Below are 64,523 nucleotides of genomic sequence, written 5' to 3' on the forward strand. Positions count from 1 at the left end.
CCAGAAAGCAGGCAGAGAAAGACAGACAGACTCTGGGCTTGTTGTGAGACATGAACCCTCAGCCCCAGGAACACATTTTCTCCTATGAGACCACACTTCTAGATCATTCTAATTTTTTTAAACAGTGCCACTTCCTAGTGACTTAAGCATTCAAATACGTGAATGAGCCTGTGGAGACCGTTCTTATTCGAAGCACCCCAGAGGCGTGTGACTTTAAGTCTCATAATCCTGCCTAGAAGGAGGCCATTGTGCATGGGACCTAGTCTCAAGGATAGACTAGGCGAGGGCCCATCTGGGGTAACAAGGAAGGCTGGGATGGCTGCCAGGGGTTACGACAAGGTGCCCCCGGGTAGAGGATAGCAGTCGGCCCCACCTCGGGTGTCCTGAGGCTGCATGTGGTGATTCTGTTCATGACTGATGTTTAGAATCCCAGCATGCCGAAGGGTGACAGGTTATTGAGAGAGTTCAAGGCCAGCCTGGACTTAGAGAGAGTGGTATCCCTTTCTCAGGAGATACACGTGCACGCACACACACACACACACACACACACACACACACACACACATACACACACATACACACACACGCATGCACGTACGAGCGTGAAAGGAAAGAAAGGAAACGAGGCTTCTGCTTTGAGATAGGAAATACTAATTCATAGAAGCTAGGCACCAGCGCTGCTTTGAAAATAGAAGGTTGATTATAATGATAGCTACCATTTACCAAGCGTTTTCCATTGCCAAGTTCCGAGGCGCTGTACACGTGGCACTCACGGAAGCTTGGCAGCTAGGAGCCTCTAGGAATAGGACCCTAATTACCACAGCAGCATCCCGAGGCCCGAGCGCACAGTGGACGAGGTCTGGCTCGGTGCATCTTGTGAAGAGTGTGGGCGCTGGGCGCACTCGGCTGATTCACTGAGAGCCTCTGAGAGGATGCGGCCTGCCCGGAAGTGGGGATACAGCGATGAGTGGGAAAACAGAAAGGAGACTGGCTTTTTGTCTCTTTGAGACAAGGTCTTGTGTGTTCGGGCTCTCCTCAGACAGCTCTGTAGTGCATTTTCCTGCCTTCGTCTCCTTTGTGAGGTTCTGCGGATGGACCCAGCCCCACTCACACCTCACAAGCACTACCAGCAGCCATGCCCCAGGCCCTGGGGGTTCTGTCATGATGGGGAGACTGAAAGCACGGTTCGAATTTAGATAAACCACGCAAAATATGGAGCCGGGGCGTGGTGATATGGTCTTGAAACCCCAGCACTCTGGAGGCTGAGGCACAATTTCAAGGCTAACCTGGGCTACAGAATGAGATGGAGACGGTGAGTGCTCTAGGGATGGATGGATGCACAAAGCAAGTGAGGATGAGCAGCAGGAAGAGCAGGGTGAGGGCTGAGGGCTGGGGAAGGGGCCTGCTTGGGATGCATGTACAGGGGTGGGGATAGGGGTGGGGTGGCAGTGGGCAAGTGGGTGCCAGTGACAGCAGGGAGCTGAAAGGAACACAGCGCCAGACTGGTTTCAGTACCCAAAGGGCTGAGTTTTCTAGACAGACATTTGTTTTACTTTTGTTATTTTAAGACAGTCTCACAGCCCATGCTGGCCTCGAACATACTACATTGCCACTATGCGTTGCTGATCTCCTGCCTCTGCCACCTCACTGCTGAGGTCACAGGTGTGACCGCACACGCACATGTCTAGCTTCATGCAGCGTTGGGAACTGAACCCAGGGCTTCGCTCATGCCAGGCCTTCACTGACTGAGCTGCATCTCCAGCCCCTTTGGGAATTTTATAACTGCCACAGCAGGGGTATAGAGGTTGATCTGATGGATGTTCCGTAGCCAGTAAGAGGCACAGCACATATTCTGACCGCTAAGAGTGGTGCTTCACGGGGTGGGTCTGGCCTGCAGGAGCTACCAACGATCTCCACACCATCGTAGAACGGTGAGTAATGCCACAAAAGACCTCTGCAAATGGAAATCTCACTGAGTGATGGCGGTAGCATACACCTTTAATCACAGCACTCAGGAGGCAGAAACAGGTGGATCTCTTGTGAGTTCAAGGACAGGCTGGTGAGTTCTGGGATAGCCAGGACTACACAGAGAAAAAAATTTTTTAAAAAATGAAAGAAAGGGGGCTCGAGACCCCATATGAACAACAATGCCAAGCAACCAGAGTTTCCAGGGACTAAGCCACTACCCAAAGACTATACATGGACAGACCCTGGGCTCCAACCTCATAGGTAGCAATGAATATCCTAGTAAGAGCACCGGTGGAAGGGGAAGCCCTTGGTCCTGCTAAGACTGAACCCCCGGTGAACGTGATTGTTGGGGGAAGGGCGGTAATGGGGGGAGGATGGGGAGGGGAACACCCATAAAGAAGGGGAGGGGGAGGGGTTAGGGGGATGTTGGCCTGGAAACCGAGAAAGGGAATAACACTCGAAATGTAAATAAGAAATACTCAAGTTAATAAAAAAAAATGAAAGGAAAAGAAAAAGAAGAAAATGGAGATCTGTGCTGCCAAACCCATGACAGAGCCAAGAAGAGGTTGTCTCCCATAAAGGAGGCCTTTGCTCCCTCCCTCCATCACCTCTGGATGCCCCAGGCTCAGCAGAGGAGCTCCGTGCTTTCAGTTAGGCTGCACAGATGAAGTGTGAAGGGAAAGTGGCTCCCTCACTGAGAATCTGCCTCAGGAATGGGGTTCAGGGCCACATCAGTAGCTCACCCTTGCCTGTTAAGATCCAGGTCCAGGGATCTGAGCCCTCACCTGGCCTCCTTTGCCTCCTTTGCCATTAAGAATCTTTGCATCCTGTTTCTGTCTGTCTGGACAACTTGCAGGAGACAGTTCTCTCCACTGTGTATCCCACGGATCATCAGGCTTGGCAAGCACTTAATCTGCTGAGCCGTCTTACAACCAACATTGTATTTTTGGTAACCTGTTGAAACCACACACCAAAGTCTTTTACAATTTATTTTATTTAAATTCTTGTGCATTGGTGTTTGACCTGCGTGCGTGTCTGTGTGAGGGTGTCCAATTCCCTGGAACTGGAGTTACAGATAGTCATAAACTGCCATGTGGGTGCTGGGAATTAAACCTGGGTCCTCAAGAGGAATAGTGCTAGTGCTCTTAACCACAGAGCCTTCTCCATCCCCCAACATATATATCTCTTTAAAACCCACTCTTCCATAACTGATCACCGCTGCTGAGCGTCCCAGGACTGGCAACAACTTCATGCTCACAAACAGAGGATGGCCTCTTTTTTTTTTTTTAATTTATTTATTTATTATGTATACATCATACAGCTTTCTGCCTGCGTGTATTCCTGCAGGCCAGAAGAGGGCACCAGACCTGATTATAAGTGGTTGTGAGCCACCATGTGGTTGCTGGGAATTGAACTCAGGACCTCTGGAAGAGCAGACAGCGCTCTTAACCTCTGAGCCATCTCTCCAGCCCGAGGATGGCCTCTTGGTCCATTTATGCTGCCACAACAAAATGTGCGGGGCTGGGTACTTTATGAGGAATGTAACTTTACTACAGTTCTGGAGACTGGGTCGGTCAGGGTGAAGGTTTGATATGCTTCAGCACCTGAGGACCACGTCCTCTCCCCAAATGTCTTGATGTGTCCCGACTGACAGGCAAGACTGAAAGGGAGGTGGCACTTTTTAAGGTCACTCAATGTCATTCGAAGATGCAGAGTCCTGATGGCCTGTAGACTCCCTTGCTGAGTTAGAGGAGGCCTCTCAAGGGAGGGAAGCCAACTGGCTCACTTTCAGCCTGTGGGCCTGTGGAGGAGCAGAGTCAGTCATGTCACGTGGCCAGGAGCAGAACGCTTACTTCCGATGTTGGGGTTCTGGTACTGTACCCAGGCTCAGCACTAGCAGGGTGGGGCTGCTCATATTCAGAGCAGGTCTTTTCCCCTTAATGCTTTCTGGAAACTCCTTCCCAGGCCAGTGCTGTCGTGTGCAGTTCTAGGCTTCTCCTCAATGCTGTCAGGTCGTGATGATCACTAGTAGGCTTAGATTTTTCAAAACCTACTTTAATTAGGGCTCTTTAACTCTTCAACCTCCTGTCTAGCCCACCCACCAGAGGTAGGGAGAGAGAAAGGTTGATAGGAAACAGGGGATATGGGCCTGTTTAGAAGCAGTTCTTTGGGGAGATCCCAATCTTCGTTATCAGGATAGCTGCAGTCCAGTCCAAAACGTGGCCAGTCCAATCGGCAGATTCTAAACACGAATCAGAAGCAGCGGCTCAATCCAGAAGAAACCTCGAGACTCCAAAGCATCGCAGGAGTCTGTAGAAGCAGCCGGAATATCACGAAAAGTTCTTTGGTGAGTTATTGTCTACGAAGTCAGGACAAGCCACTTGGTGAACCAATGCAAGAGCCTTGTCACTCTGTCTGTGGGGTTTTATTTATATTCTTTTTTTTTTTTTTTTCGGAGCTGGGGACCAAACTCAGGGCCTTGCTCTTGCTAGGCAAGCGCTCTACCACTGAGCTAAATCCCCAACCCCTATTTATATTCTTTCGAAGCATCACGCGTCCTCTCGTGTCTGCTTCAGCAAAACATCCCATGACATAACTCTCCAAAGAAACCATACATCTCCATGTCAGTCATCCTTCCTCAGGGCCAGCATTCTCAGCCTGTGATCTGTATGTGATACAGTTCTCTTGCTTTATGCTGATCCCAGCCATAAAATTATCCCTGCTGCTTCATAACTGTGGTTCTGCTACTACTATTAATCATAATGTAAATACCTGTTTTCCGACGGTCTTTGGTGACCCCTCCCTGCAGGGAGTCCAGACCCACAGGTTGAGAACCACTGCTCTGAAGTCTCCTCCACTCAGTATTGTTACACTGGTCTCAGAGTCCTAGCAAATGAATACCGGGGACATAGTACCTGTGACCACAGCACATAGATAACCGATACAGGGGCAGCTGTGCCGGTTGTGAGCCACACCTCCATGTCTAACCCGCCCGGCACGAGACTGCATTCTGGGCAGTGGAAAGCACTGTAGCTGCCATGGCGTCAGTAGCGGCTTGGGAACCGGACTGGTGCGCATCCTGAAGGGCTAGACCCACGGGATGTGGGTAGCAGTGCTCAGGAGTTTGAACTTGGGAAAGGAGTGGGGCCTGGTGAAGCAGGAGGACCCAACGTTTAAGAGCAGTCAGGGCAACTTAGGGCTCAGTGGCTAAGAGTGCTTTTGCAGAAGTCCTGGGTTTGGTTCCCAGAACTGGCATCATAGCTCACAACTGCTTTTAATGCTACTCACAGAGAATCTGATGCTTTCCACAGGGACCAGGTATGCCTGTGGTACGTTTGAAAACAAAATAACACCGACCGTAGAAATGGCTCAACAGTTAAGCTGCATCTCCAGAGATCCTGAGAGTTCAAGTTCCAGCACCCACATGGTGACTCCCACTATCTATAATGGTATCTGATGCCCTCAGATATAGCGTGCAAACGGAGAACCCATATGCATTAAATAATAATAAAGAAAGCAAAATACCGCACACATAAAATTGAAAAAAAAAACTTTTAGAAAGTAAAAAACAGGGTGTTTGAGTGCTTCCCTGGCATCCTCCATGGTAGAGCCCCGAGAATCCCCCAGTGAGGGACTGGGGGCGTGGCTCAGTGGTAGAGCCCCTGCCTAGAATCCCCCAGTGAGGGGCTGGGGGCGTGGCTCAGTGGTAGAGTGCTTTCCTTAACACATCCAAGGTTCTGGTCTGATTCTTAGAATGGCCAAAACAAAAGATCACTCAGAAATCTGTTTGTCAAGGTTCCAGTGAGGTGATGATGATGATGACTGATGTCACACACCTTTAATCCCAGCCCTTGGGACACAGAGGCAGGTGGATATCCTGAGTTTAAGGCCAGCCTGGTCTACAGAGCAAGTCCTAGGGCAGCCAGGACTAAATGGAGAATCCCTATCTTAAAAAACAAAAACTAGGGTTGAGGATTTAGCTCAGTGGTAGAGCGCTTGCCTAGCAAGCGCAAGGCCCTGGGTTCGGTCCTCAGCTCCGGAAAAAAAAAAAAAGGTTTATTTAAAAAAAAAAACTATGGGGTTGGGGATTTGGCTCAGTGGCAGAGCGCTTGCCTAGGAAGCGCAAGGCCCTGGGTTCGGTCCCCAGCTCCGAAAAAAAGAACCAAAAAAAAAAAAAAAAAAAAACTAATCTGTTCCACTGTAGGGGTGACTGGGATAGCAGGAATATGGGGCGGGAACAAGTCTTTTGCAGCTGCTGAAGACACTGCCAGTTGGCTCATGCTTCTACCTCAAGGAGGGCTGCAAGTGGCTTCTGTACTCTGCAGAGAAGTGCTGGAGTTGTAATGTTGGAGAGGTGGGGTATCCCAGTGCCAATGGTCACTGAGACCACTCAGTTCTCACAGAGGTGAGACTTGCCCCTCTCCTAGTCTGTACTCACCTCAAGCTCAGAACTGGAGAAAGCCCAAAGTTTGCAGAAAGCTCCAGCATCAGTGAACCTCGGGAAGGGTCTCCAGCTAAAGCCCTAAGTCAGCACAGCTAACGACTCTTGACACAGTCAGGAGCGCATGCTGAACCTGCATCCTACACACTGTCTTATGGGGGGGGGGTGGCAGTTGGAGGCACAATATTTCTTATCCCCAGGAGCTTGAATTCAAGTATAAGGAAATTTCCCTCCAACACTGCGCCTTCCAGCCCCGATGAGTCCTGCAGAGAAAGGCAGACCAGGGCAAGCTGAGCAGTCTGGGACTTCTCTTAGGAGGTGGCAAGAGTTGAGACCAAAGTAACAGTGAGACTCTTTTTTTAAAAGATTTATTGGGGTTGGGGATTTAGCTCAGCGGTAGAGCGCTTGCCTAGCACGCGCAAGGCCCTGCGTTCGGTCCCCAGCTCCGAAAAAAAAAAGATTTATTTTATTTATATGAGTACACTGTAGCTGTCTTCAGACACACCAGAAGAGGGCATCAGAACCCATTACAGATGGTTGTGAGCCACCATGTGGTTGCTGGGAATTGAACTCAGGACCTGTGGAAGAGCAGTCAGCGCTCCTAACCACTGAGCCATCTCTCCAGCCCAATGGTGAGACATTTTGCAGAGACCAGGTCTTTGCACTGCACTGGGAAGAAGTGCAAAGGTCCTGGGGCAGATCCTAGATCCCAGCCTGGCATTTGTGGCTGGGAAGGGAGGTGACTGCTGAGCCTTATGAATCAAGTTTTCAGATGCCATTGGAGGATGCCAGTGCGGCTGCAGGGGAATGTGGGCTAATATAGTGTAGTCTGTAGCAGAGACTGGAAGGCGGGTGTAGTAGGAAAGGGAGCAGCCAGGAGACACGGGGATGGCTGCCTGAGAATTTGCTAGTCTTCAGAACACAGTAGAGTACAGAGCTCACTGATAGAGTGGCAGTGCAGCTGAGCAGAGAGCGCAGAAGTCACAGCAACCCGTTTTAAGCCTTTTGGATCCAGTGGCTGTAGCTCACACCTGGGGTGTAGACAGAAACTTGGGGACCACCATCAGTGCCTTTCAAAGTCTTGGGGTGCCTTCTGAGGGGTGTGAGGCATGTACCTGCCCAGGCCACTATCTTGGGAGATTTAATCTATCAGTTTGAGTTAAGGAATCAACTCTTTGGGTTCTGGAGGATACCTAGGGCAGAAACAGGCTTTCACTAGGTGTCAAAGGGAAGACTTCACATCTGTAAAATGGCGTGTCGGGGAAAGTGATGGCCAAATGACCTCTCTCCATCCCCAGTTGTCACCCAGGCACCCCTCAGATGGCATCCCAAGACTATGAACGGCACTGATGGGGTCCCAGGCGTGAGCTATAGCCACCAGATGCCAAAAAGGTGTAAAACAGGTCACTGTGACATCTGTGGTCTCTGGCCAGCTGTACAGCCGCCACCATATGGGTGAGCTCTGCACTCTACTGTATTCTGAAGTCTGGCAAAGGAGCCCCAGGGTAACCCTGCCACGCATCTACCCACACCAGCCTGAGGTGGCAGTTTCCATGTGAGAAATGCTGTCCAGACTCAAGTAGGTCTGAGAAGGTGAAGCCAGTAGTCAGACAAGGGCTTGGCCAGTCCTTAACCATAAAGGGTCAAATGTCAAATGTTGAAGGTGGGAGGCAGCTTCTCGGTTTTCTGTCATAGTGAAGGTAACCAGATAGTAAATAATTGAGTCCAAGTATGTTCCCAAAACTTGATTTGCAAAACCAAGCAACAAGCTGGAACTGGTCCTAGTTTGTATGTGCCTGTCTGCCTTTTGCTGTGAATTCTCCTGTATGGGACAGGGACATAAAATAGTGATGACTTAATTAAGACAGCATTTCTGGAGGCTGGAGAGATGGCTCAGTAATTAAGAGCAATGACTGCTCTTCCAGAGGTCCTGAGTTCAAATCCCAGCAACCACATGGTGGCTCACAACCATCTGTAATGAGATCTGATGCCCTTTTCTGGTGTGTCTGAAGACAGCTACAGTGTACTTATATATAATACATTTTCTTAAGAAAGAAAGAAAGAAAGCGTTTCTGTTTCCCTGTTACATAGTAACAAGGCTCTATGAAGGTAACAGTGGCCTAGGTTCCTGCTAACTTCTTGTTTTGCCATTCTCCTTTGTTTAAAGATTTATTTATTTTAAGCATACGAGTACACTGTAGCTGTCTCCGGACAAGCCAGAAGAGGGCATGGAATCCAACTACAGATGCTTGTGAGCTACCATATGGTTGCTAGAAATGGAACTGAGGACCTTCAGAGGGGCAGTCAGTACTCTTAACCACTGACCTCCCTCTCCAACCTTCTCCTTTGTTCTTTCCAGACAGGGTTTCTCTGTGTAGCCCTAGCTGTCCCGGAACTCCCTCTCTCTATAGACCAGGCTAGCCTCGAACTCACAGAATTCCACCTGCCTTTGCCTCGAGAGTGCTGGGATTCAAGGCACGCACCACCACTGCTTGGCTGCTCTGCCATTCTCTGTTGCTTTTGTCTTCATGGTAAAGTTTGCTGGGTACCTTATGTGCACGTTCCACTTAGGAAGAGGAAAGGTAGTCTCTTTCCCAGACTTGGGAACTCTACCCGGGGAATTTAGTCAGAACTTCATCACAAGGCCACAACTAGCTGCAAGGGAGTCTGGAAAAGTGTTTGTCTCACTAAGATTTGAGAGACAGGAATCATTTCTACCACATCCACTTCACCTGGAGGCTTTGAAAACATTCCTCAGGCAGTAATATAGGCTTAGTGGGACTCATTCCCAAGGCAAGGGAGACACACGGCTCTGCCCCTATTGACAGTGTTAGAAGCTCTTCATTGGGCCCTTCAGGAGAGCCAAAGACAAGGTCTCCCCAGGAATGCTCGGTGTCGGCCAAGAGAAACACAAAGCAGACGGCATCTCTGTTTGATTCCAAACGAGTTCTTCCGCAGGGCTGCACCAGCCCTGCCCCGTGCTCTCTCCTTTCCACTTCCATATGTTCTCTGGCAGTGCCCACTCAGGAGCCAGCTCTCCCGCTTTCGATATTTTAATATGGATGTATGGTTTTTAGACACCCTTCCTTGTAGGTTTGCTCACGCCTCCTCATTTGTGCATATAAAAATATCTTATCACTAGAATGGTACTCAAAATTAGTCAAATAGGGTGTTAATTACCGGCAGCGGGCAGTATCTTGCAATACCATTGACCCTGTGAGTCAGGGAACGCTGGCATAGGTTTGGAAGAGATGGGGGAGAGAACTGTGAACCCCACCCCTGGTAGATCAGGGTCCAGCTCACTCCTGTTTCTCATTCTCCCAAGGTCCGATGCCGGCCAGCAGCACTTCACGTCCCTGCCTCCACCCGGGCACAAAGCCAGGGCAATTTCCTCCTGCAGCCCTGGCATCCATCTGGGAAAAATTAAGCGTGATTACAGAATCCGAAGCTATTTAACTGGGAATGAGGGAGCTAGGAATAATCTTTCCTTCTTGCTTTCTCAACACGCCTACTTATCTGATATCTCTGCTCCTGGGAAGGCCCAGTGTTCACCAAAAACTGCAGATGTGACTCTCACCTCTTGCCTTCCTGGTAGGGAAATTCAGTTCTTCCAGGAGACCTGTGCCCCTACCGTGGGGTGGATCCCCCAGCTGTAGCACCCCATCATTGCAGAGATGGTTCACACCTACTCAGAGCACCCCCGAGCTTGCCCAATGGGGCCCAGCTTCCTGGGGAATGTCCAGAGCACTTAGTGCAGGCCAAGGGGCCAGGGGTGGTGTGGGCATCCTGTACCTGGTGGTGCTGCCTCAGAGAAGTGCACTGGGTCTTGGCGGGTGAACAGGGCTTGGTGCCTGGACTGGTGGACAAGGCTTTGGAGGAGGGGAATAAGCAGGCAGAGATGAAACTGAATGAAGAGTCCCCACCCTCACCCCCCGCAGCTTCTGGGCCACAGAGTCTTCCAGTGTTCTTGCTCACAACATAACTGAAACCCAGGCAGCGGCTGCACTGCAGAACCTCTAGGCAGCCTTGAGAATCCCCCCAAGATCTCTCTTTGACCTCAGAACCACGCCCGTGATCAAAAGGACTGCTTTCTGTTGGACAACACTATATACAGGCCTGCTGTGTGGGGGTGGTGACATGAAGAGGTGCAGCCAGTGTTAGAACCCACTCTGCCTGCCTGACAGAGGGCATGGTGATTAAGACACTGCCTGGGGTAGAATCTCTTCAGCCGGAAAAATGGGGTCCTGACCTTAGCAACTCCACACCCTTGGAACGCTGCAGTGGTGGCCATCACTGCTCCCGAGACAGTGGCAAGCAGCCCTGGCATCTGGGAGTTGACCCTGCTAGGGCTCTGTCTAGGGAGCAGACACAATTTCACAGGTCAGCAGCAAGAGGCAAGGCTACGATGGGAGACAGACAAAAAGGAATCCTGCCCAAGCCACGAGTGGGACTGGCTAACACACAAAAACCCTGCTGTAGTGATCCCAGCTTCGGCCCCGCCTACTCCGTCCTGACTGACCACTGTGGATTTCTTACATCATGGTCAGGTATGGTGGTGCAAGGCTTTAGTCCCAGCACTTGCGAAGCAGAGGCAGGTGGACCTCTGTGAGTTCAGGGCCAGCCTGGTCTGTAGGCCAGCTGGGGCTACACATCTGACTCCCAGATGTCAGAGCTCTTTGTTGTCTCAATTAATTGTAGACACTGTAGCACTGTTCCTAGCTAGATGCCTTCTCTCAGAAAAACAGAACAACTAAAAAACCCAGTCATGGATGCTTCTGCTTTTTGCAGCATCCCATCCTGGCTAATAACCGTCTTCTTTGAACCCTTCCTAAAACCACACACACAAGCCCAATCCTATAAACTCTTTTGAACACTGCCTGGGTCTTTCCACATGGTATATTTTGCAGTGCCCAATAAACTTGGTATGTGGCTAGGTGGTAGAGCCCCTGCCTAGAATCCCCCAATGAGGGGCTGGGGGCGTGGCTCAGTGGTAGAGTCCCTGCCTAGAATCCCCCAGTGAGGGGCTGGGGTTGTGGCTTAGTGGTAGAGCCCCTACCTGCCTACCATGTACAAGTCCCTGATTTTTTTTTATCCTATTTTTTTACTTGTATGTGTGTGCACCATATGCATGTTTGGTGCCTGCAGAGGTCAGAAAGAAGGCATTGGATCTCCTGTACCTGGAGTTATGTATGGTGTGAGCCAATATTGCAGGTGCTGAGAACTGAACCCGAGATCTCTGTAAGAGCGCCAAATGCTCTTAATTCCTGAGCTATCTCTCCAGCCCCCTGAATTTTGTTCTGAGCACCACAAATTGAGGGGTGGGGGTGTTTGTTTTGTTTCTCAAGACAGGGTTTTTCTGTGTAACAGCCCTGGTTGCTCCTGAACTCAGTCTGTAGACCAGGCTGGTCTCAAATTCATGGATTCACCTGCCTTTGACTCCTGAGTGCTGGGATTAAAGATGTGACATAGCCCTGGCTGTCCTGGAATCACACTGTAGACCAGACTGGCTTTAAACTCAGAGATCTGAGGGCCTCTGCCTCCAGATTTCTGGGATTCATGTGCCACCACTGCCTGTCTTAAATACAGGGTTTTGGGAACCGAATGGTAATCCCAACTTGTCCAAGCCAGGTGTGTTCTTTGTGGTCTATACCTGTGAGACACTGACACTACAGCTGTGGTACCAGTGACACACAGCACACCATTAGTACTGAATGAGATGGTGAACGTTATAGTCACCATAATTGTCATTCATAATTGGCAACGAATGCACCCAGTACAGAAAACATTCAGTTGGGGCCCTGCTGTTATGTTATAATTTAAATTGAATTTCAGTAAAGTCAAATTTTCCCCTTTTCTATAGCTAATTCCATACCTGCCCTATGGAAGTGAGGTGTGGTGCCCTTTTTGGTTTGTTTATAAAGACAAGATTTCTCTGTGTAGCCCTGGCTGTTCTAGAACTTGCTCTATAGAGCAGGCTGGCCTCAACCTCAGTGAACGGCCTGCCTTTACCTCCCAAGGGCTGGAGTTAAAGTGTGCTACAAAAATGGCCCAGGTCGCACCCGTTTGCTACAGGAAACTGAAGCGCAGCCGTATTGAAAGTCTAGGGAAAAGGTGGGGCAAGAACCTTGAAGAGTCATTCCAGGTAATGATATCCCCAGTTACAATGTCACACCCCACAACTCAAGCCTCAGCTAGCAACCCTTTATTCCTCTAAATGTTGCCCTGCTTCTGCCTGTGTACCCAGACCAAGGAAAATAATTTTGATCATGAGAGGAGGCCATTCCTGGCAGGCAGCTAGGGTCACTGCAGCCACCTTCAGCAGGTCGGGGCGTGTCACTCCTGTACCCATCCCCTCTGTCAGGCAGTACCCAAAGAGGCCGCCTCCTGAGCTGTCGACTCTACTCCTTGGGAGAAACTTGCCCTCTACAGTATCTTCAGAGCGATATTCTGATAAGGAAAAAAAAAGTGGGCGAGGCTACCTATGTGTCACCAACCATAGTGGGCCCCGCTCTATTGACACCCATTGAACTCTAATGACACTCACTAGAAAAGCGTCAGCCATCTCATATGGGAGACCCCTCGGGTTTGTGACACCTCGGTCTTCAAGCCCCTTTGACCTCATCTTCGCGAAGCCCAATTCCCTTGAAGGTGGAACCCTTGGTCTTTCATACCGGTCTCATCCTAGTTTCTCACGTGTCAACCCTAACCCTAACTCCACACAAGCAGTGGTGCTCACACCTGAGCCCGCCTTCTCCCAAGAGACATCTTGTTTAACATGTGATTCCTGTTTCACCCGTAGTCACCGCCGCCCACGTTCACTAGTTCATTTCTGGATCCCACTGCTCCCATGCACTGCCTTCTGCTCCTAGTTCTTGATGGTCACTGGTCTCTTGCTTTCCTTCTCCTAAAAGGCTGTCCCTTAGCTGCGCCTGACAATAGGTCGCCACAGCTTTGCCACCGGAAGAGAGCGGGATAGGTTTTCCCGGTCTCCAGACTCCAGTGATCTCTGGGCCCTATTGCCCCACTATTATCTCCGAGTCAGGTTCAAGGTTGCAGCTCGGCACCAGTACAGTCACGGCAGCCAAGTCATCGGAAGGGCAACTGGAGAGGTCCTTCCCTGCCCAGGGGTGCATGATGATGACGTTAGTTGTGTATTCCGTACACTAAATTTACTGCACGGGCGCATCGCTTCCTGTCCTCCTTTGCCGTACAAGCCTTAACTTACTACGCAGGCGTATTGGTTGCTGGTCGTGGTGGGGCACCGCCCCCAAACTTTCTGCGCACGCGCGTGGGCTTTATTGTGCCAATGCCCAAACAGCCTTAGCTAGAAAGAAAGAGCTGCCAAGAATTCTGCGTCTTCGCGGTAGCACTCCAAGACACACCCGGTCGTGGAAGGAATGACGTCAGGATAGAGCCACCTGAAGGAGTCCGGATGTCTCTAAATCCGGACACCCCTTCCCCTTCAGCCGCTGTCATTTCGTCTTAAGGGGCCGGGCCTCCGTGTTCTCCAGGCGTGTCACCTCTCTGCTCGGTTGGTGATTTGGAACGGGGAGGGGAAAGACCATCCTCGAGTTCCCGAGTGATTGGCAGTCAGGTTTCTGAGGGTTTTTGGGTTTTGTTTTGTTTTCTTTTTTTTTAAATAGAGAAATGCATTCGTGTGGAGAATGGGTATACACCTGACTCTCCAGGAAATAGGCCCTGGGGGTTGGGTTTCTAGGTCCTACAGTCTGACGCTCGAGAATAGAAGTAGGCTGGAGGACTGAAACCTGGATCTACAGTGAAGCAGTTAGGAAAGGGTGTTGACGGGTGTGGCGGCGCACGCCTTTAATCTCAGCACTCTGGGAGGCAAAGGCAAGAAGATCTGAGTTTCAGGGCAACCTGGTCTACATAATGAGTTCAGGCCAGCCAGGGCTACACAGCGAGACGCTGTCTTAGAAAAGAAGCAAACAAGACAGTCTTACATGTTTTCTGAGGGATGTCTTTCCCCGCCTCTTGCTTTCCAGCAATGCCTCTGCCTCAGGGTGATGTGACTGCCTTATTCTTGGGGCCTCCCGGCTCGGGAAAGTCCGCGCTGATCGCCGCGTTATGCGGTAAGAATGTGGACGCGGTAGAAATTCCCGATGGACGGCCGGACTCTGGGGTCCCCAGCCTAAGAGCTGCAGCTCCGGGCCTCTTCCTGGGTGAGCTGAGTTGCCCACCCGCAGCCCCCGGGCCCTGGGCGGCGGAGGCCAACTTGCTGGTATTGGTGCTACCAGGATCTGAGGGAAGCGAGGAACCCTTGACCCCAGCTCTGGGAGAGGCAGCACGGGCCGCCCTGGCCAGAGGAACCCCGCTGCTGGCTGTACGGAATCTGCGTCCTGGAGATTCCCAGAATGCAGCTCAGGCCCGGGATGAGACTGCGGCCTTGCTGGACAGTGCTGGGTTAGGAGCTGCGCCTCTCTTTGTGCTGCCCGCGGATTGCAGCAGCAGTGACGGCTGCGAGGAGCTAGAGCGCCTGCAGGTGGTGCTGCGGACCCAGGCGGAGGCACTGCAGAGGTAAGGAGAGACAGGCTGGAAGTGTTGGCCTAGATCCAACTCAGCTAACGAGGTCTTTAAGGTTCTTGAGCCCTGTTCCTAGAGAGTTAGAGGCAAGCCTTTATTGGCTGTCCACTCGTCCATACCCTACTTATTTGCTTAGGACAACACCCCCAGCGCTACCACCACCACACCCATGAGCACAGATTTTGAGATCAGGGAGACTTGCCATAAGCAAGGATCACTTTTCTGTCATTTAAAGCCTGTACCGTCCAGGGTCAACTGGAGGGCCTGCCACAAAGGTCCTATTTCGTGCAAGCTCTCCAACATCACAAGCCCCCTCTCCGGTGAGAACTGGAGAAGCCCAGATATATATGCAAATACTTGTGTCAGACACGATGCTGGACTCCATCTCTCTGTGACATTTGGGATCCGTCTCCAGCATCCCCATCTTCCTCATTGGCTTGGTCCTCACGTAACTCCCCTCCCCTCCCCTCCTTCCCTGCCCTAGCACCGACCCATTAAGGAGCTTTATTTCCAGTTGCTCGTCCCAATTTTCCATTCCCAGTTCCCTCTCAGGTCTATGCTGCCCACTGGACCTCAATCCACATACCCTCTCCCCAGCTGTCAGCTGCCAACTCATTTTATGGCTTTCAAGATGGGGCCCAGGAAGGGTCTGCATCAGCTGGAGAGCGGCTTCTTTGTTTAGTTAGCCTCAGCGGCCCGCCAGCACGAAATGAGATCTCCTCCCCCTGCATGCCCTTCCTAACATCCACCCTCAGGAAAACACCTTTGGGGACACCATAGGCCACACTGAAATTGCCATTATGTCCTTGTCTTCCTCTAAGCCCCACCTCATAGAAAACGTGTCCTGCCCAGCGCATCATCGAAAAAGCTCTGACCCCGAGGGCTGTATCAATGGAAAGTCTGAACGGGGTCCTCATCTTAGTTTCTGTTGGAAACCTGATCTTAAGTTAGTTTGCCTGTGGGATCCAGACCTCTGGCCTCTGGGTAGCTAAGCTCTTCCTTTAACTCTCTTAACTTTCTGGTCCTCCCCCACCCTGGTTTGTTTGTTTCCTTTTTTTTTTTTTTTTTTTTTTTTTTTTTTTTTTTTTTTGAGGCAGGCTTTCTCTGTACTTCCAGCTGTCCTGGAACTGACTCTGTAGATCAGGCTGGCCTTGAACTCAGAGATCTGCCTGTCTCTGCCACCCTAGTGTTGAGATTAAAGGTGTGTGTCACCATGTCCGGCCACGCCTTCTTTCTATATGCTTTACTTCCCTACTTCAGTTCCTGAGATTCAGATTTTTTTTTCCCTGAATTGCTCGCTCAGCAGAGTTTTGCTCTTGCTGCCTTTGACCATCCCCCACCCCCTCTCCCAACTCCGTAGGCTCCTGCCTCCTGCCCAGGATGGCTTCGAGGTGCTGGGCGCAGCAGAGCTGGAAGCTGTTCGTGAGGCCTTCGAGACTGGTGGCCTGGAGGCGGCGCTGTCGTGGGTGCGCGCTGGTCTGGAGCGCCTAGGCAGCGCTCGAGTGGACTTGGCGGTGGCCGGCACCACCAACGTAGGCCTTGTGCTGGACATGCTACTGGGGTTGGAGCCTGGCGACGCGGGTGCTGCGCCTGCCTCTGCACCCACTGAGCCCACCCCTTATCCTGCTCCAGAGCGCCCCAATGTAGTGCTCTGGACCGTTCCCCTGGGCCCCACAGCCACATCCCCTGCCGTCACCCCTCACCCGACCCACTACGATGCCCTGATCCTCGTCACCCCTGGGGCTCCTACGGAGGAGAACTGGGCCCAGGTCCGCTCGTTGGTGTCCCCAGATGCTCCACTCGTCGGTGTGCGCACTGACGGCCAGGGCGAAGATCCACCCGAGGTTCTGGAAGAAGAAAAGGCTGGGAATGCAAGGGATGGGAACTCAGGCGATGCACGCAGCGAAGGAAAGAAACCTGGCATCGGGGACTCAGGATGCTCTGCGGTTCGGAGCCCAGAGGATGAGCAGTGGGAGGTGCTGGAGGAGGCGCCTCCGCCCGTGTTCCCTCTGAGGCCCGGCGGCCTCCCGGGCCTGGGAACTTGGCTGCAGCGGGCACTGCCCACAGCTCAGGCGGGAGCGCTGCTGCTGGCGCTGCCACCCGCAAGTCCTCGGGCGGCGCGGAGGAAGGCGGCAGCATTGCGGGCAGGGGCGTGGAGGCCAGCCCTCCTGGCTAGCCTGGCGGCAGCCGCCGCTCCAGTACCAGGACTGGGCTGGGCTTGCGATGTGGCGCTTCTCCGGGGACAGCTGGCCGAGTGGAGGCGCGCGCTGGGCATCGAACCTGCGGCCGTGGCACGACGTGAGCGCGCCTTGGGCCTGGCTCCCGGAGTACTGGCCACGCGCACGCGCTTCCCGGGGCCGGTGACGCGAGCCGAGGTAGAGGCCAGGCTGGGGTCCTGGGCAGGTGAGGGCACGGCCGGAGGTGCGGCATTGGGCGCGCTCTCCTTCCTATGGCCGGCCGGTGGTGCAGCGGCAACAGGTGGGCTGGGTTACCGTGCTGCGCATGGTGTACTGCTGCAAGCCTTGGATGAGATGCTGGCTGATGCTGAGGCGGTGCTGGGACCCCCAGAGCACAATCAGTAAGGCGCGCGGTGGGGCTTGGGGCAACTGGTGACTTGGTTCGTAGCCCCATAGCCTCTGAGATTAAGGAGTGAAGTTGTGTTACTCAAATCCGGAGACTTGAAGGAGACTGGCATCTCGTTGAAATCCGAGACCTACAGTCACCCGATTTCCGTGGCTCTGAATGGGAGTAAGGTCTATGCGCCAGAAGTGTGTCAGCCAGATACCAATGCAGTAAAGGGAATTGAGGGCCTGGGACTCATAGAAATGGGAGCCTTTTGGCGTCCAGCTGACACCTGGTCCTCAATCTCTAGAAGCCTTGATTCCTGCCTTCCTATGAGTGAACCTATGACTATGGACCGGGTGCTTCAGGGAGTTAGAATCCTTGGAGCGCTGGGTCCCAAAGGGAAACGAGACGTAAGTTGTCCGATGAAAGAACAGATTTGCCGGAGCTGTGAGAGTCTTAGAAAAAGTCTGGTTCCTAAGAAGGCTCTAGAGATTGGTTGTCATTTCTTGGGTGGTGGGAAGCCTGTGGGAGACCAGGGGCCTGCTGGAGACCCTTTGATCTGGAGTGTGGAAGATTGTCATTTGCTCTTCAAGGCTTTGGTGTAGAGAATACTGTCCCACAAAATTGAAGAGAAGGGACAGGGAGGGTCTGGGTAAGGTAGTCTTCCGATGGTCAGAGCCTAAGAATGGGGCCTATAGGGTATGGAAAAATAGCAACCCACACTTGGAAATACCTCCCTTGAGCCTCTGATGAACTGGGATCGTGGCTTTACTGGAAAAGGGTGTGACTACCCCCATTTTATAGGTGCTGGGTGATTCAGGGTCTCCGGCATGTGTGCTCCTGTTTATTACTGGTTTTTTCTGCCATATGGACCTTAACCGTTGGACCTCCTGCTCATCCGGAAAGGCAAGAGTCCTACTGTGGCAGCCTATGGTTTTCTGCATGACGACCTCTGATCGATTTCTCCAAGATACGTGCTGCTGGTCCACACAGGATGCTGCTGAGAGTGGGGGTCCCCCACAGGATAGCTGGGTAGGCCATTGACGCTGGAGGAAAGTGCCAGGAGGGAGGCAGAGGCAGAAACCACAGTGCGCATGCGCATCAGCTTTGCACAGATGCGAGAAGCCATGTATGATTCCCCAGTGTTGAAAACAGGAGGGCGTGGCAGATGGGCCCACCCGGTTCAGAGAGGCAGTGTGTGGCCTGACCCTGCCTATTCTCGGTTCCCAGCCCATCTCCAGCAAGCCTGATTTGTTGTTCTGATGCTCAGGTCCCGCCTCGGGACTTAGGCATGGTTTTCTATGGAACACTCTGCCTCTCCGTCTTTTATGAGGTAGGGTCCTCATTGTCAGGTCTCCCCGAAATGGCTCTATGATCACCCAAAGTAGCTTGCATTGATCCTGGCCACTTGATCGTCCCTGTAGCGAACATTGCTATCAATGGCTTTATTTATTCACTCATTCATTTATTTGCCTGTTCATTGGCTCTTGCTCCTTGCCTGTCTTTCTCTTGGGTGTACCCTAGTACCCAGAGCAGTGCCTGACACACGGTAGGTGCCTAGTATTTATTATCCTGGTTTATTGATCATTGGCACATGGCCTGGAATTCAGGTTGTCAGTAACCTTGTTACAAAAAAGGGACAAGCTAGGGAGAAGCGAGCCCCTGGTGGGAGAGCAAACCGAAGCAGGAGAGCTTGGCCCCTGTCACCTCATGAGCAAGTGCCGTATATTTTCACCTGGTAGATGAAAGGACTGGACTAGAACCATAAGAGTTTCTGAGGGCTAGTGATTGGAGGTTGCATAGCTGGGCTTTACCCCATCTAACCTTGAATTCTCACCTCTGACACCATTCACCCTATGAAAGGGGGCATCGGATTTGGCTGTTCATGCCTGTAATCCCCGCGCCTCAGGTTGACACAGGAGAATTTGAAATGTAAGGCTGTCTTCGGTGACATAGAGAATTGCAGGCCCATAAGCTTCATGCCTGATCCCATCAGAGTCTAGATGGACCTTGAACTCCACATGGTCTGGCCCTGAATCTTCTCATTCCCTGTTCAGCCCATCTCCAGCCAGCCTGATACTAAGTCCTTCTCCATGCTTGACCAGCTTTGGCCCTGCCTCGGCCTCCCCAGTGCCAGGGTTATGGCTCTAAACCACAGCACCTGGCTTCGATGTTAAAGCTCTTAGGTCAGCCTGACACTTATCACCGAGTCACCAGAACAGATGCGTTCCTTACACCTGAGCACACCTCAGGTCACGTGATAGATCTAATTGGAAATACTTGATAGATTGAGGACCCAATTCACATACCCGTGTTTTAATTATATTTGACAGGTCCCCCCCCCCCCAATAGTTCAATCAATGCCTCACATATTAGAGGCAAACAGTCTGATGGAACCGTATCCCCAGCTCTGGGGGCTGGGGGTGGAGTTCTGGGCAGGGCCTCCACCACTAAGCCACGCCCACAGGCCCTCATTGGGGGAGTCTAGGCAGGGGCTGTACCTCTGAGCTATGTCCATATTTCTAGACAAGGTCTCACTAAGTTGCCTGGGCTGCCCTTGAACTCACTGTATTCCAGACAGGCCTTGAATTTGGGATCCTACTCTCAGCCTCCCAAGTAAGTGGGATCACAGGCCTGTCTCACCTCCTGGCTCAGTTTTCTCAAACCTGCGATGTTCTGGTGGATCGAATACAAATAGGATCTGAGATTGATTCTTTTCCTCAGTGGCATTTGCCACACATTTGGATCACAGTTCAATAGCACAGCCCATTGTGGGAGAACTATAGCGGCAAGAGAGGAGACGGGTATCCACATTGCACAGCCGCATTTGGGAAGTAGAGAAATCACTCTCTCCTTTGTCTTCATCCCAGGACCACAGCTCTGAGGACTAGTGCCTCTAACAGTAGGTGACCCCGCCTCATTTATCCCAGTCTAGACACTCCTCCACAGCCCTGGCCAGAGTTAATGTGAATTCTGTCAGTTAACACTGACCATCACAGACAGCAGGTAGCTGAGGATTTGCTGTTACACACGCATGTGGCTAAGCATATGCATACTGGCACGTAAGTGTGCTCAAACACATACCCAGCTCACAGGTACTGCAGCCCCTCCTCAGAAGCTTGGAACTCAATGTTATTCCTCTACTGCCTTGGCCCTATTTCTTTGGTCTGGCTACAGTAACAGCCACCTTGCTCTCCTGTGACTTCCTGTTAAGTGTCCTGCATTCTCTAAACCCTCTGGTCCTTTGACTTCTTTTTTGGTATTTTGACATAGCCTAGGCTTGCCTTCAACTCTGTATGTAGCCAGTGATGGCCTTGAAGTCCCAATCCTCCCTCCACCTCTCAAGTGCTGGGATCACAGGCATGCGGCCCTATGCTCGGCTCTGACCATGTCCTGCTTTGGTGCCGCATGGCGTCCCTGTCCTGTGCTTTGCTGCCGTCTCTTCTCCTTGAGGCCGGAGGCCCATGGTAGAGGCATCGGGAAAAAGCACAATGTGGTCATTGTGCACGTTCTGGTCAGCTCCATAAACTTGTATACGGGCACTTTTGTGTGTTGGGATTCCTTGCCCATTTTTGTTTTGTTGCTTGGAGAGAGAATCTAGGCCATCTCAAACACCTGAGGCCAGGTGCTCCTCCTGTCCCAGCCTCTCCTTGTCCTGGATTATAGGTAGAGGTGGCTGCCTTTTAAACTATAATTCCCCCTCCCCCGAGATAGGGCCTTACTTACTCTATAACTCTAACTCATGGCTTGGCATCTGAAGAGCTGGGGTTACCGGTGCAAATGACTACATGTTGCCTATGTGATCTTTTGTTAGGGTTTCTCAGCTTTTCCAGAATGTAAGTAAAGCTAAGAGTGAGACCTCCGGAAGCCTCCAAATAGAAAAGGTTCAGTCTCCCTTGTCACAGGTCACTGGCTGCCAGCCGAGCTCCCATGAGGCACTTCAGGTCTGGAAGAGCCTGGACACAGGAATTCTGGGAAATGTCAGTCTTCCATGCTGGAATTGCAACTATACAATCTTGGCATTGCCCTTGAAAGACAAGCAGGTTTCAGAAGTCGGTGAATGAATGAGGTGCCCTCCTCAACATGGACAGAGTCTCACACTTCTGGCTCATGAAGGAACTGTCTATTAGAATGTGTGTGTGTGGGGGGGGGGGGGAATCTGTCTGGTCAACCTGTGGTGTGTTTTGGAAAAAAGAATAAAAGGGTAGAAATACTATTGTGTGTGTCTTTTATTTATTAATTGTAGGTGTCTCCGTGTGGGTATATGCTGTGGAAGGTGCATCAAGTTGGTGATTTTTTAAATCCAGCAGCTCAACTCTTTTTTTTTGGTTCTTTTTTTTTTTTTTTTTCTGGAGCTGGGGACCGAACCCAGGGCCTTGCGCTTCCTAGGTAAGCGCTCTACCACTGAGCTAAATCCCCAGCCCCCAGCAGCTCAACTCTTGAGCCAGCATGGCCCACTGTCCCCCCCAGTCCAGCCTCTCCATAGACAAGCACTTGGATGTGCTCTCTCAGGCTGACTCGGGATTTTAGCCATGGGAACAACAGCAAATGGGATACAGAGGCTTTGAAAGTGCTCTTGAATCGAACTTCCTCTTGGCTATCCTTGGGCTCCCTGCCATCACTGCCACATTGAAAAGCCTACCAGGCTAAGGGTTGGTGATGTGTTCCCTTAGAATCCCACAGTGAGTGGCTGGAGTGTGGCTCAGTGGTAGAGCCTTTGCCTAGCATATTCAAGGCCCTAGGTCTATCCCCACTACTGACACAAAATTGATTGGGGCTTTTGGTGCGTAGTGTGGGCTATGTTTAAATTCATCCTTCTCTTCCGGCCTTGCCTCCCAAGCACTGGGTTTACAGGTGTACTCTACCACATTCTGCTAAAATCTTAAACTCTGAGCCAATCGGTGGTAGTGAACTCAGGAAGCACAGGCAGGTAGATCTCTGCATTCAAGGCCAGCCTGGTCTACAGAGTGAGTTCCTGGACAGCCAGGGCTACACAGAAAAACCCTGTCTCAAACAAAGAAACAAACAAACAAAAACAAAAGAACAACAGCAACAAACCAACCCCCCCCCCCAGCTCTATTACATTTGAGCTGTGCAATCTTTTTTTTTTTTTTTTTCCTTTTCTTTTTTTCCGGAGCTGGGGACCAAACCCAGGGCCTTGCGCTTGACCAGTGAGCTAAATCCCCAACCTCTGAGCTGTGCAATCTTAAAATTGACACACACCCCTCCCCACGCCACCCCATTCCCTCCAGACTCCTCTCAAGGATATGAATGCTAGTGAGTGCCTGTCGCAGTTATCAAACAGACAAAATGAGAGGCAGCCTCCCAGAGGCCAAGGCGCTCACCCTTGCTGTTTCTGAAATTGCTCAACTCTCTGCCTTCCCACTGGGGAAGGAACCTATTTCTGGTTAGGTGTGGCCATGTAACTTGCTCTGACCCTGGGTCTGAGAGTTGAGTCACTTCTGGGTCACACAGTAGTTAATCACACAGGTGAGCGCTTCCCTTTGGCAAAGGCATTGGCCGATCCATACCCGGACGAGCACAAACCCGCTCTGGATTATGCTGAACTTGTAGAGCAGAGGCAAGCACCGGCCTTTTGTGAGCGGCTGCTCATTCAGCAAACACACACCCCACTCTCCCACCGAAACTCCCAATGTTGATGTTGGCTTTGGCCTTGTGACTCACCTTAGTCAGTGGAGTGTTACCAGCTCTAACCTCAACAACAATAACAAAAACCCTATATGTAGTTGACTTTCGTGCTGCGCCGGGTAGCTGCTGGCACAGAGGATTGGTGGAAGTCCATGGGGGAGCCAGTACTGCTACAGGCCCTTAGAAACAAGACTGTTTGTTGTCTTAAATCTCAGTGTAGGGATTGTTTGTTACACGGCATTATTGCTGCACTAGCTGACTCATACACCTCTGTTGTTTACAGCCACTGAGATTAGGAAGTTATTACTGAAGCATCCTGGTGTCAACATGAGCACCTGCCGACTAATGGCCGCTCTGTTAAGTGGCAGCTGTCACAATGATTAGTATTTATTGCTGTCTGAAAAACCATCATTCTTTTAAAGGTGGTCCCGCGGCTCTACCTGCTTTCAAAGGAGCGTTTTTTTCATCATACAACAACTCTGAAGTTCTCCCTGTTAGCAGCCACTCATCACCGACATGGACACGGAATTGAGGCAGGAGAGGTGACCAAAGCTCAAATCAGGATTCTCGCCCATCCTAGCTGTTAGACTTAAGGCCTCAGTTTTTCCAACTGTAAAGTGGAATGGTATCAATTCCAACCGGGCGGGGCTGTTCACGGCTGTAATCCCACCCAGCCTTCCAGGCGGTGAGGCACAGAGCTTGCCTGGAGTTTGAAGTTAGACTGGACTGTACAATGGGGCCATCTCAAAAGGCAACAGTAAACCAGCAAATTAATTTTGTGGAGCTGTGATCATGAAGTGACTAGAAAATATAAAACACTTAGCAGGGTGCCTCGTAATGTAAGGCAGGGGCTACTTCATTTTCTCTTCCCCTTTGCTTTGTAAAAGGGCAGGAGCCCGGGTTGACAGCCTCCCTACCCCTGTCCCTCCATTTCTCTCTGACACCTTTTTCCTGCGTCCCTCCATTCCTCTCTCTCTCTCTTCTTTACTGAGTCTCACTGTGTGGCTCTGGCTGGCCTCGAACTGAGAGATCCACCTGCCGCTGCCTCCCAAGTGCTGGAGTTACCCCATCACAACTGACATACTGGGATGAAGGCAAGAGCTATTATACCGAGTTCTTTTCTCCTGTTTGTTTTTGAGACAGGGTCTGGCTAGGCAGCCTCAGTTCAGGCCGGTCCTGAACTCATGACCCTCCTACCTCAACCTCAGCCTGTGCTCCCACATAGGGACCCTCTCCTCTTTGAATTGGTGGTAGGGGTCAGAAAAGAACACTGGGACCTGTACTGTTTACAACCCACCTTCCCAAGATACATCTGGTCACAAGGAATGAGGTTTGTACTATCGACGTGTTTTAATTTACAGGCATCTGGAGAGCTGCAGGGCTCCTCAAATCACACACTTCTTGGTTCTTCACTCTCCCCTGCCAGGCGGGTAAGGTGCGGGAAGGCAGTCTGCCCGGCGCAGGAAGTAGAGATAGGAAGCAGAAGGGACCTCAGCTCCTGCCTTCGTGTAGCAGGCGCTCTCTGTAGCACAGCCCCTCGTGGCAAATTTCGTGTTGATAATACCTGTGATGGCATTTCAGAGTGGAGTCAACTTCTGCGTGATCCAGGAATCTAACACACACATACATCCTATTAATATCCACACACACACACACACACACACCATCATCATCACCACCACCACCATCATCATCACCATCATCACCATCATCCAGTACTCAGGAACTTCCTCATCGCCTGTAATGGGAAAGTGTGGATCTCTATTTCTGAGACATCCCCTCCCTCGGTCAAAGTCTAAACACTGCTCACCAGCCTGCACATTGCCAGCAAAATAGATGCAGTGTGTTTCCCGGCCCACGCAGCGGGCTGCCTGGGTTCCTGGACAGGTCTCCTGGAAGGGCGCAATGCAGGAGGGACACATCAGGCCATTCTCAGTCCGGTTGTTCGGGGGAGCTGTGAAGGAGGACGGAATGTAAAACGGGTTGGGAGGCTTGTTACCCCAACACCCCTGAACCCTGGGGAACTGGAGTTAGTTGGTGGAGTTTGTAGGTAAGGAAACACAGGCCCGGAAGCAGTCAAGGGTGTGCCAGATGTCACAGGACAGGCCCACTGTTGTTGAGGTGGTACTTACGGGGCACGGAGCCACTGTTGCAACCGTCACTTTGACAGCAGTGGGCGTTGGACACCATGTAGTCATTGGGACTCATGGTGGTCGATACGAAGCCTGAGTAGCAGTCTTTGAACTTCATGCAGGCCTTGAAGGTGTTCACTGACTTTCGGCCCTCTGCAGAGTAGGGGGCAGGAGCAGAGGGAAGGCGGTGCTGTCAATCACTCCCTCCCCACCCCTTCAACCCCTGCCCAGATCACCGTGTCCTTCTCAGGTACCTGCACTCATATGCACATACAGACACATAGGCATATATACACATACACGTAAATTAAAATAAGCTTTTGAGACAGGGTCTCACTATGTAGCCCTGGCTGTCCTACAACTCACTGTAAACCAGGCTGGCCTTGAACTCACAGAGATCCGCCTGCCTCTGCCTCCGGGTGCTACCACGCCTGGCTGAGATAAGTAAAGGTTTTAAAGTGTGTGTGTGTGTGTGACTTTAGGCCTGGATGCACTCCCTGGCTTCCTGATCAGCAGCACCACGAGCTTCAGCAGCCCTGGTATAACCGGTCTGCCTGTACTCTCTGAATGGAAAGGTTCCACAAGCTGAGTATGCCGTGAAGGCTGTGGGAACAGCAGTTAAAGCCATTGGGATGAGATATGGAGACGGCATTGTGATTGGAGTAGGAAAGCTGGTTTTTCCTAAAGCTTATGAAGAAGGCTCTAATAAATGCCCTTTCCGCATTGATCGACGTGTTGTTATGGCGGGAGCAGGTCTGCAGGTGGATGCTTGTTTGTTAGCAGACGTTGCAAGAGAAGGATTGTCCAACTTGCAGTCATAACAGTCCTCTAAAACACCTTGCCGTCAGAGTGGTCATGTACACGCTTGCCCAGGCTATGGTGCAGTTGGAACTTTGGGCTACAGTCTCCTGCTAGGGTCTTACGGGTTGCGTGATAGTGCACAGCTCTGTGCGACTGACCCATTGGGTGTTTCATTATGGCAGCTGTGCCTCTGGACAGAGAGAAGAGCATCAGGTAAGAAGAATGACTTGCCGGGATGTCGTTAAAGAGGTTGGAAGAGTAGCTTATGTGGTACGCGATGAAGTTGAGGATAAAGCTCTTCAACGAGAGCTCCGCTTGCTGAATAGATTCAAGGAAGACATGGACCCCCCAGAGATATAAGGAAGGAGACAGAAGGACAGGCTGAGGAACCTCCAGTGCCCTGTGACTATGAATTATATATGACTGTGAGCCAAATCAAAAGATAAAGTACATGCACGGGAACCCCAGCGGGTGTGGTAAGAAGACAGTTCTCAGGATCAGTTCTTTTCTGTCACCTTGTGAAACTCAGATCCTCCACACCAGGGCTTCCACCCGCTGAGCCATCTTGCTGGCCCCCTAGCAGCTCGGAAAGGCCACACCCACAATCTGTCTTCACGCATGGTTAGCTTGTAGGTAGCCGTGCCCTCCTTGTCTGACCTGGCTCCGCCCATTCCGCCCAATTCCTGTGGCTGTGGATACAAGTCCTTTCCAAACCACCTGAGGCCACGCCTGTGTCTATGTTAGATGGTCTCGTCTTACATTCATGATACTGTGGCCCCCTGCCATGGTCTTTCCCCATAAAATCCAAGATGCTTGCCTCCTGAAGGTTTACAGTACTCAAATCCCTCCCCCAGATCCTTCCCTGGCCACCCTCACCGTCACGGCTGCTGGGTGTGTGGGACGGAGTCAGCCTCCAATCCCACCTTCCATTCACACCTGCACTCTGCTTAGGTGTCCCAATCCCACCCTCAAAGATGACCTGGGGCTGGAGAGATGGCTCGGTGGTTAAGAGCACCGGCTGCTCTTCCTAGACCACCAGATCCAATTCCCAGCACCCACATGGCAGCTCACATCTGTCTGTAACTCCAGTTCCAGGGGATCCGAAACCCTCATGCCGACGCACATAAGACAAAATTAGTTATTAAAAAAGAGAGATATCCTTTGGGACTGTACACACACACACACACACACACACACACACACACACACACACACACACTCAGTCCCCCTCTCAGCTGGGAATCACCCGTCCTGTAGCTAATGTTCTCTCTTCCCATTGAGGATGAACATCCCCCCTGCTCTTCCTTATTTTCTTATCGTCTCTGAGGTCTGGGGTGCTCTCTTTGATGTAGGCCAGGCTCCCTCGATGTGCTCCTTGGCCACTCCCCTCCTCTCCCTTCTTCCCTCCTCTGACCCCAACCCTTCACACTCTTCTTGCCTTTTCTTTTTCTCTTTCTTTCTTTCTTTCTTTCTTTCTTTCTTTCTTTTTTTTTTTTTGGTTCTTTTTTTCAGAGCTGGGGACCGAACCCAGGGCCTTGTGCTTCCTAGGCAAGCGCTCTACCACTGAGCTAAATCCCCAACCCCTTTTTTTTCTTTTTTCTTTTTTTCGGAGCTGGGGACCGAACCCAGGGCCTTCTGCTTGCTAGGCAAGCGCTCTACCACTGAGCTAAATCCCCAACCCCTCTTCTTGCCTTTTTGCTCTCTCTCATCCCCTTCTCCTCTTCCCCTTCTCCTCTTCCCCTTCTCCTCCTCCCCTTCCCTCCTCCTCTCCTCTCCCAAAAAAGGAGCCTTCCTTCCTCCTCCCTCCACCTCTCCCTCTCCATATCTTTCCCTTTCCTCCTCCCTCTCCTTCTCCCTCCTCCTCCCCATTCTCCTCTTTCTCTTTCTCCACCCTCTCTACCTCCCTACTCTCACTTTTGCTTGTTTTTAAGCCAGGGTCTTGCTCTGCAGCCCAGGCGGGTTTTAGACCCGTGACTATCCTCTTGCTCATCGCCCCATCTCGGCATCTCTACTTTCTCTAGATTTATCTACTCTATCCCTCAGGGTTATGGCCTCTCTCCCATCAGACAGCTCCTTTTCCGTTTCCCCGGACCCTAACACCATCTTCCCTTCTGTCTCTCTGAGCTTCTGTTCCACCTCCCACTCTGCTTTCTCTTGCGCTCAACAGATTTGCTTAAGAGCATGAACTGATCCAAATTTAGCTCGTACCACCGGTATCTCGAAATTGCCTGAAACTTTCGCTCCAAGGGAATTTTTTCTTCCAGCCTCCGTAAACACTGTGTTCTCTTGCATAGCGCCTCCCTCGATACAAATAATTACAAAAAAAAAAAACCAAACTCTTTCCCTCCTGCTAGTTTCTGTGTCCTCTCAGAGTTACTTTACCGAGCTCCCCAGCCCCATTTTATTTTACATGCATAGTTATTTAGCCTGCGATGTATGTGCGCCACAAGTGTGCAATGCCAGTGGTGACCAGAAGAGGGCGTCGGATCACAGACCATTGTGAGCCACCATGTAGGTATTGGGAATTGAAGTCCAGTGAACTTGACTAATGCTTCATCTCTTTCTTCCCCCATCTCAACCCTCCCTTGATTTTCTTCCTACATTTCACTGTGACTATCCCCCACCTACGGGGGTGGTTTCTTCTACCCTGAAGATACGGGTCCCTCCCAACCCCCTTGGCTGAAGCCACACCCTCCTACTTGTGCTGGACTCGCCCACGAGGACCACGCATGCGTCTTTGCCGGCTTCACAGGTCTTCATCTTACCGCTGCATGTGTGCCCCGAGCCTTTGCACACTTCACAACTTAGAGGGCAGCCTGCAGCGAGGAAAGCAGAGAGCCGGGTATGTGGTCATGGCTGGTATGTTCTTCAGACCGTGACTTGGGCTTTGGAGCTCACAGGGAACTAGGAGAGGTGACTTTTGGGGAGGGCTCTTTCTAGGTTTTCATAGGTGGGGCACTGAGAACTGTCCAGGGAACTGTCCGGATTCAAGGAAGAGATGGCAATGCTAGTGAAATGGCGTCCAGGGCGGGAAATGACTCTACCATAGAGCCTGTTTTACTTAATAATTACAAGGCTTGGGGACTTTGGACGCCAGGGTCCCCTGAACAAGCTCAGAGGCAGGGAGGGGTCTGCGGAGCTTTAGTAAAAGTTCAGGTCCAGCTGGTTCTTGGGGTGTGGAACTTACCTCCCTTAAGAAGGTACCACAGAAGTCGGGTGGCTCAGGCAGGGATACCTGACTCTGAGGTCTGGGCCCTAAGTTTGAAAGGGAGAATGAGGCCAGAGTTCTCATCCTTGGTCCTGACAGAGGAGGAACCTAGCCATTTGGGTCACAGAGACAGTGAAACTGGCTTCCAGTACTGTGTCTAAGTAGAGAATTAGGAGAACCTGCATCCCTGTAAGTCAGAGAGAAAAGTCAGCTCTTTTTAAGCTCTTTTAACAAATTTTAAAGTTTGCCATTGATAGGCTCTCTCATCTGCTTTCCTAGAATTCAGATGTCATGGTTTGAGACCCTTCCTAGGGGACAGACCATGCAGGAGCCCCTCAAGCCTTCTCAGACCCCAGGTTTCCTCCTAAATCTGATTTCTCAGGATATCCCTCTCTTGAGGACATTGCTCAATGCCCTCTGAGGCACCAGGAAGAGGGCCAGGTCCCTTGTCACTTACCGAGACCCAGGAGGGTACAGAGCAGTGTTAAGGCCAGCAGGAAGGTCCTGTGTCTTCTAAACAGAATCATGGTGTGTGAACCCGGAGTCCCAGGTCCTCGGCCCTTATAGGAAGCTGGGGAAGGGCGGGTCTGGTCCCACCTTCACCCTGGGGTGAGAAATAGCTGAGCTCAGAACCCATGGCAGTCTTCCACAGCCTCCGGGTCAGAGCCACGGAGCCAGCATCCACCAGAAAACCGAACAACTTGGACCCAGCCCTTTCCTGCACCAGGGCTCAACTTTCTTCCACCTGGACCCAGAGTTCACTTATGTATGCAAGCACTTTGTTGTTGTTGTTGTTGTTGTTGTTGTTGTTGTTGTTGTTCACAAATCTTAAGGTAGGCGTTGGGTCATTTGATTCCCTGAGGGTGCAGAGCAACTTTGGATACTGGCATCCCCTCTTCTCCTTTCCCAAGGAGGCGCCCAGCGTGGGTTGGGTCCTAACCTGGGAGCGCCCAGCATGTCTAGGCCTGTCCTGCGGGGGCCGGGCGCCTTGTCGCCTTTCCTTTCTCTTTCGTGTGCCTGTCTCACTCTCATGCTTCTGTATCTGAGCTGTGTCCAGCTCCAGCCCCGCCCAGGCTTGTGCCCCTGGGTCTGGAGAGGATCGAACAAAAGAGGTCCTGTCAGCAGACAGAGACGGGCGAAGATGGAGACAAATGCTTATAGGGCACTTGGAAACCAAGGTATTAGTGGAAGCATGCTATGCTGCTCGTGCGCTCACGCGAGTATATGGTGCATAAATTATATTTAAGATCTTTCTCTCTTTTGGTGTCAGGTCAAGAGCTAAGAGAGGTCTGAGATCTCTGTCGGCCATTTGTCTACTATCTATCTGCTAATGTCTGTCTGTCTGACCGACCGCCTGTCTGTGTTTGGAAGGAGACTGGGAACAGAGCGTGTCCGCAACAACAGGTGGAGGAGATCTTATTTCAAGCAGGATGCAGGCTTTGGGGAACTCTCAGTTTAGCTTCAGCGTTTCTAAGTAAGGCTTCTGTTTGGTTGGTGACCCTGCGGTCCAATGAACAGGGCAAATTTCCCGTGGGACCCAATCACTGAGGCCGCTCCTGTTGCTAGGCTCCCAGGAAGCCGAGTCTCCACATTTTCACGTTCTCCCGCAGCGAGGCCTGAGAGTGGTGGAATCAGAGAGAGGCGGGGCCGGAGTTGGGGGAACGCTTGTTGCTAAGGGGACCCGGCGCTTGGCTCGCGCAGAGGCCCAACCGAGCATGCGCACTGTCGACGTGCGCACCGGCGCGCCGCTGTTTGAAAGGACCGAGCCTCGCGCTTGCGCACTGAGTCCCGTGCAGGGCGCGCACCCCCCCCACCTTCTCCGGGGGTCCCCCGGAGCTGGAACCCTTCTTCTTCATTATTTGGTCGGTCGGGCGTCCACGGGCGTGGACATGCCGGAGATCAGCCTCCGCCACGTCGTGTCCTGCAGCAGCCAGGACTCGGTGAGGGGCTGACGTGGGAGCGCCGGGGAGACAGGGGCTTCCTTAGGGAGGTTGAGGACTTTGGAAGCGCAAAGGGAGAACTTCGTGGGATTCTGAGGGGCGCCGCGGGTGGGGTTTCCCGAGGCTGGACGTGCATTCCGAGAGAGACCGGCAATTAGGGAAGTTTGGGGCCACTGTGAAGAGTAAGGAAAAAGGGGAGCCCTGGAAAGTCCTAACTGTGAAGAAAAACTCGAGGCAGGTGTGTGTGTGTGTGTGTTGTGAGTGTGTGTTGATGTGTGTGGTGGGAGTGTGTGTAGGTGTGTGTGTATAGGTGTGTGTATTGGGACTGGCGTGAAGTGTGGAGTCGGAGTTTAAAATTTCAAAAATTTTATGTATATATGTTTAAAATAAGCTTTATTTAAAGAACTTCCACCTTTTCACCCTTGTCTGCAGACCCATCGTGCCGAAAATCTTCTCAAGGCTGACACTTACCGGAAGTGGCGGTCAGCCAAGGCAGGAGAGAAGACCATCTCTGTGGTCCTACAGGTGATGCTGCCCTCTCCCACCTCTTCATCCCTGGGGCTGTGAGACCCCAACTCACATTCCATTGCCAGCTGACTGTAGGTTGAGTCCTTTTCCTTTCTGTGGTAGAGAGAGCTTGCTCAGCTAACTTGCCTGGAAAATGGGCTTTAAAATCCCTGTGCCCCCAGGAATCGGTGGGTGCCCCTGAGTAGGTTGATTCTACTTCTGGGCCTCAGTTTCATCAGCTGGGACAGTGTCAACTATTACTGTTTTCTGTGTCTTTGGTAGATATGAAGAGTATCTCCATAAATCAGTTTCCTTGTCAAGAAGGCAAACATGGAGGAGCTGATGGCTCCGGCCTGTAATCCTAGTTGCTTCAGAAGTTGAGATAGGGATCACAGGTTCAAGGCTAGCCTGGACAACTTAGAACCAGTCTCAAAAATTAAAAGTAACTAGCCCCAGAGGACTATTAACATAGGAGTAGGCAGACAGCTCAGTGGTACAGGCTTGCCTGGAACATGTCAGACCCTTGGCTCCATCCCTAGTATCTCAGATAATAAATGGATGAAACATGCAGGGAGGGGAAGTTTTATTTGATTGGTTTAATTGTTTTGTTTGTGAGATAGGGTCTCTCTACAGAGCCCTGGCCATCCTAGAACTCACTCTATAGACCAGGCTGTCCTCCAACTTACAGAGATCCTCCTGCCTCTGCCTCCACAGTGCTGGGATTAAAGGTGTGTGCCACCCTATCCTATTGCCTTTTTAAATTTTTCTTAAATTAAAGCTAGTCTTGAACTTGTGATCCTCCTCTGTCCTTCTGGGGCAGAGGAATTCCAAGTGGATACCATTGTGCCTAGCATCTGTCTGTTTGCTTTCCCCCCACTTATCTTACAACACACACACACACACACACACACACACACACACACACACACTCTCACACACACTCACTACTGTGCGGGCTAGGCAAGAGGTTACTAATTGAGCCATGTCCCTGGTTCTGACTGACATCTTTCTGACTGCTTTTTCATTTATTTTAAGGTGGTGCTTCACACCTTTAATCCCAGCACTCCTGAGGTGTAAGTTGGTGGATCTCTGAGTTTGAGGCCATCCTGGTCTACAGAGTGAATTCTAGATCAGCCAGGGCTACATAGAGAAGCTTAGGGGGGTGGGGGTAGTTTCTGACAGATACAGAAATTTGAGGAAGGATCTAGAGAGATGGCCCAGTGGTTAAGAGTGCAAACCAGGGGGCTGGGGATTTAGCTCAGTGGTAGAGCCCTTACCTAGGAAGCGCAAGGCCCTGGGTTCGGTCCCCAGCTCCGAAAAAAAAGAACCAAAAAAAAAAAAAAAAAAGAGTGCAAACCAGTCTCCCAGAAGACTGAGTTCAGTTCTTAGCATGCGTGTCTGATGGCTTACAACAGCCTATAAGCCTAGCTTTAGAGGATCTGATACCTCTGGCCTCTGGGGCTACACCCTCCCTCCATACACGTATTAAAAACAATAAAAAGTATATCTTTAAGGAAAATCAGTGGGAGAAGAAAATTAGATGCTTTTAAGCACCTGCCCATTGCCAGTTGGGTGTTGGTCCCATGATTTTCTGAGTGTCCCTACCATAAAGGCCTTGGTTGCCTCTCACAAATGGCAGTGTTGAGACTCAGTACACACTAAAGGGTGGTTGCTTTTGACAACTCAGCCTGCTTTGTATTTATACGCACCACTGAGCTACAACCCCCAGCCGCCACAGTTATACCCACTGACCTCTTCTTCCCCTCCTCCCTGAATGCTGCGGTCCCAGTGTGGGTCACTTTGCCCAGCTCACACACACTGACTTTCCTTGGTGTTAGCCACATTGCTGAGTTCTGAGTGGAGGACTTTGGTGGGGACAAACAAGGTTGACCTGATGTACTCAACTTATTCTTGACCTCTTTCTTGCTTCTGGGTGACAGAATGTTTTAAGGACTATAGAATTTTTTTTTAAAACAAAGAAACATGAATCCATGACATTTTCTGGCCAATTTTAGGTGTTCGTGCATTTTTTTTTTTTTTTTGGTTCTTTTTTTTTTGGAGCTGGGGACCGAACCCAGGGCCTTGCGCTTCCTAGGCAAGCGCTCTACCACTGAGCTAAATCCCCAACCCCCCGTGCATTTTTTTAAATCCCTAATCAGACTGGGAATGAAAACTAACATTATTTACCATTATAACCTGCCAGTCAGCAGCCTTCACACCTCACATGGCTTGATTCATTCTGTCCTTGTAAAGCCTTGTGACCTACAGACTGTCATTATCCCCATTTTACAGATAAGGAAACCGAGGCCCAGAGAAATTATGAAACTTAGCACCTGTCTTTTAAACTGTGTGGGAACCAGGTTGCTAAGCATTTAGTTTGAGGGTCTGGATTCAAATCCTAGCTCTTACTCACTCTGACCTCAGGCAAATGTTTTTGATTTCTCTAAACATACCCATTGAAAGTAAAGACACCCAAGGCTGGGGCGGTTGTTAAAACCTGGTGACACAATGTCTGCAGAAGTGCTCTGTGTACATGTGGGAGTTGAAATAATGGGAGGATTGGTGATTTCATTATGGGATGCTGGTTCTTCCTGCCTTGAGCAGCATCAGGTGACCCCCACCGACCACCCCCTCCCACTGTGGGAAGTGACGTTCAGTTCTGTAAGAGTGGTGGGAACCAAAAGCCACATCCATGGATCCTGAGGAGGCTCAGTGGGGGATGGTCCTCATGACCAAGCCCGACAGCCTAAGTTCTGTCATTGGACTCCACTTGGTAGAAAGAGAGAACTGACCGGCAAAGCTTGTCCTCTGACTTCTACCTGTGCACATCAATTAAATCAATGTCCGCTGGAGAGATGCTCAGTGGGTAAGAACACAGGCTGCTCCTTCAGAGGACCTGGGTTTGATTCCCAGCATCTACACGGTGGTTTGTAACCTTTGTAACTACAAATCCAAGGGATCAGGTGTCCTTTCTAGCCTCTGAGAGGCAAAATACCCATATATGTAAAAACGAAGGTTTTAAACATAAAAGAAAATAGTCAACTAGAGGTCAAATGCAAACCTGGAGACAGTGGTGTAGAAGGCGGTACTTGGAGGAGTTCGCGCATCACTTCCTAGCTTTGTGGCTAAGGTCAAGGGTCTAGAGTAGCATCATCTGTTCCCTCATTCACTTATTCCACAAGTGTGCGTCTAAGCGCTTGCTTTTCGTGGACACTCTGTGGTCCTGGGTCTGGACAGCCATGGGCAGCTGTGATGAGCATTTTCATACCTGACGCTGGGGGTGTTGCTGGACTAGAGAAGGCTTGCCTGGCATACCCCAAGTCTGGGGTTTGAACTCCAATACCCCTAAACTGGGAATAGTACTTTCAGTCTGTCATCCTGGTCCTCAGGAGCAGGAGGGTCAGAAGTTAAAGGTCATCTGCTACACAGCAAGTTTGAGGTCAGCCTGGGCTGCACGTGACCCTCCAGCATAGAAAGGCTGACAAGAGGCGCAGTGAATGGACCCTGTATCAGGTGGTGGCCATGAATGCTGTGGAGGAAGTGGGGCAGGGAGAGTAGTGTGTCTAGCCAGAGATGGTGTGGTCAGGTTTTTATTTAAATATGGGGTCTGATGACTTTTTTGAAAATTACTTTTAGTTGAGTATGGGGGTGCACACCTTTAATTCAAGCACTGGGGAGGCAGAAGCAGGTGGATATCTGTGAATTCTAGGCCAGCCTAGTCCACAGAGTGAGGTCTCTAACAGCCAGGGCTACTTAGTGAGACTCTGTCTCAAACCACACCCCACCCCCATTTAATAAAAAAAGATTTATTCTATGTGTATGCGTGTACATCATGATGTGCGTGTATGGTGCTTTCGAGGTCAGACGAGGGCATGGGATACCCTGGAACTGGAGTTAGGAATGGGGGTGTGAGCTGTGTGGATGCTGGAACCAGACCCCAATCCTCTACAAGAGGGTTTCAAGCCAGGGTCTCTGCTCACTAAGCCGTCTCTGCAGCCTGGAGTCGGGTGCCTCTGAGCAAAGGAGAATGTTCAGCCACACGTAAGGGACAGAGAGGTCGGTGGGCTTTGTCCATCGGGCACATGGAAGGTAGGTCAAGGAGGTCGGAGAGCAGGGTAGGACCAGGGCTTCGCCAGGGCCTCTGCAGAGGAAAGATAGGCTCCTACTTCTTGTTGAGAACACACAGTAGGGCCAGACTCAGAAGCAGAGCCCATCACATCAGAGACCCCCTAGGAAAATCCAGTTGCATTTGGCACTGGCCAGTTTGTGGGCAACTGAGTTCATCCAGTGTTAACTTTGGTTCCTTTTCAGTGACAACAAGGGAGAGATTTCTGGACACCAAGACAGTGGACTCTTGTGTGCTCACCCATTTCCCTGTGTGTTCTCTAAACACTGTTACACAACACTGGATTGCCACACAGGGCTCAGCCCTCTGCTTGTGTCAGCTCCACACGCCTCTTTGTCAGCCATGGCTACTCTGTACCCAGTGGTCACCTGCTTCCAGCCCCACCTGGCCTGGAGGGGACGCTGGGATAGGTCCAGTCGGAACACTGGTGTGTCACCTGAGTGTCAGCAGTGTGATGGGACACATCATAGTTCTTCCTTTTGTCATTGTTGTTTGAGACAGGGTCTCATTGTATAATACAGCTCAGGCTGGCTATAACTCTGTGACCCCTGCATCACATCTGGGAGGGGTTCAGGTATGAGCCACTATAGTTGCTGTGATTTCCCATTTTTTTCTTATTTTTAAAGATTTTTTTATTTATGCACATCTGCACAGCAGAAGAGGGCACTGGATGCCGTGGAGCTACGTACAGACAGTCGTGAGCTACCATGTGGGTGCTGGGGATTGAACTTGGGACCTCTGGAAGAGCTCTGCACTGGAAGCCAGTGCTCTTAACCACTGAGCCATCTCTGCAGCCCCCCTTGTTTTGTTTTGAGACAGGGTCCTACTATGTAACTCTGGCCAGTTTAGAACTCACTATGTAGGCCAGGCTGGCCTTGAGTCAGATTTTCCTGCCTCTGTTTTCTGAATGCTTGGATTAAAGGCACAGACCACCCAACCTGACAGACTTTTTGTTTTATGTGTATGGGTATTTGTCTGCATGCGTGTTAGTGCATATGCTAGAGGTTAGAGGAGGGCATCAAATCCCCTGCAACTGGAGTTACAGGTGATTGTGAGGTGTTATGTGGGTGCTGGGCATCAAGCCTGAGTCCTCAGGAAGACCTAGTGCTTTTACCTGCTGAGCCACACCCCAGCCCCTCCCTGGGGGATTCCAGGCAGGGGCTCTACACTGAGCCACGCCCCCAGCCAGCTCTTCAGTGTTTTGGAAAAGACATTCACTGTGTGTGTAGCTCAGGCTGGCCTTGCCTGGTGATCCTCCTGCTTCCCCTACAGAGTGCTGAGCTTGCTGGTGTGCACCGCTGTCCTGATGTCTGTTACTGGTGTTGCTGGTGTCATTCTGAGACAGGGTCTTACTCCATACCTCAGACTGGCCTGGAGCTCCTTGTGACCTCCTGCTCCTGCATCCTACATTCTAGGCCATCACTCTCCTTACTGAGCCTTTTCTGCAGCCCCTCCTTTCTTTTAACTACTGCACACAGGACAGCTCTCTGACTAGCCAACTCTCAGAGCCTTGCCTGGCCTCTGTGGCTGCTCAGCATCATGTACCATGTGTGCATAGGAAAATTTAAAAAATGCAAACAAGCGTGCATGTATAGAACACCCGGGATGTCTGTGTTGCCCACGGGGTATGTGGCCTGCCTCGCATACATGGTATTCTGAGTTCAATCTCTGGCATTGCATTAACCTGGGAAGAGAAGGGGACGGGATCCAAAGTTGGAAACTTGTTGCTTATATAGAAAGTTTGAGGCTATCCTGGGATACACGAGACCCAGTGTTGGGGAAGGATACATTTTTACATACAAGTTGGAGTCACAGGTATGGCTCCGTAGTAGTGGAGAGATAAATGGGGCTAAGGAATAGAGGGGCCCCTTGTGGGAAATGCTCCTTTGTTTGGTTCGAAGCATTGACATCTGGATCTAGGTCAGAAAGAAGGCTTGAGCAGTGAGGGAGGTGTAAGGTGTGAAGTTTGTTGTGGATTCTGGGGTAGCAAGTGCAAAGGCCCTGGGCAGGAGGCCTCAGCCTTGTTGGATATAAGATAGGAGATGTAACTGGAGAAGAAGGATTGAGCACACAGGGTGTTGTCTGGGCTCAGCATCCAGCAGCGTCCACACCAGCCTGCATTCCCTCCAGGCAGTAGTGCTGCGGGCCCAGGAACAAGCCCTGTAAGCAGTGGCTGTCTCCCCTGGGCTTCCCCCCCCCCCCCCAGAGCTGGGGACCGAACCCAGGGCCTTGTGCTTCCTAGGCAGGGGCTCTACCACTGAGCTAAATAAATACCCAACCCCTCCCCTGGGCTTCTGATTTCAGCACCTGCACTTAGATCCCCGGTGGAGGACCTGCTCTGCATTGTCTCCAGTTACAGACTGAGCACTCCGTTTTGCTTTATTTTCTGGTGCCGAGTATTGAGCCAGGATTCTGTGCAGGCCAGACAGGCACTCTGCCCTTGACCCACATCCCAGACCCCTCTCTCCGAGGCAGAGTCTTGCCGAGTTACTCCTGCCCTTGAACTCACTCTGTAGCTCATGCAGGCTGTGACCTCTGCACTCTCCTGCCTTTACCTTACCTGCCATCGCTGGGGTTGCAGGCCCAGCTGGCCGCCCTTGTGACTTTAGAACATCTTCACTTCCTGTGGAGGGACACCCCGGACTTCCCTTTCTCACCTGAGTAAACTGCCCCTTGGAAACGTTGGCTGTAGTTTAGAAATGGCGGGGGTGGATTTGAACACAGACCACTTTGCTCAAATCAAGGCTCCTTCCTGCCATGGAGCTGTGGTGCCCTGACTGGTCTGATAGAAGGGAGAGCAGAACAGATGGTCCCAGAGCAGAGGGGGGCCATGTTGAGGGGAAGTACATAGGCAGTTAAAAATGTGTTTTTGTTACAAAAAAATTATTTTAAATAAGTGTACGAGGGATCAGTGTGTTTTAGCGCAGAAGCCAGAGGCATTGGGTCTCTCAGGGCCTGGAGTTACAGGATGTTGTGAACCTCTTGTGGGTCTGAAGAGCTCTAGCTACTGAGCCATCTCTGCAGCTCTGACCTTGAACTCTGACCTCTTGCTTTTATTGCCAGGCTGCTCTCACTTAAGGCCACCAGGGAAAACTATGAGGTTTTTTTTTTTTTTTTTTTTTTTTTTTGGTTCTTTTTTTCGGAGCTGGGGACCGAACCCGGGCCTTGCGCTTCCTAGGTAAGCGCTCTACCACTGAGCTAAATCCCCAGCCCCAACTATGAGGTTTTTATTGAGCCCCACAGACTTGTGACTACATGGGTAAGGAGGCGGGTCCCCAGCTGAGTGAGCAAGGCGCTTAGAAATGAAACAGCCACAAGTCTGGCAGGGCCCAATGATGCAGCTATGGTGGCTGTTGGTGAGCATGACAGGATATGAACTTTTAATAAGAACAAGGCACAGCCGTCCCACCCTAGCATCACTGAAGCAGAACAATGGCGGGTGAGCTAGGGTTCCTGTAAAGTGTTGTGCATACCTGCGTGTCAGGCTGATCTCCGTTTGAGCCAGATTGAACCAGGTCAGGCTTGAGCGCATGTGTTTTTCACATTTCACTGCGTCCACTTGGGAGTGCCGAAATTACAGGTGTGCTTCATTCAGTATGCAATTACCCATGGCTGGGGATCGAACTCAGGGCTTCCTACCTCCTAGGTGAGCACTCCAACCAAGCCACAACTGAAGCCCAGACATCTTTGAGGGCTGTAATAGCCCCTCAACCTAGGGCCCTGTTAAAGAGCCACAGACTGGACACTTAGCATTGCCTGTCCTGATTGCCTCACACCCACACACCTTTCTGTGTCCTCAGCCTCAGGCTGGAGCCGCAGGTCCTTTGGTGAGTGGTGTCTTCATAAATAGCTCTTTCTTTCAATGAATAATGAGCCTGTATCAGCTAATGCTTCTGTTCCTGGATAATAGTTTCAGTAGGAAGCCTGAGGCTTTTCTAGGCCAGCACTGACAAAACAACTCCTGTCAAAGGGAAACAGGGACCGGGCAAAGAGTCTCCTGCTGCAATTCTAGCTCCTGGAAGATAAAGCCATGGGGATCCCCATAATTCACGGTGTGCCTGGTTATTAAGTGACAACACACGCATACATGCTCGCGCACACACGCCAAAAAAAACTACAACTAGGGGCTGGAGAGATGGCTCAGCGGTTAAGAGCACTGACTGCTCTTCCAGAGGTCCTGAGTTCAGTTCCCAGCAACCACATGGTGGCTCACAACCATCTGTAATGAGATCTGATGCCCTCTTCTGGTGTGTCTGAGGACAGCTACAGTGTACTCATAAAATAAATAAAAAGAAAATAAAAGAAAGAAAACTACAACTAAGCGTGTGAGAATGAGGCCGAGTGTGCCAGCCTGTGCTCGTGATCCCAGCCTTTGGATTGTGTGTAGCCTGGACTACAGTGGCCAAATCTCAAAGAGTGAAATGGGGCGGGGGAGGCTGGAGAGTTGGTTCAGCAGTTATTTTTTTAAAGATTTTATTTATTTTATGTATGTGCATACACCATAGCTATCTTCAGACGCCACCAGAAGAGAGCATCAGATCCCATTACAGATGGTTGTGAGCCACCATGTGGTTGCTGGGAATTGAATTCAGGACCTCTGGAAGAGCAGTCAGTGCTCTTAACCACTGAGCCATCTTTCCAGCCCTGGCTCAGCAGTTATAAGCACGTGTTGTTCTTATAGAGGACCAGGGTTTGACTCCCAGCACCCACACAGAAGGTCCTCTAGTTCCAGAGGTTCTGATAATCTCCTCTCAGCCTCTACAAGGCCAGGAAAGCAGATGGGACATAGGCATATGTCCAGGCAAAATGGACACACACAAGTAATAAATAAACTTAAGAAAGAAAAAGAAAGTACAACTTCACATTTTGACCGGATGGCAGTCTTCAAGCTGTCTCAGAGAAATGACTCCAGTCCTGCCTGACCTTTCTGGAATGTACAACAGATTCATTGCAGTCGCCTCCAATTGTAGTGGCTTCTGGGTTCTATATAGTGTTTTGTTTCTTATCTAAATGAATGCTAAAATTGGCTTCACTCTTTTTGCTCATTTATTTTTAGTTCTAAAATCCTTAGCTGAACAAAAGATACCCTTAAAACATTTGTATTACATTTTTGAAAGAATAATTTTTATTTATGTGTATATATGTGTCTGCATGCTTATGCCCAGGGAGGCTAGAAGAGCAGGCCAGATTCCCTAGAACCAAGTTACAGGTGGGTGTGAGCAGCCTGACGTGGGTGCTGGGAACTGAGTTCAGTTCCTGTGTAAGAGCAGTGTGTGCTCAAAACTTCGAGGGTCCATGTCTCAGGTCCTTTTAGTACATTTTTATGTATTTTTATTTGAGTGTGTCTTTTGAACAAAAATCCCTGCAAAGATGTTGCGTCTGCAGAGACTGGTAGGCTGGTTAGAACTCCGTTGTTGTGGCAAGAGTGGGGTCCGTAGCTTCAGAGGCTGATCGCCTCCTCTTGGACTGGTTTGAGCTTCAGAACATCCATTCCTTGCCACACTCTATCTGAACTAACACCTCCACCAAGAGTGCTAAGAATATCATCAGATAGCAACTTGGGCCTATAAAACGGTTCCCCCCTTTTCGACCCACCTCTCTGATATACCCATCAGTGTGTTTTTAGATTGCCTTAATTTGGGGGCTGGAGAGATGGCTTAGCGTCTAAGAGCACTGGCTGCTCTTTCAGAAGTTCTGAGTTCAATTCCCAGCAAACACATGGTGGCTCACAGCCATATGGAATCTCTTCTGTCTGATGCCCTCTTCTGACATACAGGCTTACATGCAAATAGAGCAGTCATATTCATAAATAAATCTTGAAAAAAATTGCCTCAATTTAAGCCTTTTTTTTTTATTATAATAAACTTAACGAAACTGCTTCCACACTGGAACACAGAGTTACCATCTGTAAAGAGATCCGATGCCCTCTTCTGGTGTATCTGAAGACAGCCACAGTGTACTTATATATAATAAATGAATAAATCTTTATAAAAAAAAAAAAAAGGAGTCTCAAGCCTAGACATCAACCCTTGCCCCAGTTAGAAATACAGCATTTCTGAACCTGGGGATGGCTCAGTGTGTAACGAAGGAGGACCAGAGCTGGGGTCCCCAGCACCCACATGAAAGCTGGGTGGGCATGGGTAGCCTGCCTGAGATCCCAGTGCCCCCGAGGCAGAGAGGGAATCCCTGGAGAGACTGCCTCAAGAAATAAAGTGGAGGGCCACTGGGGCAGACACCTGACATCAACCTCTGGCCTCCACATGCACCCAGGCGTGAATACACAAGCATGCACACTACATGCGAATACACACACACACACACACACACACACACACACACACACACACACCCCACCTCTGTACTGTTAGTCTATTCCTTATAGCTATCACCTTTTTTGATTTCTTTTTCCTTTTCTCTATGTTTGAGACAGAGTCTCATGTGATCCTGACTAGCCTCCGGTTTGCTGTGTAGCTGCGGGTGGCTTGAAACTTGTGATTCTCCTGACCTCACTTCCCAAATGCTAGGGTTACACGTGTGCGACACCAAGCCCCAGCTTTACCTGCCTTCATCTTTTTCAGGGAGAGCAGTGTCACAGGAGTCACCAACATTTGCTGCCTGTTGACAGCTCCCTACTGTGTGCCCTGCCCTTCAGCCTTGTTAGTTCTGTGGTGATTCTTGATTCGATGAGCCCTGTTTTATAGACGAGGAGGTAGAGGCTCCAGGAGGTTGTGAGGGCGGGCGCACGGCCAGTGTGAGGCAGAGGTGGGTTCAAATGCAGGACTCGGTGGTATGAGAACCAGAAAACCCGGGCGTGCATTTGTTTGTCCAGGAACTTCTGTAGTTGTGTGTCCTTTGTGTGACAACTTGCCCCTAACTGTCTTTGCCTCTTGCCGCCAAGGAGAGCTCCATGACAGGGAGCGGACCGACCGGTGTGGGAGTGTCCCATGGTGGGGATGTCTGTTGGCGAGGCCGGTGTATAGTGCGTTCCTTCAGTGATTTTTCCCTGTCATGTCCTGGGCTGCCTGTCAGAGACAGAATGACTACTCACTACTCAGTTCCAGTCCCCACTGACACACAGGTGACATTCCAGGGGCTGTGGCAGTCCAGCAAGCCCAGGGTAGAACCAAACACTCAGCAGCTTCTCTCTGCCCCACAGTTGGAGAAGGAGGAACAGATACACAGTGTGGACATTGGAAACGATGGCTCGGCCTTCGTGGAGGTGCTAGTGGGCAGCTCGGCTGGAGGGGCCACAGCTGGTGAACAGGACTATGAGGTAAGCAGGATTGGGACACCCCGTATCTCCATCATTAACCCCCACCTCAGCAGCTGCCACCTGCGATTACATGAGCGTGGATGTGAGCCACCCAGCTGCCTTCCGGAGAGTCCTGGGCGTGCTGAGGGGACAGAGCAGGCATGGGGTATTAGCCTCATCATCAGGGGAGACGGGCTGCCTGGATTGTGGTCAAGTAAGGAACAAGAGGCCCTCACTTTTTGTAAAGTTCAATTGCAGTTTAGGTCATGGCCCAGGAACTGGGGTTCCATGTTGTCATGACTCTAGTAATCTACTTGAGACAAAATACAGCCCCTTTCTGATTGATACTTTAATTTTTTCCTTGAGATGGGTCTTTGATCTTTGCCTAGGCTGGTGTTCATTCCTAGACACAAGCAGTTCTCCTGCCTCAGCCTTTGAGGAAGCTGGAGCTCTAGGTGTGCTCTGTCCAGCCTGGCTCTGGACTGGCAGAGGACACCGTAGCTCAGAGTGTTAGCGGGTCACTCCAGTGAAGTGGTGGCAGTGAAAACTAAGCTCACCGTGATGCGCTTAACAAGCCTAAGCCAGTGAGGATTAAAGTGCGTGTGTGTGTGAGGGAGGGGCGCCGGGGCCGAGCCTTCTAGATGTGCGCCTTCTAGATGTGCGGCTACACCAGCCTTGGTCTTCACTACACAGCTGTGCCTGTTGAGAATAAAGAGGGTGTTCTGTACGTTTTGTCCCCTGCTCCCTTTTTATTTTGTTTTATTTTTTTTTTAAAGATAGGGTCTCACTTGGCCCAGATTGGTTTGAACTCACCATGCAGCTCAGACAGGTCTTAACTCCCTGATCCTCCCACCCTGTCTGACTAAGTGCTGCCATTACAGCTGTGAGCTAGCTGCCTTTCCCTCCCTCCGTCCTGCCAACTGAGGGCACTGTCAGGTTCAAGGGGCGGATGCCCCTTGTCGTCTTCCCGGCCTTAGAGGGAGCGTTGTGTCTTTCACTGTTAAATAGGACGATGGCTGTAGGGTGGGTTCTTAATCTCTGGATTGCCAACTCTTTGGGGTTTGAACGACCAAGACTCCAGAAAACCATCAGAAAACAGATATTGACATTATAATTCATAACAGTAGTAAAATTACAGTTATAGAGTAGCAATGAAAATAATTTTATGGTTGAGGTCACCACAACATGAGGAACCTTATGAAGGCTGAGAGCCACTGCTGTAGGGTGTTTTGTTTTGTTTTTAAACTGAGGAAGTTCTTATTTGTTCCCAGTTTATGGAATTTTTTGCTTGTTTTTTAAAGAGAGGGTCTCACTATGTAGCTCTGGCTGTCTTGGAATTCCCTGTGTAGAACAGGCTGGCCTCGAACTCACAGAGATCTTCCTGAGTGCTGGGGTTGGGAGCTCTTTTCATGAGTGTTGACCTTGGTCTGTAGGCTGGGTTGCCCATAAGCTCAGTCCTTCCTCGACTTCAGACGCCTTGGGATTGAAGACCTGGGCTACATACCCACCTGTCTGTGTTGAGTTTCGTTTCTTTTTCTCACCCTGGAAATGGTTACATGTTAGAGAGGACGCTGCCACTGAGTCACGTCCCCACCTGTGCCACTTGCCTAGAATTTTATCAGGTGCTGTTTTCTGCTCTATAAGATCTATTTTGCAGAATGAGGTTGCCTGTACCCAAACCACTTTTATTCTCAAAATGATATGCTAAGTCAAAAGATTTTGGTATTAGCTCAAAACAGTTCTTTACAGAACTAGAGAGCTAGCTCAGCCCTTAAGAGTGAGTTTTGCTCATTCTTAAGTGACCTGCATCACTTCCTAGCACAGGGGTCAGGCAGCTTACAACCGTCTGCAGCCCCAGCTCCGAGGGATACCACACTTCTAGCTCCATAGGCACACAGGCACCTACACTCAAACGCACATATCTGCACAGACACACATACACATAATTACAATGAAAAAATCTTTAAAAATTACTTGCTTCTCAGTCTGGAGAGATGGCTCAGCAGTTAAGAGCACTGACTGCTCTTCCAGAGGTCCTGAGTTCAATTCCCAGCAACCACACGGTGACTCACAGCCATCTGTAATGGGATCTAAGGCCCTCTTCTGGTGTGTCTGAGGACAGTGACAGTGTACTTATGTCCATAAAACAAAAATCTACTTGCTTCTCTTTGCAAAACATAGATTGGAAATACTTCATAATACCAAAGACAGGATATTTAGCTAAGTATCCTGTTCCTTCTTGCATGTGAGCGTTTACTCGGCATTTGCCTTTCTGGAAGGTGGCGTGGCAGCTCGGGCCTTTTTTCCCAGGGTCTGGAAACAGCTGTACTCAGGCCTTTGGCTGCTGTGACAAATTACACTTCAGCTAAGCTCAGGGGCCTAAAATGTTCACTTTCCACTCAGGAACTAGAGACAGCTGGAAGAGCAAAGACAGGGAAAAACAAGCAGATCGGGGTGGGCGGTCGGGGTGGGCGGTCGGGGTGGATGGTCAGGGTGGGTGGTGGTCAGGGTGGGTGGTGGTCAGGGGTGGTTGGTGATGGTGGGTGGTGGTCAGGGTGGGTGGTGGTCGGGGTGGGTGGGCGGTCGGGGTGGGTGGGCGGTCGGGGTGGGTGGGCGGTCGGGGTGGGTGGGCGGTCGGGGTGGGTGGGCGGTCGGGGTGGGTGGGCGGTCGGGGTGGGTGGGCGGTCGGGGTGGGTGGGCGGTCGGGGTGGGTGGGCGGTCAGGGTGGGTGGCGGTCAGGGTGGGTGGCGGTCAGGGGTGGTTGGTCAGGGTGGGTGGTGGTCAGGGTGGGTGGTGGTCAGGGTGGGTGGTGGTCAGGGTGGGTGGTGGTCAGGGTGGGTGGTGGTCAGGGTGGGTGGTGGTCAGGGGTGGTTGGTGATGGTGGGTGGTGGTCAGGGTGGGTGGTGATGGTGGGTGGTGGTCAGGGTGGGTGGGCGGTCAGGGTGGGTGGGCGGTCAGGGTGGGTGGTGGTCAGGGTGGGTGGTGGTCAGGGGTGGTTGGTCAGGGTGGGTAGTGGTCAGGGGTGGTTGGTGAGGGTGGGTGGTAGTCAGGGTGCCCACCTCCTCCAGGTCAAGTCCAGAGTATGCAGCAGCAGCACTGCTTCCTGCAAACCAACAATGCTTTTTCTCCTCTCTATTCCATCATGCAAAGGAAGACAGGCTTGGCAGTAATGTGAGCTGCTCTGCAGACAGAGAAGGAGTTTACAAGTCAAGACCAGTTTAGGGTACTACATAGAACACTTGAGGCTAGCAACCTGGCCAGAAGTTTCAAAATTAGAAACAAAAGAAAAACGGGGTGAGGATTGAGGCTATAGCTCCACATGGGCGTGGTGCTTGCTTTGAAGTCTTGAGTGTGAGCCAAGGCTGTTCATTCTGTGTGAGTGCCTCAAACTCCGTGGCATTCCTGCTTCTCGTTATAGACAAAGTCACAGACACTCGGTTGGAAATAACTTGTGGACTGGGAATGTGGTCTCAGAGGCCACTTCCCTGGAAAAGCTGCTTGGCTTTTCTCCTGCCACTACTGTGTTCCCTTCTTCCTCTCTCCTAATCCCCTGATTCTCTCTGTGTCTCTGTGTGAGCAACTCTCAGTGTCCTCCCCTGTCCTCAGCCATTGACTACTGACATCTTTGTTGATAGAATAAATTCCAGGTGGGAGCAAGGACCTTCAGTGTGAAAATACAGATTCTTCATCAAAGCATCAGAACCAGCCTCTACACCCCTGCCTAGAATCCCCCAGTGAGGGGCTGGGGGCGTGGCTCAGTGGTAGAGCCCCTGCCTAGCATATGTGAAAGTTTAGCTTTCATCTCCAGTACAAGAAATTGTATAAAAGAGATTCACTAGAGTTTCACGTAGCCTAGACTAGAGAGTAAAGGTTAACTTGAAGCATAAAGGCAGTGTCACAACCAGAGTGGTTTTTTTCCTTTACAGTGAATAAGACAAGACATTTGGGGCTTCCTGCCACTTAGTGTTGGTAACAGCATGTGTTGTGTACACACACATGCACCATGCAAAATCCAGCCCTGTGGTTCTGCCCCTTTGTAAGAAGTGAAACAGAGACCAGTGAGTGGCTTCTGTTCTGTATGATTTTGTTGTTGTTTTTTAATAATCACAGCTGAGCACCAAGAGGCGTATTGTTGTTTTTTTTTTTTTTAACCATAGTAAAAGGCTTTTATTTTCTAATCTTGTAAATTTTGCAGTATGTCAGTTAGGAAAGGGATGAAATAAATGAGGCCAGCCTAACTGAACATTGCTTACAGCATCAGGAAACACTGTTCTGTCAGAAGTGGGTGCTGCTGCTCCATTTACTATCAGTAGCTTCAGAAGCAGCAAGTGGCTGGAGAGAAATACCGTGGCCTTGATTTGCCTCCCCCTCCCTCTCTTCCTGTTTTCTCCTCCCCTTCCCTGCATGCTCTGCCCCTCCCTGGGGTTTTTTTTGAGGAAAGGTCTTATGTAGACCAAAGTTACCTGTTATTAAGTCTGGCCCTGCGTGCCGACCCTCCTGCCAGCATCCCACACGTGCTAGGGACAGGCTTGCAGGGACAGGCCTCCACACTGGCTCCCCAGTCCCCACTTCACTGACCTAGAGCCTAGGTCTGTGTTCAGGGTGGCCGTGTGCTCTGATCCTCCTGCCTCCACCCCCTAAGTACTTGGATTTCGAGGGTTTGGCACCATGTCCAGTTTTGCTTGCTGTACAGGGCTTGAGCTCCGCCTCCTGTGTGCTAGGCAAACACTAACTGAGCTACACCCTCTCCCTTCCCTCTCGCTCTGTAGCTCAGACTGGCCTTGAACTTGTGATCTTGCCTCAGCCTCCCGAGTATTAGAACTATAGACCCATTCCTCCTGTCCCCCAAACCTGGCTTTCACACCCCGCTCCACCCCAGCAGCCTTTGTGTTCTATCTGATTGGCCAGAGCCGTATCATGGTCCATGGCAGAGGGATGGGGCTTGCTTTTTCGTGGCTCAGAACTCCGTGGTCAGCTCTGGTGGCCGTTTGTTCCTTCATCTACGTCAGCATCTCCACTTATTTTCTTGAGCTACTCTTTTTTTTTTTTTTTTTGGTTCTTTTTTTCGGAGCTGAGGACTGAACCCAGGGCCTTGGGCTTCCTAGGCAAGCGCTCTACCACTGAGCTAAATCCCCAACCCCTTCTTGAGCTACTCTTAAGCATGCCCGCTGTATGTTTGAGGGCACGAGTATACGCAGCCTTCCTGACGCGGTTTGTGGTCTGTGGGTTCTGGGCCCCATGGCAGCTATATGCTTGTAGGTATATTTATCGTTTCTTTCTTCTTCCTCTTACTATTATTATTGCTGTTATTGGGACAGACTCTTACCCTCCAGCCAGTGCTAAGATTGCAGTTAGGAACCACCCCACCTGGATTATTTAGTTCATTAAGACATGGCTGCACTAAGTAGCCTAGATGGAACTCAAGTGTTTAATATCCCTGCCTCAGGTCCCTAGTGGAGCACACTGTAGGGCTGCTTGGAAAAGTGCCTTTCCAGGGGACAGTTGTCCCAGGTCAAACAGTCACTGTGGGCTTTAGATAGCTAGTGAATTCTCTCATAAATTACATTTACTTGTTTCTTTAGTGTGTGTGTGTGCGTGTGTGTGCGTGTGTGTGTGTGTGTGTGTCTGTCTGTGTCTGTGTGTGTCTGTGTGTGTCTGTGTTGTCACATATATGTGGAGGCTGGAGAACAACTTTCAGGAGTCAATCTCTCCTTCTACTGTGCGGGTTCCAGGGAAGGACGTCAGGTCCTCAGGCTTCTTTACCTGCTGAGCTGTCCTAGCCGTGCTGCTCCCGTGAGGTCTCACACAGTCCTGCAGAGGAACACAGCCCTTTGCAGTTCTCCAGAGAGAATTGTCTCTGGGAGGCTGAGACAAGCAGCCAGTCCACCAGCTGCCCAGAGAGACACTCCCCTGCCTTAGCTCATGTGGCTGCCGCCTTCCCCAGCTCCCTACCAGGTGCCAAGGGTCTCAGAATCTTCCATGGTGGAGCCCATGTCTTGCCTCCTGCTTTCTCCCAGTTTTGTGGTGGCCCTCCCATCCCCTGGAGCCAGAGAACATGCACATTATCTTGTGGCCTGAATTTTATATAGGAATGCAGTTACCAACTGTTACTGTAAGACTGGGGGCTGCTGTCCCCACTGGGGTGAGGAACAGAAGGCAGGTAGGAATGAGGGAAACCTCTGTCACAGTGTGGAAGGGTCACCGGGCTGAGCAGGTGTGACCTTCCCTTTCTACTGCTGGTGTCCCCAAGAGACATAGTATGGGATCTGAAAACTGGGTTCCTCTGCATCAGGAGAAGCTGGGGTGATGCTCCCAGTGTCTGCAGATGGGCCAGGCTTACAGCGTGCAGCCTCTCTAGCTCCTCCTGCCGACAGAGCCTGGTAAGGCACCCATGCTGTCTCCACAGAGCCGCCCCAGCCTGTGGGTGCTGGCAGGGAGGCACTAGGGACCTGAATACTTGACACTGCTGTGCTCCATCTTTGGATTTGGTCCTGTAACTCTCCTGGCCTTTGAGCTGCCTCAACCGTGCATGTCCATAGGGCACTTGAGTGCTGTGCCTCTCACTGAGACACCTCTGCTGGGACAGTCCCTTAGGGCACGTGGTCCTCTGCACTGCCTGATTTTAAGTGGAAATTCGTCTGGACTGCATGCGGCCTGGTGATTCCACTACTCAGAAGTGAAATCAGCATGTCCGGGGACAACCCCACATCATGCAAACAGCCCCGTTAAACTCAGCAGACCATAACAAGACACAAAATCAGGAGAGCTTGTTGGGAAGAAAAAGGGGTCCCCGGGGAGTCAGAGAAGGTCAAGGAAGGGTGGGCGAATATGATGAAAATAGATTGCATACATGTGTGGATATTGTCCGAGAACAATTGAAAACAATCTGTCACGGCAGCCATTGTCTAAAGTCAGAGTAAGGCAGAGAGCAGTGAGGATACCCAGGCCTTCCCATCCTCCACATGGCACCCACACATGGCACACGTGTCCACACACCCATACGCAACCGCCATATACAGCAGACATAACAAAGGGCAGGTCTGTTGACTTCCCCCTCCTGCCCACTCCTAGGTGGTGTCATCTAGCTCTGGCCTTCATTCCTTACACTGTCTTCTACCTAGGTCCTTCTGGTCACCTCCTCTTTCATGTCCCCATCTGAGAGCCGAAGTGGCTCGAATCCCAACCGTGTTCGCATTTTTGGACCTGACAAGTTAGTCCGGGCAGCAGCAGAGAAGCGCTGGGACCGAGTTAAAATCGTGTGCAGCCAGCCATACAGCAAGGTACCTGGTGTGGAAGCTGAGGCATGCTCAGGGCAAGTGGGGGTCTGAGGGGAGTGTCAGGGTGAGTTGAGGCCGTCGGGCTCTGTTAATGTCATGCATAATATCACTGTTATTATGGTACTGGGGCCAGGAACTCAGGCATCCAGACGGTAGAGGACCAAAGAGCCCTGGGTAGTTGTGCATTCCAGAAGTGCTCCAGACAGACTGGGCATTCAAGAGTGGACTTGCTGCCTGCCATTGGCAGTGAGGGTCAAAGAGCAGTGCGGGTCGAGGGGTGAGCCCTGACTTTGGTCCACAGTTAGGGCTCAGTGAGGTTTAATGACAGCATCACCGCCATGCTCACTGGGCACCAGCTTCAACTGAGCCAGAAAGGGCTTCCCTAAGTGAAGGGGCATGAGAGCCTAGCTCTGTCCTACGCAGACACCCTCACGCCCTCCCCTGTGTTCCAGGACTCACCCTACGGCCTGAGTTTTGTGAAGTTTCACAGCCCTCCAGACAAAGACGAGGCGGAGGCTCCATCTCAGGTAAGTTGTGCCTGTTACCCGCCAGAGCCTCTCCCTGCCTCTCCACCCCTGCCCGCCAGCAGTCTTGCCAAACACTGACCTTGCGGGACCTTAGAAGGTGACAGTGACCAAGCTCGGCCAGTTCCGTGTGAAAGAGGAGGATGACAGTGCCAACTCCCTGAGGCCAGGGGCGCTCTTCTTCAATCGGATCAACAAGGCGGCTTCAGGTGCACGAGGGACGCGAGGCGCTGGGGATGGCGTTACTCACTTAGCGTAGAGCCTTGGGTTCAGCTCCCAGGCCCAATCCTGAAATCTCAGCACCGGGGAGATGAGGCAGGGGGATCAGACATGTAAGATTCTCTTTGGGTAGGGAGAAAATCTGAGTTCAGCCTAGGCTGTGGGACGCCTTCCTCGTCTCAAAAGCAAACCTGAGAGCCGAGGCACGGCCAGGTCTCTGATCTGGGGAGGAGGCTGTGCAGGGAGGAGGGCTGGGCCTGGATGGCTGAGTCAGGGCACAGTGTAGACTCCTGGGTCACTTCTGCATGCAGAGTGACTTGGTACCTGGTAGATGGGAGCTGAGGTGACTGTGGCCCTGCCTCCTGACCCAGTCCAATGTGTCCTTCCATAGCCTCTGCAAGTGACCCGGCAGGACCCAGCTATGCAGCGGCTACACTGCAGGCCTCTAGTGCGGCCTCCTCAGCCTCGCCAGTCCCCAAGGTTGGGGGCAGCTCTTCCAAGGTGAGAGCGTCAGACGTTGGGGCAGTGGAGAATGAGGAAAGCCAGAAGCCAACCCATCCCTACCTCCTCAGCTTCAGGAGCCTCCCAAAGGGAAGAGGAAACTGGACTTGGGTCTAGAAGACAAGAAGCCTCCGAGCAAACCCTCAGCAGGGCCGCCTGCCCCCAAGAGACCCAAGTGTAAGCAAGCTGGGTTCCTTGATTCTGTAGTGACCCGGGCTTGTGTGTCATGAGGGAAGGGCTCTGGTCTTGAACCTGCCGTCTGAGAAGGGGGCGGAAAGCCTGGTTCCCTGTGAGAGCTGGGGCGATCAGTACCAACTGAATTTCTGTTCTTTGGCTCCCCAGTGCCTGTTCCTAGCCGTACCCCAGCTGCAACGCCAGCCTCTACCCCAGCACAGAAAGCCGTCCCAGGGAAGCCCCGGGGAGAAGGCACAGAGCCTAGGGGAGCTCGCGCTGGACCCCAGGAGCTTGGCAAGATCCTGCAGGGGGTGGTGGTGGTGCTCAGTGGCTTCCAGAACCCCTTCCGTTCAGAGCTCCGGGACAAGGCCCTGGAGCTGGGGGCCAAGTATCGGCCAGACTGGACCCCGGACAGCACACACCTCATGTAGGCCTCTGACCTACCACACGGTTCCCTGCGCTGCTCTGACCCCATGCCCTCTCTTACTTCATCTGTCCCTGTCCTGCTACCCTTCCTTCCTCCCTGCTTCCTTGTGCCCCTCTGACCCCCACCTCTTTGCCCCCTTAGTTCTCTGCTTTCTGCCTCCCTCCTTAGCGCCATCTCTGTTCTGTCTCTCCCTCACCCTGTCTCATTTGTCCATCAGATCATGTCTGACATTCCTGTTTTGCTCCCCCAGCTGTGCCTTTGCTAACACTCCCAAGTACAGCCAGGTCCTGGGCCTCGGAGGCCGTATTGTTCGTAAAGAGTGGGTGCTGGACTGTTACCGCATGCGGCGCCGGCTGCCCTCCCGGAGGTGAGGCCGCACGCACACACCTGCCTCTTAGCCCAGGGCTTGCAATGAGGAGCCTGGGGCCTGGGGCCTGCTCCGCAAGCTCAGGTGGTCTCCAGCCACCGTCAACTGTTTGCAGAGACAGGGTCAGGACCTGCAGGTGGGGTGTAACTTGCTTGCGTGAGTCACCAGATTTTGTAACGACATCTGCTTTATGCAGAATTGAAAGGACACTGGGTTGTGTCTGTGCAGAGGTGGACAGGAGCCTCAGAACTGATCTTGAAGCATCCTTTGGATGCCAGGCAGAGCTGTGACTGAGATGAGGACCCTGGTGTTGAACCTTGTGCTCACTTCAGTGAGGGGTCAGAAGTGTTAGAACCCAGCTTCCAGGAGCTCAGGAGGGCTGCAGTGAGGGAGAATCTTGCAGGATGAGAAGCATGTGTAGCAGACCGGCTGAGGGCATGCTGGGCTACAGAACCAGCAGGGACGGGCAGCTGTGCATCTTCTTGATGCAGTGGAAGGTGGAGGAACCACTGGCTGCTGACAGAGGGCGCTGTGGAGGACTCAGCTGGAGAAAGCCAGCTCCATCCAAGCGAGAGATCTGCCTTCCATAAGTAGGGCTAACCCTGCATGGATTGGTCAGCTGACCTGGAAGAGGCAGGGACTCCACAGCGTGTTTGCATTTCTCGGCTCCCTGGAAGCTACTTGTCCAGCCTCAGTACTGGGATCATCCTGAACGGATGTGAGGAGGGCGTCAGGGGGCTTGTTTACTCCCTGAGGTGTGTAAGGATAGTTAGCTAGTGTGCCACGGTAGGGGCTTTTTTTCAACACACACACACACACACACACACACACACACACACACACACACACACACACACACACAGTACCAAGAGTCAGAAATCTTAAGATGGTTGAGGATGGAGAGATAGCTCAGTGGTTAAGAGCATTGGTTGTTCTTTTAGAAGACCTGGGCTCAATATCCAGCACCCACATGGCAACTCTGAACCATCTGTAGCTTCAGTCTCAGAGTGTCTGATGACTTCTGGCCATTGTAGGTACCAAGCACATACATGATGCATAGACACACATGATGCAGGAAAAAGATTCATACATGTAAAATAAAAAATCTTTAAATATGCATATGTACAAGGTGCTCATACAAAATGGTATTTACAAAAACTGCATTCTTTCCACAAATTTAAAAAAGATTTATTGTTCTTTAAATTATGTGTGTGTGTGTCTGTCTGTCTGTCTATGTGGTGATGCACATGTGTGTTCAGGTACGTGAGGAGGACAATTGTGTCAAATCCCCTAGAGTTAGAGGCAGTTGTGAGCTACTCCCTGATGTGGGTCCTGGGAACCACATGTGGGTTTTCTCAACAGCACAAGCTCTTAGACATTGACCATCTCTCTAGCCTCACATATTTGTGTGTGTCTGAGAACTGAACCCAAGGCTTCCCACATGCTAAGCAACTGCTAAGCCATGCCCCCAGCCCCTCCCTAGGGGATTCTAGGCAGGGGCTTTACCACTGAGCCACGCCCCCAGCCCCTCACTGGGGGATTCTAGGCAGGGGCTTTACCACTGAGCCACGCCCCCAGCCCCTCACTGGGGGATTCTAGGCAGGGCTCTACCACTGTACTACTATCCCTAGCCTTTTTGGTTTTGGTTTTGAGGAGGGAGGGTCTTACTAAATTGCTCAGGCTGGACTTCAGTTCACTCTGTTCCCAGGCAATCCTGCCTCTCAGCCTCTTGAATAGTTGAGATTATAGACCTGCCCACTAGGCCAGGGTCCTCTCAGATGTTTTGAATCATTCTGTGGTTTAAAACCATCACTGTAAATACCATGTAAATCCTCACACCATGGTGTTTAGGGGATTGTGGGCAGAAGAAGTCTGTGAATGTTGAGTGCCACACAGATCTGTGATTGGTTGAGTGTACAGATGCAGAGACCCCAGATTTGCATTTGAGAACTTTCCCTGTTGCTTGACATTCTCCTTTGATTCTCAGAGTAGACCACCTCCCATTGCTCTGTGTCTTGTAAGTGGTGCAGACCTTCCCTGTGAGGGGAGAGCCTGGGCTGGCTGCACTGCCTGGCCTGGAGCTGGGAGGTGTCAGAGGGCAGCAGGAGTGGGATTCCTTCTCTACGCCCACCTCCCTTGGACTTCTTGGTTCTCTGTCTAAGGCCCAGTTCCTTTCCTAGGTACCTCATGGCAGGCCTTGGATCCAGCAGTGAGGACGAGGGGGACTCTCACAGTGAGAGCGGTGAAGATGAAGCTCCCAAGCTTCCCCGGAAGGTCTGATGCCCCTACGGTGCCAGGAGGGAGTGCTGGGTGCCAACCAGGCTCTGCTGAGCTACCTCAGCCTCTCCCTTCTGCCCCCTGCTGGCTGACCACAGCCTCACACTGCCCTGACCTCACCCAGCCCTCCTTCCTCAGAGGCCCCAGCCCAAAGCCAAGACCCAGGCAGCAGGACCCAGCTCACCCCCGAGGCCACCAACCCCAGAAGAGACCAAAGCACCATCACCAGGACCCCAGGACAATAGTGACACTGATGGGGAACAGTCAGGTTAGAATCTGAGGGAGAGGTCTATACTCTTTATGTCTGAGGGAGGAAGGCTGGGGCCTGGACCCCTGGGGGCAGGGCTGGTGTGGATCCGAGGAGGGAGAGCTATATGAAGGTGAAGGAGTGGAGGAGAGGGCCACTGTGTGTCCTGAAAACTGGATTGAGAGAGCAACTAAGGTTGAGTCCACAGGCCCCGGCTACACTCTTGGGTGCCATCCTGGGAGGGGAGTTACCAGATGTCCCCAGAAACAAGCCTGTTGACTGGGTTGCTACTGGCAGAAGGACGGGACAATGGGGCGGAAGATTCTGGGGACACCGAAGATGAACTGAGGAGGTAGGTAGGATTGAAGGGGTAGGTCGGCCTGACCTTGCTGTGGGGGTCTGCTCCCTGAGTGTTCACCCTCCACAACTCTTGATCATCCAGGGTGGCCAAGCAGAGGGAGCAAAGGCAGCCCCCAGCCCCAGAGGAGAATGGCGAGGACCCGTATGCAGGCTCCACAGATGAGAACACAGACAGCGAGGCTCCCTCAGAGGCTGACCTGCCAATTCCAGAGCTCCCAGGTTGGGCATCCTGACTCTGACATGTCCCCTCAACCCCCTGGGTCTCTGCTGTGTCATACACTACCTGCTTCCTTTCCTGTGACTCCCACTTCACGCCTGCTGGCAACTTCCTGCTCTCCACTTCCTGCTCTGGCAAACACCTGTGTGTGACCTTGCTCTGGTGACCTTCCCAGTGTGAGCAACCTCATTTGCTGACCAGTGATTCAGGAGTCCCCATCTCATCCCCTAAGTTCAGCTCTGTCCTCAGCTCCACTGGCCCTGGACACCTGAGTGCTGGGCACATCGTATGTTTGCACCCATGACTCACAACGTTAAGCTAACTCTGTGTTTGCATGTGCTATCCAGCAAGACAGGGTCTCAGGTAGTCCAGGCTAGTCTTTTTTTTTTTTTTAAAGACTTATTCATTTATTATATATAAGTACACTGTCACTGTCTTCAGACACACCAGAAGAGGGCATCAGATCTCTTTACAGATGGTTGTGAGCCACCATGTGGTTGCTGGGAATTGAACTCATGACCTCTGAAAGAGCAGTCGGGTGCTCTTAACCACTGAGCCATCTCTCCAGCCCCGCCCAGGCTAGTCTTTGGCTTTCCTTCTGCCTCAGCCTCCCAGGTTCTTAGATTACATGTGTGCCGGCACACCCTGCCTCCCAGAGAGCTCCTAAGATATTAAAGCAGCAAGACGGGGGCTGTGGAAGGGTGTCTGAGCCTCCTGGGGTGGAGGAGAGTCTGCTATGGTGGTTCTTGCCTATAACCCCAGTACTTGGGAGGTCAAGGCAGAAAGATCACAAGTTCAAGGCCAGCCTGGCTACTGAGTAAACCCTTTTTCAAAAAAGAATGGAGAGTGAGGAGTGCAGGCGAGAAAAGAGCAGTCACAACCAGGCAGTGGGGGTCAGGGTCACTGCAGGAGCCTTTCTCAGGCCTGTAGGCAATGTCAGGAAAGTATTGTGAACCCCAAATGAGGGTGTGAATTGGTGACCTGGGACAGCGTATGCAAATGGGAAGAAAACAGCTCAGAGGCCAGTGTGAGAACCAGCTGAGGTGAAGTGGTGGCTGCCCCAGGCCTGCCTGGGCCAAGGCCGTAAGAGCCTGGCTGTGTGTTCCAGCTACTGCTTAGCACCAGGCAGAGGCAGGCAGGAGCTTCCTGGTGGCCTCGATGGGTGCTAGATGAGAATTTATTTTTATTTTATTTTATTTTTTTGGTTCTTTTTTTTCGGAGCTGGGGACCGAACCCAGGGCCTTGCGCTTCCTAGGTAAGCGCTCTACCACTGAGCTAAATCCCCAGCCCCTAGATGAGAATTTATTAGTCATGGCCCTCACCTCTGAGCATCTCATGCTGGCTAAGGTGCCGCTCTCTCCCTCTTTGCTTCTAAGTGCTCAGGAGCTCGGTCAGTGCCTCATCTTCTGCCTCTTCCCTCTCTCCTGCAGACTTCTTCCAGGGCAAGCACTTCTTCCTGTACGGCGAGTTCCCTGGGGATGAGAGGAGGAAGCTCATCCGATATGTGACAGCTTTCAATGGGTCAGTTGTGGGATGGGGTGGGTACCGTTGCAGGCTGGCAATTCGACAGAGGGTGTGGGCTGTGGGAGGATGACCTCTGTGCCCAGCAGCATGAACACAGCTGCAGCCCAGCCCAGCTCTGCCCACTGTGCTTGTAGCCCTGGAGGGCTGCCCATCTCCCACCCCTCTGGAGGGTCAGCACTGGGCATTGCTGGTTCGACTTGTCAAAGATGCCGCCCAGAAGGGCAGGTCTCACAGGCAGGGCAGAGGTCACACTGAAAGCCAGACTCACAAACAAACAAACAAACAAACAAACACAACAAACCAGTCAAACAAACAAGCCAGAAAGAGGAAGAGTTGGAGACATGGCTACTCTTCCAGAGGTCCTAAGTTCAGTTCCCAGCAACCACACAGTGGCTCAGGACCATCTATGAAGGAATCTGATGCCCTATACTGGCATGTAGGTATACATTTAGACAGAAGTTTTAAAAAAAAAATGTGGAATCAAATTTTTTTAAAAAGAAGAGAGGGACTGGAGAGACGACTCAGTGGTTAAGAGCACTGATGACTGCTCTTCCAGAGGTCCTGAGTTCAAATCCCAGCAACCACATGGTGGCTCACAACCATCTGTAATGGGATCCGATGCCCTCTTCTGGCCTGCAGGCGTACGTGCAGGCAGAACACTGTATATAATAAATCTTAAGAGGTGGGGGAGGCGGGGCATAGAGCAGTGGAGCGGGCTCTATTGGACAGTGTCCGTTGGACAGGTACTTCGTCACAGTGTGCCTCCTCAAGCACAGGCAGGGCTACTAAAGGATGGTCTTAATGCAATCTCAGCCTGAGAGCTAAAAAGGAGGTTCTTCAGCCGACAGTGCCCCCCACCCAGCATGTGGGCAGGCCGCTCACAGTCCCCCACCTCCTCCCTCCCTCCCATCAGTGAGCTCGAGGACTACATGAGCGACCGGGTCCAGTTTGTCATCACGGCCCAGGAGTGGGATCCCAACTTTGAGGAGGTGAGCCCTGGAGGGGCAGAGGTGGAGAACCCCAACGAACTTCGGCATTCCCTCTGTCCTCTGATTACATTCCCAAGTGGACCCCTCTCCCCTAGGCCCTGATGGAAAATCCTTCCCTGGCCTTCGTCCGGCCCCGCTGGATCTACAGTTGTAATGAGAAGCAGAAGTTACTCCCCCACCAGCTCTATGGGGTGGTGCCCCAGGCCTGAATGTACACCTGTGTATGCGCATGCATACACTTATGCACATGTATGCACAGGCCTGGGTGCACACGTGTGCACACAGATGAGTTTAATAAAGGAGACTTTGTTTGAAGCAGTTGTTTCTCTCTTAGGAGACTCTGGGTTCTGCTTGCCCTCTGTGCTGCCCCATTAATCCCCCCACCCCCGCCCCCAGGCTCTGTAACTCTGTACTGACTGGAGCCAGGGAGTTGGAACTGTGCCACTCAACACTGTCCCCCAAATAGATCTGATCGATCATGTCACATGTCTGATCAGTGAGCGGAGGCATCAATGCTTATCATATGCACCAGACTAACCAGGTTCCTTCCCAGGTGTCACTAGCATCGCCAGCACAGTTTACATCCAACTGATGGGGGCAAGGGAGGCTGTCCTTAGGAAGTTGCCCAAATCCTGGAGCCCCAAGTCTGAGCTGGGGATGGAACAGAGCTGTTCGGGACCAAAGCAGAAGGGGTGGAGGGTGGGGCAGAAGCCATGTGGTGGGAATCCGGAGGCTGCTCACAGCAGGGGCTCTGGGGCAGGTGTGACTGGGAGGTGAGCTCAGTCCTCAGGTGCTGCCCATTTAATAGAAAGGAGTGAAGGCAGACAGCCTGGCCCGCATGAGCTGCATTGAGAGACCGTATCCACCCCCTTCCTAATGAAAAGCTGGAATAGGGGAGGAGAGAGGGATGCAGGCCATCTCCAGGTCCCCAGTCCCAGTCACACATTTCAGAACACTCCATCTCTGGGGAAGTTCTTTGGAGTTCTTTGAACTCCAGGCTGAGAGGTTTTGACTTTGTTCTGGGGTGGGACCAGAAGGGGCTTTAGACAGGGCAGAGGTCAGGGTCGGACCTGGCCCTCAGGTAACCTCTTGGATGTTTCCTAACTTTAACCAGCCAAGGGTTACAGAACTCCACCCCAAGCCCCGCCCGGGACTGTCTCATGACGGACTGTTCACACTGCCTGCTTCTGGGCTTTGTGCACTCAGTCATTGGGTCAGTGACTCTTCCTTTCCACTACCCTGACCTTTCTCCCTGTCTCTCTCCCCATACTGCAGCCAGATACCACAAACTTGGTCCAGACAGAATGTTCTGTCCAATGTTCTCCAGCAGGTCTGGTCGGCTTGAGATCTGGATGGGTACTAAGACTGGTGTGACAGGAGCTGGTCTTCCCGAGGCTCCAGGGATCAGTCTGCTGCTTTTCCAGCCTCTAGGGGCTGCCCACAGTCCCTCCATTTAAAGGCAGCTGTGGCTGGCTGCATCCATGCACATTACACTGCTGTGCTACGTGGGGCAGTGCACGCCTGTTGTCAAGGAGATGATGTCATACTTGGGTGATAAAAACAAGAGAACCTGGAGTTTAAGTTTGGATGGGGCTGCCCTGTAGGGTTGTGATAACATCCTTGACTATATAACAAGTTCAAGGGCAGCTTGGATGACAAAGACCCCTGGTGATGTGGTCCCCACTGGGGCTAATATTTTTTTGTGACAGTACTGGGAATTTAACCCAAGCCTTTAGCACATGCAACCATGCCACCTCTGAGCTGAGTCCCCAGCCCTGCACTGGTCTATGTAATGACCACTGATCCCAAATCTTTGATTCCTCCCATCTCCTCCCTCACCACATGCCCTGGACCATGAAATGATTGTCCTTAGTTAGCCACTGTTCTGTGCACCACGTTCCCCATCTGTGAGACGCTGGATGCTGAGTGAAGACTCATCCCTGGTTTCATGGAGCTGTGCTTGGCACGGGGAGTAGCTATGCAGTGCAGTTATGGGGCAGTGGCAGCTCGGTGTGGCACCTTGAACAGGGCAGAATGACAGAAGTGGGGGCAGGATGGGCTCGTTTACATAGGGTTATAGAGAAAGGCCTCTCAAAGGAGTTGTAGCCCCTGCAGGGACCTGGGACCAGGCACAGGAGCACCTGGGAGAGCCATTGTAGGCAGAGGGCGGGTAGGAAGTAGAGCATTGGGCTGTCTAGTGACCCACTTCACTCACTCAGTCACTGTCCTGTTGGTTGTGGGTAAATACTCTCAGCCTCGTTTTCCCCATCTGTACGAGGTAAGGTGGACCAGACCAACGCCTTTGGTTTCTTTGTTTTGGGATCTGTTGACGTGGGCAATCAGTGCTATGCAGATTAACCCCACCATGGCAGCTTGTGGTCCTCCATACCCACCCCTGTGTTCTGGGTTCTCTGAATGACAGACAGACAGACAGACAGACAGATGCACACACGCACAGCCTTATATTTAATGTGCCTTAATCAGCTCGAGGGCTGGGCCACTCCAAACCTCCACGTGGCTGACACACTCCCCTCCAATATTGCTGAATTATTACTTCTAAAGCCTACATTCCCTCCTACTGGGCCATGGTCCCATACTCTTACGTGTTGGCAATCTCTCTGTCCTACACTTCTCAGACCCAGTCTTTATCCTTTACTGGTATGGCAGTTCTAAGTCCTTCTTCTCTCAGTCCCCTTGCCCGTGAATTCCTAAGGCCTGCTTCTGTCTCTCTGCCCACCCACTAGCAATTTTATTTACCAATCAGAACCAACTGGGGTCAGGAACCCTCAAGTGTCTTACAGTCTTACAGTCGGATTTTCATGCAACTTTGAGAACCCAATTTAACATAATACAAACATTAGACCAAATTCACAACAGGCCGTCTCAGCCCAGGGGGGTCTCAAACTCCTCTGTAGCAGAGGGTGACTTTGAACTCCTGATTCTCCTTTCTGCACCTCATGAATACTGGCATGAAATATTTGCTACTGTGCCTCACTTGAGTTTGCATTTGGGCAACCATCTTTGCTGCGGGAGTTTTGGAAGGAGGCTTTAGCAGGGCAGGTAAGCATAGACAAGAGACCACAGGGAGGGGCCTGACCCCTTTCCTCCAAGGCCTTCCCCATCAGCTTTCAACACAGCAGCCTGCTCTCTTCCTCTGCCACTTCCAGAACATTCAGATCTCAGCTCCAACATCACCTCAAGACCTTTCCCCAGCTCTTCAAGTATCGAGGTGCACAAGCTAACATGCTCCTCTGGTGGTTCTCACTGGTGTAACTTTATACCCACTCTCTTCGTTCATGACTTGTTCCTTTTTAGTTTCAAATAATACACTGTCTCTGGTCTCTAAGAAATTACATTTTGGAATTTTATTCTTTAGATTTGTATCTTCACCCAGGTCTAGATGCATTTAGCCGGCAGACTGTAGGCTTCAGGGCCTATAGAGTGGACAGTAGTGGACAGTGGTGGACAAGAGTAATGGACAGTGGTGGACAGTAGTGAACAATGGTGGACAGTAGTGAACAGTGGTGGACCAGGCCTGGGCTACACAGTGAGATATCATCTTTGGAAAAATAAAAATAGAATTTAGGGGCTAGAGAGTTGACTCAGAGAATAAAGAGCACCGGTGGGGTTGGGGATTTAACTCAGTGGTAGAGCGCTTGCCTAGCAACCGCAAGGCCCTGGGTTCGGTCCCCAGCTCCGGAAAAAAAAAAAAAAAAAAAAAAAAAAAGAGCACCGGTGGCTCTTGCAAAGACCCAGGTTCACATGGTGGCTCACAACCAGCCCTGCAGAATCCGATTCCCTCTTCTGATGGCGGAAGATGTGCACATGCATGGTGCATAGACGTATGCAGGCAAAACACCCATGCACATAACATAGTAAACTCTAAACTGAAAAAAGGTAGGACTTCTAGCCAAATGTGGTGTTTAATCCCAGTACTCAGAAGGCAGAGGCAGATGATCTCATGGATCTCTATGAGTCCAAGGACAGCCAGGGCGACACAGAGAAACCCTGTTTTGAAAAACCAAAACGAAAGAAAACTTGAGACGTAGGCACCAGTGAGAAGCTCAGTGGGTACAGCACTTGCTGTGTAAGCCCGATGACCTGACTTCGATTCCCAGAAGCCGCATAGGGGTACAAGTGGAGAACTGACTATACGAAGTTGTCTTCCGTCCTCCACATACATAATGTGGCACACCCTCCATCATGCATACACACACGATAATAAACTAAACTTAGCCGGGCACGGTGGCGGGCATCTTTAATCCCAGCAGGCAGATCTCTGAATTGTAGGCCAGCTTGGTCTACATACATAGGCAAGCCAGAGCTACATAGTGAGACCCTGTCTCAAAAATAAATAAAAGAAAGAAAGAGAGAGAGAGAGAGAGACCTAGGTTGTCTGCATAACTCATTTTAGACCAGCCTCGGGATAACTATCTCAAAAAACAAACAAAACAGCTTTTGCTTCCTGATCCAGGAAGTGTCTGAGCAGGCCATGCTATCATCTTTAATTTTTAAGTTTATTTTTATGTATATGAATACAGTGTAGCTGTTTTCAGACAAGCCAGAAGAGGGCATCGAATTCCATTACAGGTAGATAGATGGTTGTGAGCCACCATGTGGTTTCTGGGATTTGAACTCAGGACCTCTGGAAGAGCAGTCAGTGCTGTTAACCACTGAGCCATCTCTCCAGCACCCATGCTTTAACGTCTTTAATGTTCCCACTGTCATGGACCTAACCCCTGCCTGCCTCAGCCATCATACTTCCTACATCACGATGGATTCCAGGAACCCTAGCTAAAACCTCTCGTCTCATCTCTTAAGTTAACAACCCCCGCCCCCCCACACCGGTGTCAGCGAGATGGCTCGGTGGGTAAAGGTACTTGCTGCCAAGCCTGACCACCTGAGTCTGTTCGATCCCTGGGCCCCTCGTGGTGGAGAAAGACAACTGATTCTTGTAAGTTGTCTGGCTCCTTCCTTACAGGAAAATTTTGCCATTCCAGGTGACAGGCAGGAACTGGCATATGTGTGACAAGCCCAGGACTGTGATCTTTTGAGATCATAGATGTTACCATGTCTAGAAAGGCGCTTGCCAAGCCTCTTACACTTGTTCTTGCAAACAGACCTGGCATGTGCGTTGATAGTATAATTTATTTGTAGACAAGGCTTCACACGATAGCCCTGCCTGGCCTGGAACTTTCTGTGCAGACCAGACTGGCCTTGAACTTTTGCAGTCCTCCAGCCTCTGCCTCCTGAGTGCTGGAACTACAGGTGTGTGCTACCACTCCCTGCCTGGTTTTGTCATTTATCCCATTTATTTAGTGTGTGTATGGGTATACCTGTCACACGTACTCCCTGCTCTTGGGAGGCAGAAGCAAGCAGGTGTCTGTGAAACTGAGGCAGCCTGGTCTACACAGTGAATTCCAAAGCTACATAGTAAAACCCTGTCTTAAAAAAGAAAAGATAAACAGATAGCCAAAGGGGGAAAGGGGTGTATTCACTGGGGCTTAACAGATGGCTGTGATTAAGAGCACTTGTTGCTTGTGCAGAGAGGCTGGGCTCTGGTCCTAGGACATACATAGAGACTCACAACTAGCCCTACTTTTCCAGGGGATCTGACAGGCACCAGGCACAAATATGGCGCATATCCTAAATGCAGAGAAAACACTCAGATACACATAAATCCAAAAAGGAAAGAAATAAATCCAAAGTGTATGTACCTGGATATGTAATGCTTGGCTAGCATGCACAAATCCCTCCGAACCATGAATGTTCAAGGGTAGCCCGGAGACAGGAGACCCTGTCACAAAGCAAACATCCCACAAACTCAAAAGTGCCTTCAGAGAAGGCACCTGAGTCCCCAGGAACCACAAACCTCATCCAAGGTTCCCAAGAGATTCAGAGACACTTGAGTCTTGAGCTCTCCGGTATGTGCGCCCTCTGTTCTGTCCCTGTCACCTCCTGTGGCCACCTTCTGCGCTAACAGCTCCATGTACACACACACAACACTGGCCTCTTTCCTATGGCCACCCATTCCTCTCTGTTCACTGGCCCCTGGCGGTAGGCATGTGATGGGCTGCTCCCAATGTGGCCACCCCACAGTGCTGTGGTGGACATCCCTCATGCCTTTGTCACTGGCTTCACTGTGCAGGGTAAAACTGCATCAAGTAAGGCTGTGCTGTAAACGCCAGATGGCCAAGGCAGAGGCACCGAGTTAAACTTTCATGTGCCTCACCACCAAAGATGGCAGCCGACTTTTTACCTTTGCCTCGAGTGTGTGTGTGTGTGTGTGT

The 64,523-nt window shown here is 51.3% G+C and overlaps 3 protein-coding genes across 13 annotated transcripts; 2 read left to right on the forward strand and 1 right to left on the reverse strand.

Moving 5' to 3' along the window:
* The first annotated feature begins 13,778 nt into the window (after positions 1-13,778).
* Positions 13,779-21,731, forward strand: Irgq (immunity-related GTPase Q). Of its 2 annotated transcripts, NM_001135742.4 has the most exons (3): positions 13,779-13,940; positions 14,413-14,944; positions 16,311-21,731. In NM_001135742.4, the coding sequence occupies exons 2-3, from the start codon at positions 14,415-14,417 to the stop codon at positions 17,530-17,532; spliced, it is 1,752 nt and encodes a 583-aa protein (NP_001129214.3). In that variant the 5' UTR covers positions 13,779-13,940; positions 14,413-14,414; the 3' UTR covers positions 17,533-21,731. The 2 variants fall into 2 exon arrangements, with proteins under 2 accessions (NP_001129214.3, XP_087508840.1); XM_087652714.1 differs by lacking the exon at positions 13,779-13,940 and having other exon boundaries at positions 14,294-14,944.
* Positions 21,732-24,491: 2,760 nt separating this feature from the next.
* Pinlyp (phospholipase A2 inhibitor and Ly6/Plaur domain containing) lies at positions 24,492-29,845 on the reverse strand. Its single transcript, NM_001107488.1, has 5 exons — positions 29,763-29,845; positions 28,797-28,913; positions 25,297-25,449; positions 24,975-25,118; positions 24,492-24,728 (listed from the first exon to the last, which is right to left on the reverse strand). Exons 1-5 carry the CDS (start codon positions 29,830-29,832, stop codon positions 24,574-24,576), a joined length of 639 nt encoding a protein of 212 aa, NP_001100958.1. The 5' UTR covers positions 29,833-29,845; the 3' UTR covers positions 24,492-24,573.
* Positions 29,846-29,945: 100 nt separating this feature from the next.
* Xrcc1 (X-ray repair cross complementing 1) lies at positions 29,946-58,552 on the forward strand. Of its 10 annotated transcripts, XM_087595168.1 has the most exons (19): positions 30,383-30,483; positions 30,576-30,709; positions 31,678-31,770; positions 42,777-42,956; positions 43,035-43,151; positions 50,252-50,410; positions 50,860-50,934; positions 51,029-51,140; positions 51,542-51,651; positions 51,723-51,828; positions 51,994-52,252; positions 52,503-52,619; positions 54,800-54,893; positions 55,035-55,164; positions 55,441-55,495; positions 55,586-55,722; positions 57,151-57,241; positions 58,158-58,233; positions 58,329-58,548. In XM_087595168.1, exons 4-19 carry the CDS (start codon positions 42,786-42,788, stop codon positions 58,440-58,442), a joined length of 1,923 nt encoding a protein of 640 aa, XP_087451294.1. In that variant the 5' UTR covers positions 30,383-30,483; positions 30,576-30,709; positions 31,678-31,770; positions 42,777-42,785; the 3' UTR covers positions 58,443-58,548. The 10 variants fall into 10 exon arrangements, with proteins under 10 accessions (XP_087451298.1, XP_087451294.1, XP_087451309.1 ...); XM_087595172.1 differs by lacking the exon at positions 42,777-42,956 and having other exon boundaries at positions 29,946-30,483; XM_087595183.1 differs by lacking the exon at positions 42,777-42,956 and having other exon boundaries at positions 55,444-55,495.
* Positions 58,553-64,523: the final 5,971 nt, after the last annotated feature.

This window comes from Rattus norvegicus, chromosome 1, assembly GCF_021556685.1.
Source record: "Rattus norvegicus strain SHRSP/BbbUtx chromosome 1, alternate assembly SHRSP_T2T, whole genome shotgun sequence".
Taxonomy (NCBI): Eukaryota; Metazoa; Chordata; class Mammalia; order Rodentia; family Muridae; genus Rattus; species Rattus norvegicus.

Coding starts and splice junctions, on each gene's coding strand:
- Xrcc1 (XM_087595140.1), top strand. CDS start 31,195: ATGCCGGAGATCAGCCTCCGCCACGTCGTGTCCTGCAGCAGCCAGGAC. Junction 51,141..51,541: donor GATCAACAAGGCGGCTTCAG/GTGCACGAGGGA, acceptor GTCCTTCCATAG/CCTCTGCAAGTGACCCGGCA. Junction 55,723..57,150: donor GCCAATTCCAGAGCTCCCAG/GTTGGGCATCCT, acceptor TCTCTCCTGCAG/ACTTCTTCCAGGGCAAGCAC.
- Irgq (XM_087652714.1), top strand. CDS start 14,385: ATGTCTTTCCCCGCCTCTTGCTTTCCAGCAATGCCTCTGCCTCAGGGT. Junction 14,945..16,310: donor CAGGCGGAGGCACTGCAGAG/GTAAGGAGAGAC, acceptor CCAACTCCGTAG/GCTCCTGCCTCCTGCCCAGG.
- Pinlyp (NM_001107488.1), bottom strand. CDS start 29,832: ATGATTCTGTTTAGAAGACACAGGACCTTCCTGCTGGCCTTAACACTG. Junction 25,119..25,296: donor CAACAGTGGCTCCGTGCCCC/GTAAGTACCACC, acceptor CCTCCTTCACAG/CTCCCCCGAACAACCGGACT. Junction 24,729..24,974: donor TGCTGGCAATGTGCAGGCTG/GTGAGCAGTGTT, acceptor ATGCCATCACAG/GTATTATCAACACGAAATTT.